The sequence below is a fragment of the Neopelma chrysocephalum genome, unplaced genomic scaffold (genome assembly GCF_003984885.1).
Source record: "Neopelma chrysocephalum unplaced genomic scaffold, ASM398488v2 Primary Assembly neopelma1_96921, whole genome shotgun sequence".
Taxonomy (NCBI): domain Eukaryota; kingdom Metazoa; phylum Chordata; class Aves; order Passeriformes; family Pipridae; genus Neopelma; species Neopelma chrysocephalum.
In genome coordinates, this window is record NW_020925564.1 from 1,584,936 (window position 1) to 1,657,024 (window position 72,089).

Sequence of the window (72,089 nt, forward strand, 5' to 3'; positions counted from 1 at the left end):
TCTACTGTTTTACCACGTGCTTTTTACCTGGTGCTTTAAAGCTTCTCTGTTACTTACACTATTCTTCTGCAACAGTAGCAATTTACACTAAAATTAAACTTAGTTAATTCAAATGAGCTTTACTTCAAATACTCCTTTATGGGTGGCTGAGATTTACTGACTCCTTTGCAAAAGTAAGAAGCCCGTATTAGGTCCTCAAAGATACCAAGACCTCATCGGTTGGTGTGGGTTTTTCTACCCTGTCAGCAGCTCAAGCTTCTTCCTGATTCCCCTGAGTGGCAGCTCCTAGCCTTATGCTCACAGGAGTGAGAGAAGAGCATTGCATATTTCTTCTAAGCATATTTATGCTAATACATAGGTTATGGTTACTTCCCCTCCCCCCAACATGTATTTGCACATGCACATTCCCCACAGGCTTCTCACTTTCCTTCAACACTTATTGAAGAAACAGACTTTCAGGGCTGTGAAGGATTGGGTGAAACATCAAAATCTGATTTTTAGAAACCTGCTTTAACCTCATGCTTGTTGGTGTGTTTTTGTGATTGAAGTAAATAGAATCACACCCTACTGATTTTTTTTTTCTTTTTAAAAGAGTTTGTGCTTTGCCCTGATTTATGGTTGGTAAAATTTAAGGGACAATTGACATAACCTGCTTAAACGTTCTGAGGCAACAGACATTCTGCTTATGGGGTAGTTAACAGCTACAAAAGCTGGAGAGGGACCAGGTAGAAGGAAACAGTTTTGCTAAGCTAACTTCTCAATAGATCAGTTCATTGCCTGGCTTTGACACAGCCCAGGCACATCTAGAGGAAGTCAGTTTGCTTCCAGAGAAGTCTCTCAGCAGTTAACATTTTGGGTTGTAATTATATTTCACAGTAAAAAGGTAATACATATATTTTTCTGCTTTCTAATTGTATGATAAGGAATACAGATTTGCAAAGATGAATGTTAAAATTAATCCTTGTAAACACTCAATCTGGACTGAGATAGGTATCAAACTGACAGGACCTAAAATATATTATTTCAGCAGTATTATTCCATCTTTTTTATTTACAATAATTTAGAAGAAATTTATGGTGCATGGTTAGTTTAGGTGAAAGTTAAAACATTTTTCATGACAAGACAGGTTTGATAAAAACAGCAGTAACCAGCAAATGATTACCCCTTGAGCTGGTTCTCCTATAACACACTATGTTTAAATGCTGATTAAACATAAACACCAGTTTTACACACAGGCATTTTAGTTTCTTATATTAACCTGCTTTCAGTCCAATCATGTTTTGTTTTCTTTAACATAGTGTACAAAGAAGACCGTATATTCTTTCTTATTGTTACAGTCATATGTTACTGAGGAAATATCTTCATAACATTTGCATGTAGAGTCATATATTTGCATATACACTAATGGATATAAAAACAGAGGTTGCTTCTGTGCTAAAAGTAGTTGTGGATGGTGTATAGAATATACCTATTCTTGGTTCCTGACGTGGAGGAAAGGCCTGACAGGAAAGTAACATATCTGAGCTAGAAATTTTTAGATGTGCTGTACTTTAGCACCAAAGCTCTCAACAGTATATCTACACTTATGCCAATGCATAAAATGCTGTGAAAACATGGTGTCAATTCCCAGTAAATGTTGTGAATGCCATTCAAGTATATTTAAGAACTTGTACTGAAATCTTATGTTAATAACATTTTGCATTAAGCATTTATAATCCAACTTCTTATGACATCAAAGGCCATTCATTAAGAGATATGTTCTTGGTTGACTTTTTTTTTTCATTATATTTGAAGCTTTCACGCCTTCAGAAAAAACACAAGGACGTATCCATTGGTTCCACTTTATTGTGACAGTGAAATCATCTAATGAGGAGAAGTTTAGTATGTGTGTCCCATATATGCCTTCTCTTATTTGTATTGCTTTTGTGGAAATGCATTTTTAGTGATACTCTCTCAATGTTTGTATATAAAAAACATTTCTTTTACTTCAATTAAGATGCTTCACTTGGTTATATTTGTCTAGCCTTAATGTACTCTCTATGACAATTTTAAGCATTTATGAAAAGGGACTTGTTACACCTAACTGCAGATGTTCACTGTATCTTGCCCACAAATTGCATCTTCAGGTTCCTTGCCAAAGTAACCCTGAGTTATAACTGGTCTAACTGACTTCCATCGCTATGCCAGACATTTTGATATTTACCGTAGGAAATGCCATCATGACTGTCAAGGAACATTACATACAGATCACTGCAACAATTTGTGTAAGAAAAGTTAATCTTCTAGAAAAATCGAGTAACATACAGGAAAATAAGAAGAAAATGGAACAATGCATTAAGATATTTTATTTATTTTCATAAATACCTTGCAGATACAGCTTTCCCTTATTCCTTTATTCCCTTACTCTCTCCATTTATCAAAGTAATATTTTTTCCATTTTATATTTGTGAATAGTATGAATACCCCAGGGAGAGAAAAGGCAAGGGCTCCAGAACCTAATAAGCTCATCTCCTAAGAAGAGTACAAAGAGGTTTTTAAATTAAATGTCAGAGCCCTGTTTACACCAACAAGCCTTACAAAGCCCTCCACACCCTGAGGGTGTGACTACCTAAACTTAAGGTCAGCTCTGATACAGTGTAGCTGTGTTAATTTGGATGACACTTCTGTCAAAACACTGAAGTTGTGAGACAGATCTGTATGGTAAGCCTTCCTCGGGTCTGGAGAAGTACTTTGAGGCACAGAGCCTTGCTTGGTGTCCCAGTGGAGCTGTGCCTCAGTGATCAGCCAGCCATTGCCTGGCTGTGCACCAGGCGCCTTAGCCAGACCTTGGGCTTCCTGGATGGTCACAGTCTAGTCTGGCCCTACTTGCTGTGTGGTGGGCAGCCTTTAGCTGGCCTGCCCCCCAGTATATTGAGGCAGGGGGACTGAGACTGTGCTCTTATTTCCAATGCTTCAGTTTTCAAGAAGAAATTGTGTCTGAAAAATCTTAGTCTGGCTGAAAAAAAACTTAGAAAAATACTGCTTAAAGAGAAGAATTTCTAATGGGTATATATTGGAAACCATGTTGAAGAAGTTACAAACAAATGTCAATGATGAAGAAAAACAATTCTTTGTTCTTTCTGGCACTGGATGATACTGTTTTCTAACATGAGACCACAACTGAACCTCCATATTTGTAACGTTAATGCTCCAGTTGTTTCCCAGGATCTGATTTGTCTTCCTATCTGTCCCGTCTTCCAATCTTCTGTCTATGTTGCTTATATATCACTTACAAACCGATGCCTGTCAAAACCAAGTGACTTCACCTAAGAATTCAAAATAGTAGATCTTCACTGATGAAGCCCATTTTGATGGAAACAGCACAAGGAGTACTCACACAAACAGCTAAACTGGCTCATCAAAGGCTGTGTTTGGTCTCTGGAATGAAATGGCTTTAACAGAGTTAACATTTTACCAAGGTGTCCAATGCAAATTTGACAGAGAGATCCAGTGAAGGAAGCAAGTACAGGAAGTGAATAGAAAGAAATAAAGAGAGGAAATAGAGAAGTTTGTATACTACAAAGTATGAGCTGGGAACATTGTGGGTATATTCAGGAACTATATTCAATAGTGCCCTTGTTTCATAGTTCTGCATCTTCTCTTGAAAATAGAAAAAACCTTGATGGATTGTGACTACTCATGGGTGCAGGAAAGAGATACTGAAATTTAATAGATCAGATTTTAAATCTATGAAGAAATACTCTTAAAAAAGGCTGAAGGTCAAAGCAGAAAATCTCAGACATAGCTGATAAAGCCTGCAGGATATTCCTGGATCCCTTCTCAAGAAATGAATTGTTTGCATACTAGTGAGAAGAAAATGTTGAAATAAAATAATGACATTAAAGCTTCTATGACTTAGAGAAAGACAGCAAAGTTATTGTAAGACAGAAAAAAACACCTTTTGAAAAGTGTTATTTTGTCTTAAAGGAACTAGAAGGCAGATTATACAAACTAACATTGTTCTAAAATATTATAAGAAAATATGGTAAAAGAATAATTTAATTTGAATTTCAAAAATAATCATTGCAATAAAATTAGTTTCAGAAATTTGATGTATTGATGAATTCTAAAATTATCTGTTGTTATAAAATGAATCTGTCTCATATTCTTCTTTCACCCTTCTACCTCAACATCTTTTTTTTCCCCTAACAAAAGACTGTGGAAACATCCACACATCAGCAAATACTTATTTGAAGTTAATAAGAAATTTTCATAGAAATTCAAATTTAAAGTTGTTTGGAATGACTACACAAAAGTGTTGCTGTCATCTTTTAAGTCGAAATGGCAGGTTAGTTATACTGCCTCTATGAAATACTGATCAAGTTTTGTTCTTTATTGGCACTATGAAGACTTGACTATGATAGGTAAATTGATACCAGAAAAGAAATAAAAGAACCAGAGTAAAAGCACTGAAACAAACTATTATAGGATGCAGTTTTATTTCTATACTTTAATTTTCTTTGCAAAGGAAATGGAACCACCCTAACACAACCCACAAATTTCTGTTGTGTTCCTTCTTAGCAAAAATCAATTAACCACAAAAGCTGAATACACTTTCAGAGGGAGAAATATAGTGGAATAATGCTTAAGGGAAAGACTCTACTAGTGAACTCTTCTTGTCATGTGAGATTTGGTAATACACATATTCAGGATACTAACACTCCTTAAAACTCTTTATATTACAAAACATTAATGAACATCTTCATTTTTCTCTCTACCAAAGACAATATCACAGAAGAAAATGCTTTCTATGAAACAAGAGAAACTGTAGTATGTATGTTTTGTGGAAGTATGTTAAGTGGAAAACTATTTTACTATGATTCACAAAACTGAAAGGACTTGATATCTCCTAAAGTTCAATATCTGCAAATTTGATACCTACATCTGAAAGCACTGCCTCTTTTAGTCAGTATAGAGTTATACAGATCTAGGTGTAGAGTAACACAGTCTGAGGAAGTAATTTATCTTTGTCAGATATCTACATCAGGATTAAATGAATTGCAGTCCTGAAGTGCCTGTTTCTTTTTATTGGTAATAAATGGACTTCTAGACCACTAACAGAGCACATGAAAAGCTCATTTCTCTCTATTGATTTTAAAGAGAGCTAAGATGACTCTTCTCTTCAAAAATTTCAACTTTAAGTTATTGAAAACAAGGGATTGTTAAGTGAAACTCAGTCAGTATTCCTTCCAATAGACTGGAGTTTAAAAATCTCTTGGGAAAAAACCCTAAGAGCAATTCCCAAAATACACCTAGTCAGTTATGCAAATCAGTGTAAAATGACAACTTCCTTCTGATTTCCTCCTTTTGCTTGCTGGAAACATGACATGACCTGTTTTACTTAATTATTGTCTTAGCAAATAGCAATTCAAGCCACGAAAAATTCTTCAAGATTGGTTAATAGAGTTTCAGGTGTGTAGTTATTCTCTTTGCTAAAAACTGAAAGGGAAAGAAGGTATGAAAGGAAACACATTTATTAGGTGTTTTAAGTAAATATGTTTAACAAAGGAAGAATCAAAGAGAAACAATGAGAGTCAGAGTGAGAGAAGGCCCAAAGAAGCTTCCCTTATGGAAACTTCCATAAGTTGTGTGGACACTTCCAAATTTTTTGTTTGCACAGATCAGGCAGAACAGGAACCTCTTCTTATTAGTGCCTTAGGGTGCTAAAAAATTGTAAGAAGAACAATGAAGCGCACACCATATCTTTTACCTCATTTTTCTCACCGATGTCATCTGTCTTTTTTCTTCTCATTTTCAATTTGAAGGAAAAAAATCTGCTATTAAATGACACCTTCTGATCTGCAACATAGAAGCCCAGAGGGATTTGTTCGCTCAAGCTTGCTAGTGATATAAACAGCATGCTGCAGCTCATACATTTTTTCCAATTCAAAAGTGCCTGAACACCTAGCTCTCAGATGACTTGCAACATTATGTATAAGAATGGATAGTTTTACACAGCTCATATGCCTTGTTTCATCACGTTTCATGTAGGAATGAAAAAAATTCCATCTCTGTCTTTTTGCAAGATGCGTCCACAATTTATTCTACAACTATTCCTCTCAATGTGTTAATAATGTGTTTCATACATATGCTCTTTGGCAAACTGTATACACAATATACTTACTGGATCTTTCCGCATTGCAAATTTAAATAATTTCAAGCACAGCTCTGCAGATGAATGGCCAGGTCTGGTAACCTCAAAAACTACACGAAAACTAAACTTGTTAACTGAAAGAAACTGAATCAGTTCAGCTGCATTTTGATGTAGCACCTGGTCTTGTTTAATTGAATTTAATCTAAAAGAAATGATCCAATAATTTTCCCACCTCCTGTTCAGTCTTTTACCTCTCCCCATAAAGCCACAGCTCACAGGAAATATGTACTATTTACACATCAACACCCACATACGCCCCCCTTTGATTGTAATTTCATTGTACCTTATAAGTTATTAAAAATACACAGCATTTATCATAATAATTTTTGTTCTTATGAGCTAAGTGGCATGGTCTGTAAGCTCAAAAAATACCCATTTTCATACAAGATATGAAGTGCAGGAAACAAATTATCAAAAATGAGACCTTGAGTCCAGAACAAACTCCATATCTATGTGCTTCTGTATGTGGGGAGTGGGTAGATTACTGCTCTCATCTTTCTGAGTTGCTTTTTAACATCTGTATTAACACTCAGTTGAAGGACAGAAATTTTTTGGTGGAATGGACCATAGCTGGTACAGCAATCCATTTCTACTTCCTGAGAATGAAGAGGAAAGAAAGCAGACTAAAAGGTGTGCCTGAGTTACTGTGTCTCCTAAGAAAGACCCTCTACCAATGCACTTTATGAGCAAGTTCTTGCTTAAGAATTTCCATAATCTTGAAGTTTAACCAGAAAGCCTTACTGAAAAATTTTAAATAAAAAACCATGGAGATTCCCAGGTACTGCTGAATTTTTCAGAACATTATATTTAACATTTTTGCTAAAAATTCAGAAAAATTATCATAGAATCATAGAATATACTGAGTTGGAATGGACCCCATCAAGATCAAGTCCAAGTCGTGGCCCTGTGAAGGACACTGCACCAGTAATACCATGTGCCTGAGAGCATTGGCCAAATGCTTCTTCAACTCTGTCAGGCTTGGTGCTGCGACCACTGGGGAGCCTGTTCCAGTGCCCAACCACCCTTTTGGGTAAAAACTCTTTTCCTAATATTCAACCTAAACCTCCCCTAACCCAGCTTCATGCCATTTCTTCTAGTCCTGTCATTGGTCATGAGAGTGAAGAGATTGATATTTGCCCCTCTGCTTCCCCTTGTGAGGATGTTGAAGGCTGCTTATCATATGTTTTTTTCATACAACTGAAAAAAATGCATATGATGCTGTACATTCAATACAAAAATATGTATATTCAATATACATATTTTGTGGAAGGTTTATAACGTGTTTTAGAAAAGTAAAATGTTCAATTCCAATTGAAAGATAACTGTTATGAAATAGAAAAAAATGAAGAAGTTAAATAAAAGGGGTGATATTTTAAGATTGTGTGATTTACTGGAGAATTTTAGCTGATCACAGTTCATTTCTTCTCAGTAAAAACAATACAGACACATAAAAATAATGGCAAACATTACAGTTTAAAGTAATATCTAAAATAATCCGTCCACAGATTGTTTCATTCCTTTAAACTTTTATCTTTCTCTCTCTAAGAGATGCATTCTCACTTCACTCTCTACAGTCAATTCTTGTCTCTTTGTTTCCATTTTGCATTACTTTCACTTGTGTGGAAGACAGATTTTAAAATCACAAAGTCATAGAATATCCTGAGTTGGAAGGGACCCACAAGGATCATCAAACCCCAACCCCTGCCCCAACACTGGACAGCCCCAAGAATCACACCATGTGCCTGCGAGCATTGTCCAAACACTTGAACTCTGGATTGCTTTGTGCCGTGACCACTTTCCTGGGGAGCCTGTTCCAGTGCCCAGTCATTCTCTGTGTGAAGAACCTCTTCCTAATATCCTATCTAAACCTCCTCTGACACAACTTCAAGCCACTGCCTGGGGTCCAGCCACTGATCACCAGAGAGAAGAGATGGGCGCCTGCCCCTCTGCCTTGCTGTGAACCATGATCAGGTCATCCTTCTGTCTCCTCTTTAGGAGGAGACAAATCAAATTATTTCAGCTGCTCCTTTTATGGCTTCCCCTCTAGACCTTTCATAATCTTCATAGCCCTTTTTTGGACACTTTGTAATATCTTTATATCTTTCTTATATTTTGGTGTGCAAAACTCAAGTTGCACAGTACTCAAGGTGAGGCCGCACAATCCCCTCCCTCGACTGGCTGGCGATGCTTTGCCTGATGACCCCTAGGACCGGGTTGGCCCTCCTGGCTGCCAGGGCACTGTTGACTCAGATTTAACTTGCCATCGACCAGGACCCCTAAGTCCCTTTCCATGGCACTGCTTTCCAGCATCTCATTCCCCATGTCTGTGCAAATATCCAGGGTTACCCCATCCCAGGTGCAGAATCTGGCACTTTCCCTTGTTAAACTTCATATGGTTGGTGATTGCCGTCTCCTCTCATTTGTTGACGTCTCTCTGCAGGGCCTTTCTTAAGATAAGGGAGAATCGGTCTAGACAGATATAAAACTAAATAAAATCAAGATGTTTTTTATTTAAAGAAATCTAGTAACTTGATAATAGTGAATGCTTGTGGTGTCTTCATAAAGCAGGAATGACACTGCTGAAAATACAGAAGGAAAAGACTTTTATTTTGATGATGATCCTTGGGTGTGGCTAGAAATGAATTAATTCAAAGCTTCACAGTATAATCTGACCTTAAAAAGCCTAGAGAGAAAACTTTAGATAAACTGTAAAGCATTTTCATCATGGTCATGCATGATGCAAAGTTAGGATGTTGGTCAATCAGTAAATATTCACTGATTTTATTCATAGAATAATGAAGGTTGGAAAAGACCTTCAAGATTATCTGTTACAACCTTTGACTGAATATCACCATGTCAAGAAAACCAGAGCACTGTGCATCATCCAGGAAAATTTTTGTAATGTTTGTAAATTAAAGTGATGAGCATTTTTCAAAGGACAGGGAGGTAGCAGAAAAAACGTTTCCTTGTGCAGGATACATGGCAAAAAAAAATCCGTGCTAAGCCAGACCAGCCATGAACATAAATTTGCATCCCAGGATACCACAAGTATTTGTGAAAATCTGATTGAAAATTCCAAATTTAAACTGATAATCTCTCAGAGAATCTGTCCAGGATTTTTTGCACTTCCAATTTATGTATTTAGTAATGGTCTTTTTGTAGCAGATGTATGAGTAGGTAGGTAGGAAAGAGTAATCCAATAGCCAGCAGTACTTTCTGAGGAAAATATTTCTTAGCTATTATTTTAAACATACTTAGTGTCATGGAATGACCTGCATGTAAACAGAGTCTTTGAAGTTCCACTGACAGTAAATCCATACAAAATTCAGTTCATATGGCCCACTGACATAATCTTTGCTTTAGAAGTAACATTGAAATGCAGAAAGGACCATGCTCTGATTACTATATATAGACCGTGAAATTTTGAAAAGAAATAGTAGTTCTATGACACAAAAGTTTGCTGTCATCTGATAATATTTTTCAGAAGAAATTTTAAAATATATAATCTGAGACAAATAAACACTTTAATATGAGAGAACTGTCAATAATATGTATCTTAAAATTACTTAATGTGTTCCATGATATATCCTGTTTCTTACTCTTTCCAATTTCTCTAAGCTTTAATCACTTGATGTGAAAATTTCTCTGCTTCTTTCCTGTGTCAGGCTGAGCTATTTGGGAAAATAAACCAGAAAAACTATCTCGTTCCAGTTCTAAGTTAGAGGCAGATAGTATTCTCAAAGGTAAAATATTCTAATTTTTTTTTTAATACCCTTTGGAGGGTGAGGGACTAGTAGGGGAAGGGGAAAGGTAAACTATGTTATACACCAGAGGGATTTGAAAACTTGACCTATTGAAAATGTACACAGGCAGCACTTGTGTCATTCAGAAATTTGACAAAGTCTTATTTTTTGTACAGAAACTTTGACTATGATAGTGAAATAGTTTTCATTCAGAAACTATTTACATAGAAAATTCCTAGTTAATCTATCCTGATTCTTTTTTTTTGAAAGAGAAATTTCTGATTTTGCCTATTGGTTATCTTAATGTACAAACATAATTTTGACATACAATGGGAAACCTATGAAAAGAAAAATAGCACATGAAGCACTGAGGACAGGATAGAAAAAATGCTACATTGATATATCTTCTGGTAATTTTCAGTGTTTAGATCTTTTTAATTTTCTGGAGTCACTATGGTACAATATACAGAGATTAATTCGCTCAACAAGCTCTTGCAAAGGAAGAAAGTACTTGTGGTCTAATGAGTTTAAACCTTATGCCAGGCCTATGCTAATTGATCCTGCTCTTTAGGAGAAATCCTTTTCTTAATGACCACTTCAAGCAGCTTAATAGACAAGAGAAAATTTATCTTGTATCTTTCAAGTATGAGTTCTTGATGGAGATTTAATGAGTGACTTTCTACTGTCTCTCTTTTGAGTTTATCACAAGCTTAACACACCTCTAAGGTTAACAAGATGTCTGACAATGTACAGCCTGCTGCTTTGTTTAGCATCATTTAATTGGTAATTTTTTGGTGATATTGATCTTAAAGCTCACAGAGAAAATCAGTAAGTCTTCTGGCACTAGCAATAAGTATTACAGTCTCAGTAATTGGTTTGTGGAAATACATTGACATTAATGTCTGTGACTAATGCAACTTCTTTTAGAGTTTCAGGTAGACAGAGCTTATGGAAAGTTAAGAAATCTTTTAGAAACCAAAAGGAGTTTCAGTTACAGTAAAAGAAAAGCCAACAAAACATCAAAATCCAGAAAATCTGCATTTTGATTGAAGATGGCAAGGTTACAGAGATATCAGATATTTAGGAAGACACTTTTTTATTTCTTTTCCCCCAGTATTGTAGAGAAAAAAGCTAATCACCAAAGGCCATGCCTAACCTTTGGATAGTGCATTCAAGAGTACTGCCAGTCCATATTCCCAGGAGCTGTTGTTTGTCAAAGGTAAAATATGTTTGTTCATCTATTCCTGCTACAGAAGGAAGAGTAGCTACTCCTGTGCTGGGAAAAATGTAGTGTAGCCTGTTTACTCTCTGAAAAATTTGCTGTGAAAAAATAGCTTTTTAAAAACCCACTTCTTGTAACTTCATTATCAGAGTTGTATATGCAGAGAAAATTTCTACCATGTTCAAATTTAAGACCCAGTTACCTGCTTATTAAATTGACATGTAGTCAGTAGAATTGTATGTAAAGGTTGAAATACTTTATTTCCTATCGTATAAGAGCTGTCAGTGTGTAATATAAATCTAAATCTGGGCTGGAATCAAAGTGTACTGTGTGAATAGACATTAATCTAGTCCCTACACACTTTAATGTGAAAGAAGATCTATATACTCTGCTATGAAAAAATAAATAAAGAAGCAAACAAAACCCACCAATAAATGAAAAACAAAGTAACTTACATGTACATATATATATGTAATCATATAAAAGCATGTTCATGACTATTGCAAATGATTTTATTTGCCCTTAGGCCTATTATCCAAAATCTGAAAAGAAAAAAATGTAGCTATATTAATGATCAGTTAAAGCTGGGTTTCTCAAAGAATAGGCTGGGTGGAAGCACAAACAAGCCTGTGTGTGAACTGGAGGTATAGATAGCTCACCATATCAGTGTGGATATATAAGGAGGTAAAATGTATAGATTAAATAGCAAATGCATAGATAAGTATTGGAAAACGGGAAAAGAGTAAAAACCCAAGACTTCAGATCATGAAGGTCTGTAGCACTAGAATATATTGGATATATTTTGTTAAGTGGGTATTCAGTATTATCCTAAGAAGAGAGATAGATCTTTCCAAGCAGCCTATACCAAAGAAAAAAATGTAAAACTTGTGTTAACCAAAATTAAAGATAGTTCACAAACGGTTCTGAAGCAAAACATGTAGTGACACTATAGTTGTAAAACAAAATGGAATTTAAAGCAAGAACATATACTAATTAAGTGTGTAGAGTAAACAATGAAATTAATAATGAAGTAATAATTCTCTTAGCCTGAAAAAGTCGAGAATTAAGGCAATGTGTGTATATACAAAACTATACATACACACATATGCAATGCAAATATGTGCATGCATATACATGTACTTCTGTGTACAACTGTACATAAATATGCATATATGCAATTTTTATTACATATGTCCAAACATATATCTATATATAAAAATAGATGTGCTTATGGGTATGCATGTGTACGTATCTATTACCTAGATTCCACGTACCAGTGGGCAAATATATACGTAGATATGTATACATATAAATGCTTTTCGCCTTTTCTTTCCCTTAATGAGAAAATGTTCAGGAAGTTTTAGAATCATAGAATCATAAAATAGTTAGGGTTGGAAGGGACCTTAACAATCACCAAGTTCCAACCCAACTTCCACTAGACCAGGTTTCTCAGAGCCCCATCCAGCCTGGTCTTGACACCTCCAAGGATGGGGAGCCAGCAACCTCTCTGAGCAACATGTTCCTGAACCTCACCACTCTCTTAGAAAAGAATTTCTTCTTAATATCTAATATAAACATACCCTCCTCCAGCTTAATACCATTTCCCCTTGTCCTATTACTAGTGCCCTTGTGAAAAGCCCCTCTCCACAGCCTTCTTCCATCCCCTATGAGCTACTAGAAGGCTGCTATAAGGTCTTCCTGAAACCTTCTCTTCTCCATGCTGAACAACCCCAGCTGTCACAACCTATCTTCATAGGAGAGCTGCTGCAGCCCTGTGATCATCTTAGCGGCTCTCCTTTGGACTCATTCCAACAGGTTCACATGTTTTTTATGCTGGGGGCTCCAGAGCTGAACACTGCTCTCATAAGAATAGAGTAGAGGGGCAGAATGGCCTTCCTCAGACTTCTGGCCACACTACTTTTCATGCAGCCCAGGATATGGTTGGCTCCCTGGGATACAAGTGCACATTGCTAGATCAGGTTGAGTTTTTTGTCCATGAACACCCCCAAGTCCTTTTTCCCAGGGCTACCCTTGATCCATTCTTACACAGTCTGCACCTGTGCTTGGCACTGACCTGACCCATTCGCTTTCATCAACTTCATAAGGTTCAGATGGGCCCACCTCTCAAGCCTGTCAAGTTCCCTCTGGATGGCATCCCTGCCCTCCAGCATGCTGACTCCACTACACAGCTTGGAGTCATCAGCAAACTTGCTGAGGGGGCACTCAATCCCGCTACCCATGTTGCCAACAAAGATGTTAAAAAATGCTGTCACAATACTGAACCCTGAGAAGCACTACTTGTCACTTCTCTTCACTTGGATATTGAACTGTTGACCATAACTCTTTGAGTGTGGTGATCCAGCCAATTTTTTATCCACTGAGTGGTCTACCCATCAAATTTATGTCTCTCCAGTTTAGAAACAAGAATATTGTGTGAGACAGTGTCAAATTTTTGCAAAATTCCTGGTGTTTCTTTTTTTAGGTTAGTCACAACGGAAACATTCACTTCCTCATTATATAGCTAAGCTATGCCTAATCTTTTTGGTGTAATTTCCCTGATTGTTATCATAAGAAATTATTTTTCTTTATCATTCAAAGAATGAAGGATCTACTTTTACAGATATTTTTCCTGATTTTCATTTTTGGCATGACCACAATATGTATTTCCCTATTCACAGCTTTAGAGTCACTCTTCCTCTCAAATATGTGATTATCTAGCTCAATAATCAAAGAGAGATAAAGTGTGAACTAGTTTGGATTTATGGAATTTTTAATTAATTATTTTCTAATCTCTTATTAAGAATGCTAAAATTAAATATGAGTATTGGACATGTTACTGATCACAACTATTTGTGAAATTACAGATATTTCATATTATTCTTCAACATATTGGTATGAGCTAAGTAACAAACAAATGTGAAATATATGTATTCTGCCTTCTGTTTGGATGTTGCCTCACTTTAGTGCCACACCAAATCACATAAATCCTGCTGCTGAAACATGCCACAATTTAGCCTCTCCTATGAAAAATCAAGTCTCCCACAAACCAGCAGAAGGATTCCAAGCAAATTGGAAGGCAACTCCCTTTGGTCTTTAGTAGTACCAGAGCTTTTAACTATGGAAGAATTTTAAAAAATATTTCCATTGGAATAATAAAATAGTTAGCAGTTTTCTGTTCTAATTCAGGGAGAGATTTTAATTTAAAATGTTTTGCTGATGAAAATTTTCTACAAAATACCTTTTGATTGCTGTCAATGTATGTTTATTTTCATTTCCTAATACAGAAGGTGGGGCCCCGGGTGATCACAGAGGATTCTATGAGGCCTTGAAAACAGCATACGGGCCTACATACCAGGTCCAAAGCCCTCTACTCAGAATAGATGGTCAAATGCTTCTCACAGATAAAATCTCCATTCTGAATCGATGGTCTGAACACTTTCAGACTCCCTACTATGGGAGAAACTCTTAAGGCCACACAGCAGGTGAAAACTGGCAAGGCAGTTGGGGTTGATGGATTTCCACCTGAAGTCTGGAAGCATGGGGGCCAAGCACTCCATGCCAAATTTCATGAGTTTGTGATACACTGTTGGGAACTAAGCGAACTACTATCAGACCTTCGTGATGCAGTCATCATCACCTTGTATAAGAAGGAAGGAATGAAATCAGACTGTTCAAATTACCGTGGTATTACTCTGCTCTCCATTGCTGGCAAAATCCTGTCAAGAATACTTTTGAAGAGACTAATACCCGCTATAGCAGAAGGAATTCTACCTGAAAGCCAATGTGGTTTCAGAGCCAACAGGAGTACCACAGACACGGTATTTGTTCTCAGACAACTGCAAGAAAAGTGTAGGGAACAGAACACTGTGTAACCTTTGTTGATCTCACCAAGGCTTTTGATACTGTGAGCAGAAAAGGTGTGTGGCAGATTTTGGAACATTTAGGATGTCCCCCCAAGTTCCTTAAAATGATCATCTCACTTCATGAGGATCAGCGCGGCCAAGCCCATGGGTCATTTACCGCCACGACCTGCGTCTCTTAGAACGCTTCCATCAACGCTATCTCTGTACAGTCCTAAACATCCACTGGTCAGATTATGTGACCAATACATCTGTTCTAGAACAAGCAGCAGTTATGAGTATTGAGGCCATGTTGCTGAGAACACAGCTGTGATGGGCAGGGCACATCTCAAGGATGAAGGACCACCGCCTCCCTAAGATCCTGCTTTATGGTGAACTTGCCACTGGCTGCCGCAAGAGAGGAGGCTCGAAGAGGAGATACAAGGACTCACTGAAACATCATCTCAGCCTTGGCCATATCAATCTTCATCACTGATCTACTCTGGCCTCCAATCAGGAGGTCTGGAGACACACTATCTATAATGCTGTTGCTTCTTTTGAGAACGCACGCAGGATCACTGTTGAGGAGAAAAGACAATGCAGAAAGAATCGTGTCTTACCGATACCATCCAAGGAGTCTTTTTGCTGTGCGTTTTGCAACCAGACTTGTCTATCTTGCATTGGCCTCTTTAGCCACCAGCACACTTGTAGGAAATGTGGGTGGAGTCCTTCCCAAATCTTCATTCGCAAAGCCTAGCCATGATGAATACAGGAGTTAGAGGGCCTCTTTAGACATCCAAAGTTCTGACAAAGAGGGTTTGATGATGGTGGTTGACGCTTGCAGCTTCAGAGAACAGATAAAACAGACACCTTTTTTTCAGCCCGAAAAATCCTTTCCTCATGTACTTTACAAGTTGACTTGTATTATAAGCTTTAAATCACAGACACATGGCCAAGATTCACAGAAGTTTTTAATTATAGGTCATCCCATGTACAAATCAAAGAATAAATTAGCTGCACACTCTTACAATATCTAGACCATGTGGAAGTCTATATTTAAACTTCATTCATGTCTCTGACAGTTGTGTCATATTTAAAAGAGGACTCTTCTAATCTACTCCAGGTTGAATCTTACCACTGTGAGCAAATGACAAACCAATTTTAATTACCTTTGTGGCGAATAAGCTATGACTAAGACAGTTATGTGAGTCTACTGAGACCATATTATTAACACTAAATTACATTAATACCTTCATATGATTAAGCAGGAATAACAATTATATTAATTATCATTCTTTTATATTTAAAGAAGGAAGAAGTCATCTTATTTTTAAAAAGTGTTAGTCCTTTTTTGTGTTATAATATGCTGCTCTAAACCCACAGCATTTACATAGACATGGTATGCAAATAACCTAAGTACAGAATGTGAACAGTTCATGATTTAGGATCCAAGTCCCATATAATTAGTATAACACTTCAAATCCCTCTAAATTCAAGTTCTGCATATGCATACATTAGCATGAGTTAATGTAAAATTATTGTCTATGCAAGATTACACATAGGTTAGTGAAAATTTAAATAGCTAAGATTATGTAAAGAGCTAAGTAACACACTGTGAATTGCAAACAGAAAGAAATTATACACAAACAAAAGGGAAATATCTAAAGAATCTGATCATCCTCTGTTAGATTAAAGAGAATTTTAATATAGATCAGTAGAAAGATATTTGAGTCAGTTCACTTTTAAAAAATCATGGTCACACTTTCTTTTTTAAAGTTGGCTTCTTTTTGTGTTTTTAACACATGCCTTGAGACATTTTCTTCATGCTTTTCTTCTGACTGTACATAAAATAAGTTAAACTAAATCCTTAACTATACATAGGGTATGTGCAATGAAAAAGTTATCCAGAAACAACAACAGCTATTTAAATACTTAAACTGACAATAATCTGAGAAATCTATTTCCATATTTCTTTTAGATAAAAGATAGAAACACTGAAACCTTCATGCTTCAAGGGAACAGCAAAATTCCTGGACTGTGCTAATGTTTTTACAGTAGCTATAGTATCATTACTAAAAAAAAAAAAATGATAATTTTTTTATTTTTTTTAATTATGTTTTGACTAACATTTTTATGTTCTTCAGTTTCATGTTGATTTTTGTGTTTTGTTTTGTTTTTTTAATATATGGAGGCCAATAGGAAAATCTTAAATGAGATTGACACTTTATCAGGCAGTAATTGCCAAAAATATATAATAAGATCCTGAACTAATTTTCAGCCAACTTAATAATGCCAATTTATCCCAAGGTAAAATCTGTTCTCCAGTGTTAATCTGCAATAACAAAGAATTAATCTGGAATAAAAGTTAAAAAAATCCAAGATATATGAACTATCAATTTACACTAAATTAAAACAAAATTGTCATAAACTTGTTTACACTGAAACTCTTCACTGAGGAACCACATCTTCGGGGTTGCTGGAGATAAAGGGAGTGGTAGCAGAGACCCCAAAATACACGTACAGGATTGAAAGCTAAAGCCTTGGAAATGCAAGCAGAAACAGAAGGTTTGTAAGCAGAAGTCACAGATGGTTAATTACTGGTTTATTGCAGGAAAGTAACCTTTGGATCTGCATGCAACCAACTTTAAATGTAAAAAGAAAATAAAGAATAAGTCTAATTCACAAGTAAAATCATGTACAGCAGAATTGTATATTATGTGGAACTGGGAACCACTTGAAAAATACTTGGTGAGAAGATTGTGTTGGCAAATATGTGAAAGTGATCCCAGAAAGAGGAAGAAGAGACACAATTAGCATCGCACTGCTCCAACAAGGAACTTACCTTTCTAAAGTGCACCAAAATTACCTACTGCATCCCCATCTTCCTCCTGAAAAAGATTAATACCACTGACATTAGAACCCAGAGAAATACTATAAAGTGTAAATGAGATGATGTAATTGGAAAACATGGAGTATAACTCTTGGTATCATTTCTGAACAAACAATTAAGACTATCGTTTGGCTCATAGTAAATTCTTGTTTCGTCAATTAAGGCTTCTTCCTTAATCCAGAAAAAATACAGAAATAAGGTGATGTCGCTGTTCTTGAGGATTAGTTGTTAAAATTTAATTGCAACAAATGGGGATAACGTGGGGAAACTAGAAAACAATTTGCAAAGTAACATGGAAGTGTAAGATTTTATCTTCTAAATGCATTACCCGGTGGTTTGATCTGAGCTATTTTTGACCCCAAACTAACTGTAATGATTATCACGTCTTCACTGCCATTCTGATTATGGAAATTTCTTTCAAAATACTATGACAACAAATAGATTAATAAATGCTTGTATTTTCAGATTTTTTTTTCATTTTTTTCAGTTAATTAAAAATATCTGAGACTTCCACGGGAAAAATATTTATTTATCTTTTTCCCTAGATATTATGTAACATTTTCCGAGTGGCTGGAGGGGCAATATATGTAAAGGCCAATTTCTGTTAATGCTTTCTGTTCTGTTACAGAAAGCTAGTTGCACTGGTCTGGAGTGATGTCCAGCTTTTTAGCTAGAGACAATTTTCCTAGGAGAACACTGATTACTTTTTTAAAAGAATAACGCATAAAATGCTTGGGAAAAAAACCATCCCTATTTTGGCTTTTGTTTGACAAACTCTATGCCTTCTACTGTAAATGGCCACAAGCACAAGGCAGAGATACTTCAATATATTATTTCAGGAGTTTCACAAGTGACACAACATTTGCTTGATGACTGGCCGTGTTCCCCAAACTTCTTCTTGCGCTGAAAGGTATGACAAAAAGTGAGCTTTCATTCCTTTAAACCTAGAAAACTCTATGCTGCCAGAATTTCTGCACAGCAATATGAAATTCTTTGCTCATGCAGAGACAATTCATTTTAGCAACTGATCATTATAGATGTGATTAGTGTCCCTTTCAGTGTGTTTAAACTGAAAACCAGAGTTCATACACAAGCTGTTACTACTCATTATCGTAAAATTTGATGTGCAATAACAAGAAACATATGAAACATACACAAAGGCTTAGTAAAATTTGTGAATCGTAAACTGTAATCTTTACTTTCTTTTTCTTCTCCTCCAAAAGTATTGTATTTCATATATTAAAGAGAGCATACATCTTTTAGGAAACATTTACACCACGTAACAGGATGCTCAATTTAATGTACAAGATATAGACTCACAAACCTCAAAACCTTTCAATTAATATGTTGGGAAATGAAATGCCCCTAAGGATCCTGATATCTTGATTCTAAATATTGTGTGGCAAACGTTCTCTTATACAAAGCACTGAAAGCTCTCATCAATACTGTATCACTGAGAGACTAATCCATATGAGGACCAGCTGTGGTCACTTGGTGTGTTCAGTCTGGAGAAGAGGAGACTGAGGGAAGACCTCACTGCAGTCTACAACTTCCTCATGAGGGGAAGAGGAGTGGCAGGTGCTGATCTCTTCTCTGTAGTGACCAGTGACAGGACCTGAGGGAATGGGCTGAAGTTGTGTCAGGGGAGGTTTAGGTTACATATTAGAAAGAGGTTCTTCTGCCAGGGGATGGTTGGGCACTGGACCAGGCTCTCCAGGGAAGTGGTCACAGCACCAAGCCTGACAGAGTTAAGAAGTGTTTGGCTGATATTCTCAGGTACATCCCCATCTGGTCCTGTGCAGGGCTAAGGGTTGGACTAGATGATCTTTTTGGGTCCTTTCCAACTCAGCATATTCTGTCATTTTGTGATAAATACAAAAAATGCAACAATTTAAATGGAGACATTCTCATCAGAAAGCAGAAGCTTAGCAAAAAAAGCAAAGGGATTCCAAGATGACAAGGCCTGGATATCCCAGCTAACATGCCATTATTGTTCTATTCTTTTTTCCCAGCAGTCTAAAAGAACTCAAAAGGCTGGAAAAGTGGGAGGGCTCTTTCAAAACATTTGGACTGTGCATTTTTATAAGTGCAAACATTTTCTCTGTTTTTAAAAGTCAAAACAGAGAAAAATGTGTATCAAATATATGTTGCTGTTGACTGAACGAGCCATAGGGGTATATTTTTAAAGATATGTATCTTTTCAAGTCTTAATTGCCAGTGTAAGTCAAGTATAGACCAGGAAAAAATAAAGGTCATAAATATTTTTCTATCATTATTTTACCTAAAGGAAGTTACTGGTTTCAGTCTAGCTTCAAGTGGATAGACATCCGTATTACAGATATTGCTTTGAAAATTTACATCTTAGCTCAGATCATCATTACAGAGAAGACAACTCTGCTTAGAAATAGGCCCTAAGATTTTTCTCCTTCCAAGGAAGTTCATCTCTTCTTCCAGTTCCATACTAATGAAACATTCCTTGGTTTCAACTAGAAAGATTGTCATAGATCTTCTTCAATAATACATAAATAACTAAAAGGAAAAGTTTATGTAAAATGTGCTATTAGTCCCTTTATACCTCAGAAACAATAATTCTTTAATACGGTTATTTAAAGTCATGCTGATTTCAGATCACAGTTTATCTAGCCTGTGTCTAATTATAATAAAAATACAAAGGCTGGCTTTTATGTGACTTTTCATCTTTCATATTGAGATTCCCAGACAGCTTTGACCAACTTCAAGTGAGATTTCTCTTCTCAATTTTAATTTTTTTGTTTTATCTTTTACTTTCTTTTATCTTTACAGCACAATCTCATGAGTTTAAATTATTATCTCTTTACATTTTTTCTTTCTCTTTGGAGACAGGTATCATTGTAGGTATTATTCTCAAGTTACAAAGAATATTTATAGCTTGTCAGGATATAGGCAGTAAATTATTTTTCCATATAAACACATTTGATATATAAACATATTGACCTACATTCATATTGTCTTTTCTTATGATATTTTAAATAATTCAACTGATAAGTATCAATGACCAAAACACATATACAAGAAGATAATACATGATGTCAGCTAGATATATGCATACTGCTACCTCTCCTAGCAAGGATGTGCCATATTTTGCAATCTTCAAAACATAAGCACAAGGTAACCTTGAATTCTGACAACTCATAGACATGTTCCTGACTTAAGACAGCCTCACTTTAGTCCATGGTCTACTCCCAAGGGGTGATCTGTGCTTCAAATGTATGAATTTATCATAGCACGAAAGTAACTGGATCTTCAAAAACTCTTGCAAAAATCTTCAGCCTGGACTGTTTTATGTGCATGGCTGCAGCACAGAGGGTCTCAAGGTCCTGTCTGCGCATTGTCAGCTGCCTTGGGAAAGCCCTGAGTGCCTCATTGCTACCCAGGGCTACCACAGCACAATGCTCAGTACTTCCTATCCCCACAAAAATGGAAGTCCCCATCACTGACTGTCTTTGGCCTGACCTTCCTTTGACTGAGCTGATTCTCAGAGACACCGCCTATCACATGTCACCTCCCTCCCAGATTTATTCTTCTTTAACTAAAGGAGTTAGAAACAGATTCGGAGATTGCCCAGCAAGTGACTGAATATTCTGGCAGTTTAGGACTGTGGTTTGTAGTTTGTAAGAAGCAACTGATGACTGGCGATTTCTCCCATCTCCTCTCACTCTCATTCAAAGAAATTCATGGTTTTATACTGCTGCCAATCCAGCTGTGATATGATTTATCACTTGGATAGAAAAGAAAAGAACACTTTACACCTTCTCAGTCATCCTAGACTAGAAAAAAAAGCAGCCATTTGCATTGATATTTATTTAAGCCTTTTCCTTATACTTGTGCTTCCTGCTCAAAAAAAATTTTAGCAAGAAAAACAAAATGTAGAAAGCACTAATTTGTATGGAAGGCACTCTAGCTAGCATGGTATACTATTTTATATTTTACTATTATGGTATTCAGAATTACTAATATTCATTTAGTACAGAAAAATGGCCATAGTTCAGTCAAAGAAATGTATATCTAGTAAATATACGTTTACCACGTAAAATACATGCATATTACATTCTATGCTTACATAAACACAAGCATACGTATAAGTATTAATATATATACTAGTATTGATAGATAAACTAATGTACATACATGTGTATACACACATATTTCTCAGGGATAATTTTTAGATTAAAGTGTTTTCTCTATTTGACATTAGCTTAAAAGTTGGACGTTTATAAATTGGAAGTTTTAAACAACAGAACACTGAAAGAGATTTTACTTCAGATCAGATGAAACATCGAATAATTTTTAAATGTATACAGATGTAAACCAGGATTAATGCTAACAAAAAACTTTTATCCACCCATTAAATTCCTGTAAGATATGTATTCCATTCTAATGTGTGATTTTAAATTCAGTAACAAAATATCCATAGATCATAGGTTAATTAAAATGCAATATGTATATTAACTATTACTTTATGATTTCCAGTGGGAGTAACTGATATCTAATTTCTAATTTCTAACTTTCTTTTTTTTTAATCCCATTCATAAAGCAGCAGTATAACTCACTAATGTCTGAACCATTTTATCTTGTGAGTTTCACAGGCTTGTTTTTTATAAGTTTGATTGAAAATCTATAGTTATGGCTTATCTATCCTCCCTGACAAATAACACATAATTAAAAAGAGCTTAGAAAGTAGTAGTAAGATTTAAGAACACCAAATTGTTTGTTTCAATCTACAGGAAACCACATCTTTGTTCAGAAATTTTCAGGCTATGAAGTGTAAAAGGACTGAAATAACATTATGACAATAATATTAAGACTTATTGTATTTGGTTAGTTAGTTTTGCTATCTAGCATTGGCATACTCATCATCTGTTTACTGAGTAAACATTTGGACAAGTTACTGCATAGTCAATCTAAACATTTCTGAATAGTTGGTTGTTACCTAAAGATGTGAACAACTACAGAATAGCTAGATACCCTAATGAGAGACTTCAGTAATCCATGACACTCCCAAATGTCCCATGCAAACCAAACAGATCTGAAGAAGCGATTTAAAAAGGAAGCTAGTAAACTCAGAGTTCCCAACTATATATATAATCACCTTTCATGTAGCCTTAATGAAAGCAAAGTCCCACTGACTTCAGCTTATTTCAAGGGCTTTTGCTGACATAGAGGGGGAAAGAGTCAGTGGTAATTGTCATGTGAAAAGGGGAAATTTCTTCAACCCCTCGTTTGGGGAGTTTTCCTTGACTCTTAGTGTTTCCCCCATTCTCAACTTACTTTTATGCTATTTCTTTATATTTAGGTGGAGCTGGAGTGACTTGAGTCATAAATACCTTTGTTACTGATTGGTGTAAAATTCTCTCGCTTAATATTTAAAGATAAAGTCAAAAAAATACAGGGCACGTGCCCAGTGTGGGGTGGTCATACCTTGAAGGCAGGTAACTTTGGGATAGAGGTGTGCGCCAATATTATAATTAAGCTTTAATGAAGTTGATCTGAGGATTCAGATTTCACCACAGTTGTTGGCTCAGCAGCAGGACAGCTTCTCCCATCTCCCTTGGGTGACAGGTGTAATGGGTCCAATAAAGCTAGACGATCCCAGATTTGGGGGTAGAAACTGGAATGGATTATTGAACACACAAAGCGCTTATTTAAGGGCCTTGGGGGCTTAACATGCTAATAAGGAGGCAGGGTTATGCCAAATAGGGGATTTCACAATCTATTAGCATTTCCAGTAGCAGGGGTGACTTAAGGGAAAAAAGGGATTTACATTTCTCGGATTCAGTATTTACATTTGGGGGAAAAAGGATTTGATATTTCCAGTAAGCAAGATTATACTATACTGTGGTCAGCTTTTCCCACAGGGAGGGGAGAAAACAAAGGGATATCTGCAGGGACTGATAGCATCATGCAGTCCCTCCACATCCTGCTGGGGGAGATCAGAACAATCTACATGAAATGAATTTCAATGGATCTTGCCTGGCCTTTTAGATGGTGGGTTTTTCCCCAGCCCCTGTGGCCCAAGACTTCCCGTTTAATCCTAGCAGTTCCTTTTTTGCTGATATCTGAATTTTGGACTGCAACAACAGGTGCTATGCAGTTTGTCATCTGCAAAGTACCATCAAGTCCCCTGCCATACAAGGATTTCTAGAGTCTGGCTGCACTGTCTCCACTGTGCTCCACCCTCCATTCCATCCCCCTTAGCAAGTGTTTACTGTTGTATGAGGAGTCACTGCCAGATGCATTCCATCCAGCTGCATTTTACCCTGTAATTTCTGTACTGTTGTGATGTCCATTAGGATGTACATGTAACTTCTTGGTTTTCTCTACCTTTATCCGTCTCTAGCTTTATCCGCTGACATCTTGCCATGGGGTTCCCAGCCATATTTCCACAGTAGTGGTCTTTCTCCTCTGAGATATACTATCATGGATTTTTTTTCTTGATTTCTTTTTTCTTGAACATTTTTCCTGTGACTTCTGTCACAGGCCTACCCCTCTGCTGATTCCATCTCAGTTTCTCATACTTGTTTTGCGTCTAGTGGCAATGTGGACTCTGAGACTTTTACTTTATCACAAAATGATTGACTCCAAACCTCAGAGAAAAACAAAGTTTAAAAACAAAAAAGCAACAATCAAACCTCAAGGGCTCGAATACTATAATGCTCCCAAACTATCAAAACTCTAAAAATTGTGTGGATTCCTATTCTGCAAAACTCAACTAATTTGTAAGACCCACAACAAGACTAGAACAGTCAGTAAAAGTTGGCTGTATTGAGTTTGCACGGCAAGATTTTGGTAGTGGCAGGGGCTTCTGTGAGAAACTTCTAGAAGCTTCCCCATGTCCAAAAGAACCAAGGCCAGCCAGCTCCAGACAGACGCACCACTGGCCAAGACCAAGCCAATCACTGATGGTAGTAACACCTTTCTGATAACATATTTAAGAAGGAAAACAGAAGTTATTGCACAGGAGAAAATATGTCCAGAGAATAGAGGAGTGAGAATACAAGAAAGAAAAAATTATGAAGATATTAACGGCAGTGAAAAAGGACGTGGAGGAAGTGCTCCAGGTGCTGCAGCAGAGATTCCTTTGCAGCCACTGGTGAAGACCATAGAGAAGTTCCATGCTAAAGCAGGTGGATGCCTGAAAGAAGGCTGTGACCCCACGAGAAGTGTATACTGCAGCATGCTTTTAGCAGGACCTGCAGCCCCATAGAGGGAGGAGCCCGTGCTAGAGTAGGATGTTGACAGGATTAGTGACCCCATGGAGGACCCATGCTGGAGCAGTTTGTTCCTGAAGGATTGTACCCCGTGAAAGGATGCAAGCCTCTGGAAAAGACTGATGGTAGAGAAGTCTGTGGAGGACTGTCTCCTGTGGGAGGAACACCACGCTGGAGCAGGGGAAGGACTCCTCTCCCTGAGGAGGAAGCAGCAGCAGAATGTAACCCCCGTCACCCTTCTCCCTGAGCCACTAAGGGGAGAAGGTAGAGGATCAGGAACAAATTAGCCCTGGAAAGGACGGAGGAGTGGGAGGAAGGTGCATTTTAGGTTGATTATGATTGGGAATAAATTAGTTTAATTTCCCCAAATCAGGTATGTTTTGCTCATGACAGTAATCAGTGAGTGATGTCTCCCTGTCCTTATCTCAACTCATGAGCCTTTCATTATATTTTGTCTCCTCTGTCCAGCTGAGAAGGGGAACGACAGAGCAGCTTTGGTGGGTACCTGGCATCCAGCCAGTGTCAACCCACAGCACTGGCTATTGAATTGCTAAATGACACAGACGCCTAGGGAACAGAAACAGCAATTATGATCCCCTTCACAGCACAGCATTAGGAGCAATCAATTTACAAACCAGTTTGTGAATCTCAATTTTCAAACCAGTTTGTGAATCTCAGTACAATTGAGATATGTATATAAACCAAGAAAAACTGTACTTTTCTAAATGCTTGTATAACATGATGAACAATGAAGCATCATCCCCTGCTCAGGCAGTGTAGAAAGATAAAATTGTCTATGGTTGTGTTAGTTTTACTATCATCTAGGGTTTTCCTCTTTCCTTGTTTAACAACTCATACAACTTTTAGTCTCAGTAATATATGAAACCAAACTAATTCTGAATGATTCTATTCACCAGCTTTTTGCTAAAGGTTGGAAAGTACTATCCCTTTTCACTGATCTGTATGAAGTTCTAATCTAAAGGAAAACAGAAGGCACATATCATTATTTTTTCTGTACATTGTTCTTTTACTCTAGTTTCATCTTGAATATAGAATCATAGAATGGTTTGGCTTGGAAGGGACTTTAGAAACCATGAAGCCCCAACCCCCGTGTCATGGGTAGGGACACCTTCTACTAGATCAGGTGACGTGTGTGAGAGTGAAGGCTTAGACAAAATCTGAGTTAAAGAAACTAAAGAAGTCCTGCTGTTGAGTCATGAGGTGCAGAAAGGACTCTCTTGCTTTCTAAACTCCTTCTCAGACAGGAGTCTAAATCTGCCTGAATCCAATCTTAGCTTTGGATTATGTCAATGGTTTAAATTTAAAGAATTATAAAGCTGTGAAAGAACAACTTTTGTCCTGCAGTTTTTAATGGAATTATAAAGTTGTGACAGAACAACTTTTGTCCTGCAGTTTTTAATGATGGCAAACAGAGAATATTTATATAAAATGAATATTTTGTTATTACAAATGAACAGACAAATGAAAGACAAAAGCTCTTAATCAGAATTGTTTACTACACAATATAAACACTAAAACTACTAGTAGTACAAAATAGGATAGTGCACTATAGCAAAGCAATTATCGAAGAAATTATATTAAAGCTAGCAAAGAGAAATAGTTGTTAACTCACCCATACCAATGCTTGTGAGATTTCTTTCACTCAATCTTTGGGAGTATCTTTGGGAGACATACCCAGACTGAGGGAGGAATCTCCTTGCATACACTCCAAGAATGATTATGTTAGAAGAATCTGACTGTATGAAAGGGGATTGGACTTTTATAGTATAAAGTGATTGACTGCTAGTCACAAATTTACAGGCCAGCTACCAGCTTATTGGTCACATCCAACTTCAAAAAGTAGGATGTATGTTTGAAATTTGGTGAATCAGGCTGGTTATAGCATAATTAAACATCAAAAACATTACTGTGGTCCTACTGGTAACTCATCACAGATAGCTTGCCTGACAGATTGCATTTGTTTGTATTCTCTGACCAGATTTTAGGTCTTATTGGGGTAGGCCCTCCTGCCACACCACGTTGCTCAAATCTGACTTTGAATACTTCCAGGGATACTAGGCCAAACTAGAGAAAGTAAAAGTTGATTTTTCTTCCTCTTTGTAGGTAAGTTATTTTTTGTATTCAGCTGTCAATCTGCTGAAGGACAAGTTCACTGTAAGTAATCTTACCTAAGAAATACATAGTAATAAACAGGATTCACCTGACAACATGAGACAAAGTCATCTTTGGCAACAGGCTGGCCAACCTACTAGGGACAGTTTTAAACTAAGAGGCAGGGGGGAGCTGATGATCAATGATCAAGTAAGGAGATGGTGGTCAGGGTTTGCAAACAAAGGATGTGGCCAGAGAAGCCTCGTAGTCAATGAAACAGGGCTGAAGCTTGGCCACCTCAATGTAAGCACACAAAAAAGGAAATATAAACAAGATTGAAGAATCAGTTAATCTCACACATATTTTGGGAAATCAAGAAAACTAGGTGTCTATCTGAAGTGCATGTACACCCCATGTACACCCCATGTACCATGGGGAGTTGTAAGAGAGCCCACAAGTGCTAAGGAAGCTGGGTGAAGTCACTGCAAAGCCACTTGTGGTTAGCTTTGAAGGGTCATCTTGATGGGGCAGTGTTCCTGAGGACTGGAAGAAAGTAAATCTCATACCTGACTCCAAGAAGGCCAGAAAGCAGACTTTGGGAAACTAGAAGCCAGTCAGACTCCCCTTGATGACTAGCAAGGTCATGGGGCCAATACTCCCTGAAATCATCCATAATGAGAAGAGAGGTGTGTCAGGGTGTGGTCAGCATAGATTCATTAAGGCAAAATAATTACTGAAAAGCAATTACTGACTTACCTGACAGCCTTCCATGATGAGGTGATTGGCATGATGCATAAGTGAGAGCAGTTAATGTTGTTTATCTTGACTTAAACAAGAATTTCAATGCTGTATCACATAATATCCCCATATACAAACTAATGAAATATAAGCTAGCTAACTTAGTCAGTTGGACTAAACAGCTACTGAACAAACAAGTTCAAACTAATGTGATCAGTGGCATTTGTCATCATTCTAGCTGGAGGCTAGTCACTATTTGTATATCTTGGGGGTTAATACTGGATCTAATTTTACGTGTTCGTTAATGATCTGGATTATAGGGCAGAGTGTACTCTCAACAAATTTTCAAATTATACAATGCAGAGAGGAGAGGCTGATGTACCAGATGGGTACAGGGGCTGACAAGAACCTCAAGCAGTTCAACAAAATACAGTGCCCCATATGTGGGGAAGAATAACCCCCCAACACCAGCACAGGCTCTGGGCCAACCGTCTGGAAAGCAGCTTTATAGAAAAGGACCTGTGGGAATTCATGAAGACCAAGTTGAACATGAACCAACAATTGTGCTTATTGTAAAGAGGTCTGATGTTTTCCTGAGCTGCATGAGAAGAAGGCAGCAGGTAGAAGGAGGGGGTCCATGCATGCCCTCTACTCAACACCAATGAAGCCACATTTGGAGTGCTGTGTCCAGTTCTTGGCTCTTCAGTACAAATAAGGACATGGACATACTGGGAAGAGTCCAGTGAAGGGCCAAGATAATTTGTGGACTGGAGCTTCACTTATGTGAAGGGAGTCTTAGAGAGCTGGGACAGTTCAGTCAGTCCTTCAGTCAGGAGAAGGGAAGGCTGAGGTATTTCTTTTCCGTGTGTATTGATACCTGATGGGGAGGAAGTAAAGGGGACAGAACCTGACACATGGTTTTGTGAAGTGACAGTACAAAATCCATGGGTGCAAACTGAGATGCAGAAAATTCTGTTTAAATAAAACAAAATATATTTTTTTCAGAGTTTTCATGCTTTAGATATATTTAAACTTGTCTGAACAAACAGGTGTGGTACTAGATGATCAGCCTCTCTCTAGTTATGTGATACTGACATGTTGTGGAGTCATGTGTCAATAAGGCCGACTGGAAAGCCTGAAGTGCTCCAGTACAGTGCATTTTTTAGTATTCAGGAATGTTTCTTTGGTGAAACATATTCTCATAAATATGTAGACTGATCTATGAAAACAGAATGATCTCACAGTTTTACAGATTATGAAAGTTCCCTGGTGGCAAGTATGAAGAACTTGACAAGAATAAACTTGACAAGAATTAACAATTGCTGTTAATTGAACCATTTCAAACAAAACAGCTTCTAAAAGACTGTACCTTTTCATTTGCTTCTGAATATTTTTTATATGAGAAACTGCATTTGCAATTGATGAAAAGGTTTCAGCCTTTTGGTAAGGAAGTTGTGTTGTTCTATAATGGCTAAGAATCTGCTCTGTTATTACGCTTACTTATTTATTTGTTTAGATTTCTATTTTAATTTAGTCTTTTGCTTTTAGTTTTATTGCAGTTGTGTATAACTTCACAAACAATATGAAAACTATGTCACCCTCAAGGTATTTATTCATTGAGAGCTCCATCTGAGAAATCATTCAATGTTTGAAGGGACTATATCACATGAAATTGAAAAGGATCAAAATGTTATCATATTACATGCAAAATATTGATAAGAGTAGGAGTTTAAGTAGTCTGGAAAAGAAAGAATGAATAGTGGGTACTCAGTTAGTACTCTCTAAAGAAAGAGCAGAGAGGATATTCAGATAGAAGTGGGACAGAAGAATCAAACAAAGTTCCTACTGCCATGGTTTTTGCTGTTACTGTAACTCTTCAAAATGGGTCCTATGGGAGCATGCACAGGAAATACGCAGAGAAAAAACCCAGAAAGGAAGTGTTTTCCGTATTATTACTCAGTATTTTAACAGTCCTTTTTTTTTCTGTCCTTTTTAACAATCCCATTTATAACAAGGTACTTTATTTCATTATTTAAAGAATTATTACTAAAGCTAAACTGTAAATAGTTTAAAAAATTTTAGAAGCAAGAGATGTTTTCAAAATGCATAATCTTTTGTTCTACATATTTAATGGCATTTTAATTTTATGTGGATAAAATCAACTTGAGCAAATATATTTACCTTTCCAAATGATAATTTATTATGGAAAAATTTCTTGCTAGTTAAGAAAAACTGTAGATCACCTTGAATATCATTCAAGAATGAGACCTGAATATCTAAGAGAATTATATATCCTTGGATGTAAAAAAGGTATTTATTTGTGCTACATGGATCTCCACAGTTCTTATTGTGTGATTTTGTGCCTATTTTTCTCATATATTACCATACTGTTTTGTTTTACAATGTCTTTTCAAAAGTACATATAAGTGCCTACTTGAGATTTCACTTCACAGTCCTAGGTAACAGCTAGGGACATAGGATTCTTCAGTTTCAAGTTTTAGTGACTTGCAGGTGCTCGAACCATGTTGGCAAAAGTCAAAGAGCCAACAAACCAGAACACCTCTCCCCTTGTACAATAGCAAAAAATTGAAAGGGGCATGATCATCATCTCAGAAAAACTGTCCTTGTAACATGTATATTCTCAGGAACCCAGTGTGAGAAAAACTTTGTGTAGCTGTTTTGTAATCTAGTTTTTCTAGTAAGACATTTTAAAAATGAAGAGTTCTAGAGAATGGATCAGAGCTATATATTGTCATTGGAAGGGACTGACTTATCCTTCTTCCTTGCAAAGAGAATCAGCTTACAAAGTCATTATTTTCCTTCAATGGAGGTATCACATAACACCTGGAGGGAAAGAATCATGTGACTAGGAAGCGAGAGTCACACTTCTGAACTGCCATTCTGTGATAGTTATTAAAAGATTCTTTCTTGTTCTAAAGACCAGCTTTTTTTGAATTGTATGGCCTGATGTTCTACATTTCCAATTTCACCCTTTAAACTTAAAAAAAAGTGAAAATAATACAGGACAAAGTTCTTCTGAAGTCTGAGATCTACAAATGAGCTTGTTTTTCTATAAAAACAGTTGTTAAGAGAAAGCTGTAAAAGAAAAGAAAAAAAGCCAACTATAGAATTCCAAGCTGTATTCAAAGGAGACAGATTCTGCTTTTCCATATTAACCGATGTTTCATACTGTAATAGATTTTTGTGATTTCAGCAGAACTATATTTGAAAAGATACTACATAGTGTGCTACTTGTCTGTTTGTTGTTGTGTTTAAATATAGTCATATTGAGAAAATAAAGATTAAGTACAGGACAAACTTCTGTTCCTTAGGAAAGAAATACATTGCCTCAGCTAAGAAACACTGCATATTGTGAGGGTATTTGTCTTTTGTATTTTCCTATGCACCTTTGATTAAAAGAAGCCCAAAAACCCCCAAGAATAGATTTTTATAATAATTAGCTGATGATGGAACACAGTGTCTGTAGAAGCATCCTTTCTATAAAATTGGTAATGAATAATGGACAATATAGTCCTCACTATGTTGGTGCCGCTTTTCCAAATCTCCAGTCTTACAACTATAATATGATAAAGTGGGTTTTTCTAATTCATACCAAGTGAACTTGTATGAATACAAACACAAACTACTGCAACATAGGTCATAGACTAGCGATATAAGGAGTACATTACTGTAAAGTACAAATATTCATCTAAATAAAGTGCTAAAGGTATCAATGGCAATCCAGTTAAAGAAGTAGAAAAGTAAATTAAAAAATGCCCTGATACACCTTACTGAAAATCAAGTACTTTTCTGCTGTTCTTGACTTCAAGATTTTCCTTAGTACGAGTATTTCACTGTAACAGATAAAGAATTTTTGCTCAGAGTCTAGCCTATAGGAAATGATATAAGGTCCTTGCCTTCTACACAAAGCTCTCATTTCTCTAAGACTCTGCTTCCCAGGTCTATATTTTGATACTGTAGTGTGGGAAACCACAAAACAAACAACTATACTTGGTTATGATTAAGAATGAAATTTTAGATAATGTTATTCTATTCACAGACAGAAGTTTTCAAATATGATGGTAGAAAAAATTCTCCTAGCTGACACCTTTGATGTAAATCCACTGTTTCACAGCACAAGAAAAATGAACATTCTAGTGTTACTTGTAGAAAAAAATTTTGGAATCTGAAGTTTCTAAAGTGTGAAAAAATTTCATGGAAATGGCTGATTTTGAAATAGTTTTAGAGAAACCTCATTCTTCCAAGAACAATTTGTGGACCGTAGAATGTTAAATTTTTCATTCAATCTCTTTTTGGATTTTGTTGTTTTGGTTTTTTGTGGGTTTTTTTTTGGGTGGAGAGGGTGTTCTTTTTGTTGTTGGGCTTTTGTGCCAAATTTGTATGTTGTGTCTTCCACAGCACAAGTATTTCTAGTTTTATCCATCATACTGATGCTTTTTTGTCACTTTTTCCATTATTAGTGGCCTTCATTTAAGCCAGTTTTACAATGTCAAAGGTTGCTTTACATGGTCCTTATTTAGTTTTCATTATAATATTATTTAATAGCATGATGCTTTTTTTTTCTGCACTGCATTGACTTAAAAATAATGACAAAGGCAATTTCAATTATTTTCTTCCTGTATTCATTGGGGTTCTGCACATTTTTAATAATAAAATCAATTAAAGGAGGAAGCTTTATAGTAACTATTTGTGAGGGATTAGTAGTGTCTGAAAGTGACTACAGAATACATAGCATTCATGACAGCTCTTTCTGCTCTGGTTCCTATGAAAAGGTCACTTTAGTTGAAGTCTACATGAAGCAAAACTTGTAGCTAGAACATCGGAGAACTTGTCCATGTTTTTTCAATTAGGATTTCTATCTGCTGGTCAGCACCTATATATGAACCCCTACAAGAGTTTTGCAAAATCTTTCAGTAAAATCAGCGAGTCACATGATTTTTTCTGAACTAGCAATTCCCTTGAACTATTTATGTACCTGAAGCAGCTTTAATAATCTGTCTTGGGAAAACTCTAATTGTTTTTGAATATATGAGAATGAAGTTAACATTTATGTTTTTATCTAATGTGGTGCATTTAATTTCATGTCCTTTTATTGTAATCTGAATCTCTAGAACAAAGTAGAAATTCCTTTCATATTTGTGTCTGCTGAAAGAAATCAGTGGAGTATAGTCAGCTTGGACTTTTGAAGCTGAGTTCTTGCCTTGCCTTGCCTTCTTTTCCAGTCTTTTTCCCTTAAGGACATATATCCGTTGTTTAATGGAAAATTTATAACTATTGTTTTTCCTATGCGCAAACCCAGTTTTCTAGCAAAGTACGATGTCTGAGGAGGCATCTGCAAATCTAATGGAAATAAAAATATTTTTCCCCAGGGTTTCAGGGAGCATCAGGACACACATTCTTTGTAAATTTAGAGATGCTAGTACTAGTATACTTTATTGTGACAAAAAGCCACTAGTGAAAGGAGGATTGCTTTAACTGTAGTAGCTTACCTAGGAAGGAAAACAAAAAGTCAAGCGACAAAAGATGCTAATTTCAGAACCTGAGATGATCACTGCAAGTGAGAAATTATAAAACTGCCAGGATGCAGAAGAAAAGAATAAACATGAATTGCAGAATGCTTGGATGTGAGGGAAGAAAACTGGGAGGAAGTGAAAGTCATAGGAAAGTTTCAAATTTTAATGTGATATTATATTGGTATTTCTGAGATTGTTGCATCAAGTGTAATTGAGGATGAATAGTCCAGAACATGCAACCACAGTTCCAGATTTTCTGCAAGTGGTAAGTCTTCTTGGACTCATAGTGTTTTATTTTAACACAGATGTATTCCCCTATGAACCTACAAGAGTAATAATGTACCCACAGTAATTTACAGGAAAATTTTCCTGTGCTATTTTCCACAAACTCTGTCTGGAATAAAACTTATATTTTACATATTATCCTCAGAGTTCAGCTAATTTCTAACTAGGAAGTACTAATGCTTGAGGTGTGGAAACAATAATACCAGGGGATCAAGGAAAACAATCCTGTGTCACTACATTGACATAATATAGTGTTTTTTGAAGTGATAAGCATTATCTCTTCTTTCAAATTTATTTGCACTGTGAAAAATATGTTTCCAATGGATATTTCCAATGATATTCAGGATACCATTTAATGAAGTGTTCAAGATAATATGTAGTGACACTTATATACCAGTTTCACATAATTTAAAATATAATAAGTTTTCTGGTTTTATTCTATTTTTCAAATGGTAAAGCTGGATTCTTGCCTCATGGAGGTTAATGGCATTCAGTTAAGGTCAAGAGAACCTTTATTCATGAAAAAAAATTACTGGCGTCTGAAGTCACTACCTCAAGTGTGTGGAAGACAATAATTTTCCTTACAGAAAGCACTTTTCATGGGAAAAAAAAAAAGGAAAAAAAGATTATATTCCCAAGACAGAAGTGTCTTATTGTAAATGAAAGAAACATTCCAAAGCTGAAATTTTTCTGGTCACATCTCCAAAATGAGAACATGAAGCTACCAAATTAATTTCTCTTTGCCATAGACTCCAGCAGCTTTTGGCATTCGATTAAGTTCCTGATTTTAGTGTATAAATATGGGTAATCTACTTCTTGAAGGAAAAAGAGAGCTACTTTTTGCGTTATTTTTCTTCATAATTCCTAGTATTATGGGAGTAGAGAAAGACTAAGTCTAATTCCAGTGAAAAAGAGTCACAGAAGGGACTGTGGAGTTCAAAGCAGAATGTGAAATGTAGAAATTATTGAAGAAAATTTATTGAAGAAAATTAAAATCAGCTGAAGATCTTCAGCAGCAGGGAAAGATGCACGTCAAAGTAGAAAGTCATAGAATCATAGAATGCCTTGAGTTGAACAGGATCATCAAAAACCATTAAATCCAACACGCTGTAGGGACACCTTCCACTGAAGCAGGTTGCTCAAAGACCTGTCCAACCTAGTCTTGAACATTTCCAGTTGTGGGGTGTCCACTTGTGTGGGCAGTCTGTTTCAGTGTCTCACCACCATTACCATAGAATATGTCTACCTTAGGTTCAATTTAATCTGCTTTCTTTCAAATTTACAGCAGTTACCCCTTGTTCTGTCACTGCAGCTCATAATAAAGAGTGTCTCTGGGTTTTTTAGAAGCCCACTTTAGGCATTAGAAGACTGCAATATTGTGTCCCTGGAGACTTGTTTTGCCCAGGCTGAACAATTTATCTCAGCCTTTCTTCTCAGGAGAGATGTTCCAGACTTTTGACTGTTTTCATGGCTCTTCTCTGGACCTATTCCAACAGGTCCATGTCCTTCTTGTTACGAGGACTACAGAGCTGGATGCAGTTCTCAAGACATGGACCAGTATTTTTAAGATATAGTGTCATAGAAGGAGTGGTGACTTTTCTCAAGAACAAAAATGCAATTTACTTTCTACAGATGAGCAATTGTTTGTCAGTGTTCTGCACATTGAGAAGTGACAACTGCAACATCTTTTCAAGGTTGCTATATATTTCAGATATATTTTCTGTTTTGTAATTCTGCCTTGTAAATTTTAAGTCTACTAATCTTATTGCCTAGGGAAAAAAAATAAAGAAAGAGGAGAAAAGAGCACTGTCAATATAACTACTATTAAATCTTCTTGTGATCACTCATGTCAATTTAAAGTCATATAAGGGAATGATGCCTGCTGAGCTGGTGCTACGAAAAAAAATCTAGGAGCCTTTAGCTGGGGTGAGATAAGAAAGGGTTTATTTATGCCAAGGCAATAGATGTTACACGGCGCGCCCCGGGCTGTGCCCGAGATGTTACATTTATAACAATATCTGGCCAATCTCAAGTGTGTCCACCCTCTGGCCTGCCTCTCAGAATTGGGTCTGGGGTGCTTTTTGGGACCCCTTCTTCTTCATCATCATCATCTTCAGGGTACAGAGAGCAGGGTGACCCAGTTCTTTGACTCTGTCCTGCGGTTTAGGCCAAGATACAAGCGTTCTCCAAACAAGACAGGCTTACCTTGACTAAAAGACTAAACATCATCTACTGGATATGGGGGTAGGGTGATAGGGGGGTATGGAATGGGGTGAGATGATTAAGGAATGTATAAACTAAAGGGTACTACGGGAGGAGGGAGAAAGGGGTTTGTTTCTAAAATCTACTTCTATTACCTATAAAACTTATAAGGTAGAAAAATAAAAAATCATTATGGGCTTAAGGCATCAGGAAAAAAATCTGTGAAATTGCCACCAGAGAAGAGAGGAGTGAGGATTTGTGACAGAAACAGCTCTGCAGACACCAGAGCCAGAGAAGGATGTGAGAGAGGTGCAGCAGGCATTGGAGCTGAGATATCCCCGAAGCCTGTGAGGAAGGCCATGGTGAGGCAGACTGTCTCCCTGCAGTGCATGGAGGACCATGGGAATGCAGAGACCAACTGAAGCCCATGGAGGTTCCCATACTGGAATAGGTGGATACCCTAAAGAGTCTGTGGCCCCATGGGAAACCTGTGCTGAAGCAGGCTCCTGGCAGGGACTATGGCCCTGATGAGAGGGGAGCCCACACTGGAGCAGGTTTGCTGGCAGGAATTGTCACCCCACGGAGTCTATGTTGGAGCAGTCTGTTCCTGAAGGGACCCGTGTTGGAGAGGTTAGTGGAGAACTACAACCTGTAGGAAGATCCCATACTGAAGAAGTTCATGGACGACTATCTCCTGTGGGAGGGACCCCACACTGAAGCAGAGGAAGAGTGTGAGGAGGAATGAGGGGCAGAGACAGTAAGTGATGAACTGACAAATCCCATTCCCTGTACTCCTGCACCATGGAGGTGGAGCATGTAGACAAAATAAGAAATGAAAATGAGTCAGGGAAAAAAGGAGGAGTGGGAGAAAATGTTTTTAAGATTTGGGTTTGTTTCTCATTATCCTACACTGATTCTGATGGACAATAATTAAATTAATTTCACTAAGCTAAGTTGGCTTTGCCCATTATGATGATTGGTGTGTGATCTACCTGCCCTTGTCTTGATCCATGAGTCTTTCTTTGTACTTTTCTGCCATGTCCAGCTGAGGAGGCAGAGTGATAGGGTGGCTTGGTGGGCACCTGCTGTCCATCCAATGTCAATCCACCACATAATCATATTCCACTACATCATTTTCACCACACAACACTACAGGAAGATATGTATGCATCCAGTTGCATGTTTCTTTGCAAAGCATCTCCTGAAGTATGTCCAGCATTTATTTGTTTGGAACAAAGATCACAACTATGTGCAGCAGTCAAATGCACAGAAATTCTAAACAAAACAAACAAAAAAATCACAGCTCCAACTCCACACATGGGAGATAGCTTTGGATTCCCTTTTTACACATAATAAAAATTGGAACTTTTTGTTTCTTACTTCTTGGTAAAGAATTCACTTATGTGTCAAGATTAGAATTATTTTTTTTTAAGCTGGTCTGAAATAAGCTACCTATATTTTCATGTGTGATAGCACACTTACTTTTCCTTAATCCAAAAAGTTTGGTCAATATTAAAGATCACTAACCCTTGAAACTGATTGCTGAAGTACTCCCTCTCAGAATTGAAAGTCTTTAAATACTACCATCTGAACAAAAGGACCGAGGTTTATCATAGTGCACTCAGAGTACTATAGTGAGCTTTTCAAGTACTACCTACCATTTAAACAGTATGAAGATTTTTAACAGTAATGCTCTAATTTTAAAACTTGTAGATAATCTTTCACCACTGTTATATATAAATATTTCTTAAGACAGAAAAGTAATATACATTTATAGTGGTAATAATTCTGAATGTGAGACTACTGGTGAATGAGGTTTAGGTTAGATGTTAAAAAAAGGTTCTTCACCCAGAAGGTGGCTGGGCACTGGAACAGGCTTCCAGGAAGTAGCCACACCACCAAGCCTGATAGAGTTCAAGAAACATTTGGATGACACTCTCAGGCATAACTCTTGGGTATGGTCCTGTGCAGGAACAGGAGTTGGACTCGATAAACCTTGTGGGTGCCTTCCAACTCAGCGTATTCTGTGATTCTATTATTATTTTCACACAGTAAGCAACTGTAAAATGAATAAGCAGAGATAGATCTTCAAATAAGGGTAAATTTAGAGTTTCATTGAGGTAACATTTGCAAAAAGAAAGTATTTCATGTCAGAAGACAAGGAAAAGTGAGAGGGGGAAGTCAGTGACGAGGGAGCAAATACTCTTCTGGTTCACTTTTGCCTTTAACAAGAGAGAGTTATCTTGTATTTGTCAAACCAAGTTCCTCTGTAACATTTTTGTAGACCCTTAGTATGTATCCCATTTTAAGTGCTAATCCAACTTTTGTCTTTTTTATTATTATAATTACTTTAGTGAACACAATTATGTGAAGTATTTCACTGTACTCTGCTTCCTGTAGTTCAAATGTCGGTGTGTGAGTTCAGTTAATATGTGACTGCTGCCACATGCCTCAGAACTGGGGCTAAAAAGAGTGTGCAAGCAAAGTTCTCTACTGACTCATGGAAGACTCAGAAAAATCTTTGGCTGTTCTGTATTTCGAATCAATGCAATATTGCTCTTCATTACTACTGTGAATCTACAGACTAGTATATATAAATGGATACTTTTCCCCTCTATTTTACTGGGAATTTTCCTTGTAAAACTTATGAGTTTAAAAAAATTACAAAGCAAATCTTAGAGTAAATGAAAAAACGTGATTAATATATTTTATCTTTCAAAAATTCCTAAATTTTGATTTTTTTTTATACTTAGATCCCTGTGGAAACGAGAAAGAAGAAAATGTACTGTATTCTAGAGTGTTAAGTGCCTATATAAAAAGTCATGTGAGATCTTTCCAAGGAAGAGGGATTATCTTACACAATTTTTATGTCTTTTCTTTTGGTCAGGAAAGAAAAGGGTGAACTTTGCAAATCCATGAAAAGTGGGACCTGGGATCTATCCTGGGCGTCTGTTTGAAAAGAGGTTTGGTGTTTACACAGAACCTTGCCCCCCTTCCCACTCTTACTTCCTTTGCCTTGCACACAGTCTAATATACCAAATTACTGTAGAGTAAGGTCTCCAGGGCACTGATAATGCATAGATAACTTCATTGTTATCTGTGATCCTACAGAAGCAGGGAACTAATTATAGTTATCTTCTTATTACATTATCCTACATTTTGCCTGGTGGATATTGACATGTCTCCTCCTCTCCTTAAACTAAAACTTTCAAAGAAAAGCTTTGTCGTAGCTTCTTATTCCCCAGGTGAAATTTTCTGAGACAATTCTTTTCATAGCAGAAGAATGTTCATGCTTTTGCTTAGTTTTATTTTTTTACCACAGTGGTTTAGAATATGGCTTCATTTTTTCAAGACAGAACACAGAAGCCTACTGGATAAACTTATTGAGCTCCTCCTAATCTCGTGATTCTGTCTTCACATTACCTGTCAATAGGGAATAACATTTAAAGATGGAACTGTTCTCCCAAACCATATTATGCTTCCTGAGTCTGATTTGGAAATATAGAATTAGATGGAGATGCAGGAAAGGAAGTTAAAATGATTATTTCTTGCTTTTAGGACTGATGCTTTAGCAAAAGAAGAACATATCAAGATAGTTCAGCTATGCAGCTAAGCAGTGACTATGAAACCAGCCTTTAACCACCTTGCACTGACATCCCCAATGGGATTTTTTACCAGAGAAAATTACAAACTGTTGGAGGTGAAGAAAACGAAAGAGACAAAAGTAACTAAGAAAGGTGCCACACAAGCAAATGTTACATTTTAGAGCTACCTGGTCCTCGGCATACAGCTGTTTCACTCCATGTGACTTGGTATCCATGGAAGGTACAGAGATATGGGCAGTTTATATTTAAGTGTACAAGTCTCACAGTGACTGATAATGTCTCTATATACTTATTTCAAAGGTTTAAATGAGACATAGAGCAGAAAAAGGGCAAATAAAACAGAACTGAACTTCAAAATGACCCCTGCTTCCATTTGCTTTTCTACGGTCTAGTTACTAGTAAATCCTTTTCTACCTTTGAAAGGAGATAAATGTTTCACAAGTGATTCCTTATCTCTTCTGTGTTGATGCATGCAACCCTAATAGGATAGCTTCCAATAGACTGACACATTTCCACTTTCATTTACAAGAGACAAATGTTCCAGCATGCACACCATTGAAAATTAATTTTATCTAAATGTTCTTAAGCTCACTATCTGAAAATGTAAATGCTCCTATTGCAAATTTTGATCCAGAGGACTTTTATTTTAAGCAGAAGCTTGAGCTGATTGTGAGAGTAGCTGTCCATGTATATGTATATGTATGCTTTGGATTATTTTTAACAAATAAGAGGGGGGAAAAAAAAAGAAAGTAGTGATGTTTCAGAGTGCCAGCAACACTGAGGGAGAAGGATCATTACTGCTCCACCAACAATACCCCTTCTGCCTCCCCATTGTTCCCCAGTTACCCCATCAATAATGCTGCTGCATTAAAATACATATTAGAAAAAGGACTTGAAGAAAAAGTACATAGACACACATACATGTACATGCATCCATATACACAGAGAGAGATTTTTAAATCTTATTGGGTAAAGTAATGCCCTAATAACCTGAGGCTCAACCTGTCTGCAGAAATGACCTGTCAGAAACACAGCAGTTCCCCTCAAACGCACCAGCTGGCAGAGGTCTGAAGAGCTCAGGAGCATGATAGTACCAGGAGCCCCAGGGCAGCCACATAAATGCCCATTTGCTGACAATGAGCTATGTCACAACCTAATGAAGCTGCACATAAATAATAAATACAGGTGGAGCTGCCTAATGTATAAAACAACAAAAAAGTATAGCTTTTTCAGGGGGTACCTAGTTACACTGGGCCCACTGCTTCAGAATTGGGTATGAAGAACTGATAGCTGTGCTGTCCTGTCTTGTAATTTATATTAATAATGTCTCTCATTTGTTACTGCATATTTTCTCATTACCCTGCACCAGAAATAATTGTAAACCTTTAATTTTCTAAAAGAAAAATTATGTTCTGTCTTTTGTTTCTACTTATATAATTCCTTCCAATTTCCCGATATTGACAGGTTTAAAATAACAGGACTGGAATCAATGGACAGCAAAGACCATTTTCTGCATGCTGACAAGCATACAGGGATAGATAGAGTTTACTAAAGACCACTGATAATCACCCCTAGTTATAGTGTCCAAACTATTTTCAGCCTAGCATTAATATTGAACACTGGTAATAGCTATGGTGTGATAAATTCCAATTCCACTTCTTGTCACAGAAGAGGCTTTCCAACACTAGGATCTTACTTTGTAGTGTGTTTAAGTTGCTGTTTTGTAAATCAGTCTCACATCAGCAGCTAGTAGCAGGAGTGAAAACTGGAATTGTAGAATAGCAGCCTTTAGTCACAGGTTTGGATAAGCAGTGCTTTCACATAACTCCCCCAGCCTTTCCTGTTGTCTCAAAACAATATATGTTTGACTAGTAACAGTACCTAAACAAAAGTCAAGTGGAAGATAAGGAGAAAACTGCACCAAAGACCAAGATAAACCTATAGTGAGTTCTCAAAAAGGATATACAATTTCCCCCCAAAACAGCTGAACATGTAAGTTTCCTCAGCAAAGGTGAAGGTGGTAAGAAATGGATCTCCCTGTTCTTCTCACTAGTATATTTACTTCTCATCTCTCCTACCTATTGATCTTAGATAACCTATCAACAGTTTGGGGTACCTACAAGAAAGACTGAGATGAATACACATTTGAGAGGTAGCAAAGATGAGACAATCGTTCTTTTACACACATGGAGTCATAAACAGGGTTACAGAGGACCCAGATGAAGCTGTTCAGGGCCAGTAAGATCTGTTAATGCTCTCAGGACCCATAGAGGTAAAGTCTGAGCTAGCTTAGGTAGTTCCCCTGGGAGAAAACGTGGCTTCTGGGATACCCAGGTGTCTGCTACTGTCTGGCTGGAGAACCCAGAGGAGATGAAGCCAGGCTTCAACTGGAACTGCATGGACAAGGGACAATGAGCAGTCTGAGAATTTCTGAGAAATTCCAATGAGGTATAAGGAAAGTGCTTTTTACAATGATCAGCTAAATACAGGCACTGAGATCTAGAGACATTGAGAGATGTACATCGCTGGAGGTATTCAAGACTTAGAGGCCCAAGGCCTGGAACAGTTGTATCCAATTAGACCTGCTTTGAACAAAGAGTTGGATTAGGTGGTCTCTGGAGGTTTCCCTAACCTATTACTCAGTGAATCCATGCTTAGAAGCAGCATTATCTTCTTATTGAAGCACAGCAAAAGAAAAAGCACTTTCAGCAATTTAATGCTCCAGAATACAGAGTGACCCTGCAACTATGCACTCAATACAGAATTTGTACTTTGAGAGAGATGCACAGATATCTGTCATGTACTTCTAGGTTTATCAGGGAGTTATGTCTCCTTTTCACATGGAACACTATTGTGTGATAAGCTGGAGTCATCTGAACCTGTTCAGTTCAGGACCACTATTCAAACGTTTACAGGAGACAACCACTCTAGAGCAAAATCGACCTTTTTATAGAAACACATATGAAAACCATTGCCACATCTGTAAAATTCAGACAAATTAGTTATTACCAATCCAATTTATTTCTCAAAGAACTTCATAGTTTTAAACCTAATGTCAAACCTCTGCATTTTACCTATTCCAAAGCAATAATCTGAGCTCCAAAAGCTGGCATTACATGGAGGACAGCTTTATCAGGAACCGAATTAGCCTGCTTTAGCATTTCCATTAGGTGGCATTTAGATGCACACAAAAGCTTATCGGTCAGCAGAAGTTATGGACTTCTATACTCTGCTAATTCTATCACTCACTTCAAATTCCTTTGAATTTGCTTTCTTTGAAGCAGTATTAATTGATGTCAATTTCAGGTGTGCTCCCTGTGCACTTTATGATGAGATGATTTGCATATGGCTAATCTGCATCGAAGCCTGACCTTGAGCCTGAGTATCAATGGGCTCTGCCCTTACCAGTGGCAAGAGCTACCTATGGCTCTGACCTAGATCAGGGAGAAATGATTGTATTCACCGGTATCAAAAAGATGCCCTATAAAATTTGACAGATAATATTTTATTAGGTTTTGATCTCCTTTCAACCCTGACTGACCATTGTTAAATATTGTCCATACTATTCAAAGAGGAGAAAAATTCATCATTTTGTTAGTGCCTTGAATGACTTTTTCTAGTTTGTTCATTTGCTTTTGTGCCTTGCTCATTGGGTCGAGGCATTTCACAGATTTCTGTCATTTCTCTGACCTGTTTTGCTTTCCTGTTTCTCTCATACCTTCTGCAAGACAAGTAAAACTAATCATTATGGTCCTTTTTTTTTCCCTGATTTTTCTGGTCTTCTCTATGATAATGGGTTTGCTGCTCATAAAACTATTAACAATAGCATCTCTCTTACCAGATTCAAATCCCTCAATCAAATGAGATCTGCCATCTGTCCTTCCATAACTAAAGGAGATGCAAAGACTGTGGTTGTAAAACTTCAAAATCTCCAGCATGTCCCCTTGCAAATGTGTTTTATTTTAATAATTTTTCATCTCCCTATATTCTCCTTGATAATTATCTACTTATAAAAAATTATTTTATCATAAAATTTAGATTATGCTACCTGAATAAGAGAAATAATTTCCAATTACAATATTTCTGAATAAAAATAGAGGGTTTTTTTGGTTTTTACCTCTTTTTTCCATTGTTAATATCAGAAATTTTAATGTGTTTAAAAATACAGGATAAGATTCTATTTGAAATATATATTCAGCACAGAAGAGACAGACAAGGGTATTGTAGACACATAGTTTGTGCTTCTTTATGTAGTGCAGTTGGTTTGCATACAAACATGTTTCTGAAACATAATCTTTTTGTTACAGACGCTTTCTGACAATTCTGACATAAGCACAGCTGGATATCTGACAAGCAGGAGGACTTAGAGAAGTATAAGCTTGGGCATTGCGATGTGTTTGATTGAAAATATGCCTCATACCAGTGGCAAATGAAGTATCTCTATGTTTGAAGGAGGAGGTGAATACTGTAGTTGTCTGTGCTTTGTCCCCAGTGAGGAAAATGACACAAAGTATTGCTAGAATGAGATACCTTAGCAAAATAAACTCTACTCAAGCAGGTAATTCCATCGAAACTGGGATGTTTCCACATGATAAATATTCCAGAATCTGAAGATCAAGGCCAATAAACGAGGATTCTGTGATCCTGTCTGGTTGACTTACATTAGAGACCGAAGGAGATAATAGCAAGGCTGTTGTCCTGAATAAATGCACAGAGGCAAATTTTCATTGGATCTTCATACGCATTATATACAATAGCTTATTGATTGCACTATGTACAAGTGAACTTCTACTGCCCTTTTTTTTTACAGCTCACTGCAATACTGGTTAACTTTTAGAAAACAATTTCATATTGTAAATGTTTCTTTCATTCACAGGAACGTTAAACAAGAGATCTATCATTCACAGAAAATAATTCAAATCTACTATTTAAAACTTTCAACAGTACTGCTGGCTATGCTGCTTTCTGACATGAACTGTCTGACATATTTCAGCTGTAAATTAGAATGTAAGGAGTTTCAGCTATTGCACCTGTTTAAAAGGGTATCTGAAATAACTTGTGGTGTAATCCAGTTTCAGGGTTCATTGGCATATATGACTATTCATGAGAGCTCAAGATATTTTCAGTGAACTCAGGGACAACATTCCCAGTGGCTTTTACAGGAGTAAGATCTGGTTCATTGCTTTTCAATGCTTCTATCTCTACAACAGCCAGAAGCATTTTCTAAGGGTGTATGATCTCTGTGAGGGTTTGAAAAACAGTTTCAGTCAAAGCATAAACTGAAAGAGGTAAAAACTACTGAAACATACTTCAGTTTCCTTCAGTTTCCAAAAACCTGCATCTGCAGCCAGTCTTCCCAAAGAGAGAGCATATTGTTAATTATGTTGTTGAATGTTAATACAATATAGTATTACTGTATTGCTTCTTTTTAAAAAAAATTGTCATTGTGATGTTTTTGGACTAAGTTTTGGAAGCTGCAGAAGATATATTTATATAGATATAGTTTTTTTCCTTTCTACATTCTATTTTTGGTGATTGACAACAACAGGGAGCACAATGATCGGAATACAGATTCAACATAATTCTGAAATATTTTTGTTTTATACGTGAACTAAAAATACTTTCTTATGCTTCCTTTTAGATTCCAGACTAATAACGAAAAGCATTGGCTTGATAACTAGCTAGTGAAAGGTGTAGTATCTCTCCAAAGTTACATGATCCTTTGTATTAAATCTTTAAAATGATTGCATACCTCTTCTTTGTCAGCAGCAACTATATATTATTGCTTGATTTTTTGTAACAATTAGAATCTTTCTGAGTGTTTCACATGGAATATAAAAAACTTGAAAAAATTCCATTCTAAAAATGTCTTTCCAGTATCTAATGCTCTGCAACATTCCATAAAACATTTGAGTGTCAGCTCAATTGTGTAAAATACTGTACCAAAGTGGCTTGATCATATGACAACATCGACATTCCATGAAAACATAAAAATATGTGTTATTAAGTAGTGGGCACATGAGGTGATGCTGAAGAGAAGACATATTTTTTGTCCTTTGTTGTAATATTTTTAAAATCTTAGTCAGACTTTAAAAGAGCCGGTAAGGATCATTAATATTATTTCAATGTAATCTAACATGAAATCTAAATTTAATGTCTTAATTACCCTTTAAATAAAAGACAGTAAAGAAGAAGGATAATTAAAACAAATTTAGAAATAAAGAAGTTGTAATACTGTTTTCCTTGCTCAGATATGTATGTAGAGACAATGTTATTGTTAATCTGCAAACGGTATGCAGTAAATAACACTAAAATTAAACACAATATGCTTCAACATAGCTCTAGTAATTACTTTAATTCATAGACACACTCACATTCTAGATAGAGATAAATGTGCCTTTGACACTGTAAGGAATTTCCATGCAGGAGATACAGGTAACCTGGCCCTTCATACACTATTGCTTCGAGCAGACTATTTTTTCCTATTTTACAGTACAAACTAAGTTGGTTTGTTATTTTTTACTCAAATTGAAATAGCAGTGATTTATAAATATATAAGCTTCCAGTAATTTTGCAGATGACACTGAGTTCAGTTGGCATGTTCATCTGCTGGAGGGTAGGAAGGGTTTCCAGAGGGATCTGGACCACCTCGATCAATGGGCTGAGGCAAATGGGACAAGGTTCAACAAGGCTAAGTTCCAGGTCTTGTCCTTGACTCACAACAACCTCATTCAGCCCTACAGCCCGGGGAAAGAGTGACTGGAAAGCTGCATAGTGGCAAAGGACTTTAGAGTGCTGGTCAACAGCTGGCTGAAAATGAGCCAGCAGTGTTCACAGATGGCAAAGAAGGGCAAGAGTATCCCAGTTTGTATCAAAAATAGCCAACAGGACTAGGGAAGAGATGATCCTCTTGAACTCTGCACTGGTGAGGCCACACATAGAACTCTGTGTTCAGTTTTGGTCCTCACGCTTCAAGAAAGACATTGACGTGCTGGAGCATGTCCAGAGAAGGACAACGAAGATGGTGAACGGTCTAGGGTGTAAGTCTTCTGAAAAGCAGCTGAGGGAGCTGAGGTTCTTTATCCTGGAGAAAAGAAGGTTGAGGGGAGATGCTACTGCTTTGTGTAACTAACTGAAAGGAGGTTGAAGTGAGCTGAGGATCCATCTCTTCTCCAGGTAACAAGTGATAAAAGAAGAGGAAATGGCCTCAAGTTGCACTAGGGGAGGTTTACGTTAGATATGAGGAAAAATTTCATCACTGAAAGGATGGTCAGGTATTGGAACAGGTTGCCCAGGGAAGTGTTGGAATCCCCATCGCTAGAAGTGTTCAAAAGTTCTGTGGATATCACACTTGGGAATGTGATATTGTGCTGAACACAGCAGTGTTAGGGTAATGGTTGAACTCAGTGATCTTACAAGTCTTTTCCAATCTTAAAAATTCTTTGGTTCTCTGACTCTGTGTATACTGGGACTGCCCTGTAATTTAAATTACAGATTCCTTGAGGCATATGCTTGGTCTTTCCTTTCTGTAACATCATGTCTGTTTAGCACAACAGTTGGAATAGTAAGTCCGAGACATCCATGTTCAAGATCATATAGTGCAGTGCAATGTAGTGCAATATAGGAAGTAATATTTGGCGTGAATTCAAAGTCTTAGGTAATTGCTAATTAATGCAAAAACAGTGAACAAATCCTTCTTTCAGAATGTTGATATTAAGCCGTCCCAGTTAGACATCTCCATATATCTTCCCCATCTTCAAAAAATGTGTTTTTCAAAGGTTCACGCAGGACTACAACAAAGAATGTCAAAGCTGAGCATCAAAGCAGGGAAAGCAGACTTGAGTCCTTGCTGCTGCCATGGAATGGAATATGAAACAGCTTGAGCCACTTTTTTTTTCCCCAGTCAAAATGTCACTGAAATCTTCACAGAGCCTAAAACCTGAGCTTGAATGGGTTCAAGTGTCCAGAAGAAGTGTGCAAAACTTGTAAGAGCTAATAACTCAAGGTCCGTGTAGCAACTCAGGCTGCAGAGTGCAAAGGATTTCATGGCTTTTCAGCATAACTAGAAGTATTGATGGACATCTAAAACATACAAAGTGTGTGGAAAATAATGTCTGATATAAAACCATAGCCATGATTTCTTTAGAGATAAATCTACAAAATAACAATAATTCACAATGCTTGAATTCCTTGTCTGCAACTGAGTAATAAAGCATAGCAAGTATGACTGTTGTGAACTGTTGTCTGTGTTCATTTAACATGGTGGAAAAATGGATACAGGACAAGAGCTGATGTTTTTTTGACCATAACTCATTTTGCTGCAGTACTGATCTTGTCAGTCTCTGTTGTTTTGTTTCTTTATGAAACGGTATCTGATATTCCAAAGGTATCGCAGTCATACAGTTTATTTTGCTGACCCTCTGTCAGAGCTTGCATGAACCAGAGCAAATGACTCTATCCAACCATCTCCTCACACTAAATGTCTGTATAAATCCATCAGCTAGCTAGAAAATCTACTCTGAAGGGCTACATAGCTTTCAATGATCTAATATATTAAAAAGAACCACATGGCAAATCAGAAATCATGATCAAATGGTTTTCCCTTTGCAGAATCTCTCCTTTCTAGTATATTTAGTAGGGCAACCAGAATATAAGTAAGGAAAGACAAAGCGTAAGGTGGAGTATGTCTACAAAAGTTCCTGGAGGATTAGGCTTGATTCTTAACATGTGTCTGGAATAAGAAAGCTTGCTAATCACAACTATGTTTTCTGTGTGTACCTATTCTCCAATGAAAACAGAAATACAGATCTGATGGTGATCCGGCATTAAATTGTGACTTAGATATCCTGAAACCTCATGCACTTATTTGTGATTTACCCATGTGGGGTGATCTTCCCTCCAATTCCCTCTTAGGTTTTCCCCTTTAATAAATGGAACATTATTTTTCTTTATTCAGAGAATTGACATATGCAGCTAAGAGGTACTATGAAGTTTGTTTCTTTATTCTTACAATTAGTTTCACATAGATGCTCTACCACTTAGAAGAAAACCTCTGTTTCTTTCCCATAATGTATCCATTAACACCATCTACTTTTTCATATATAAAACAGTATTCATTTTTTGTATCTGAGTCATATTTGGAAAGATTATCTTAGGAAAAAACAAACAAACAAAAGCAAACACCAAGCCAAAGAAAACAGCAAAACAAACTAAGAAACCCCAAACCAAACCACAACCAAAAAAAACCCCCACTAAGCTTTCACCAAACGACACTTGTTATTTTATAAGATATGTGTAAATATTCACTTTGTAGCTCTTATTACAAGCACCAAAAGACTTTTCAGTGCATGGTGCTGTTGTCCTGTCCTCAATATGCACTTTAGAACTGATTAAAGCATCACTGATCTTCATTACTTGCGTTCCAGTCCTCCTGATGCTTGATCACACATGTCAAACATATGCCAGACAATGCTGGATGTCAAGAAAGTCAACCATCATATTTTCTGTACTTCCTCAAATACTTCAGCTAATATATTCTCTCCATCTGTTGCAGAAAAGCAAAGATAATGATAATGCAGCAATGCTAAAGTTATCTGATAAATCTATTCTATTACTGTCAAAGGTTCAGACTTTTAGTTGGTAGGGATCAATTAAGCCTCCTGAAGCTTTGAAAATCTCAGCTAACATTCTGGCATTTTGCCTTTGGCCACAGGAGGAAACTGAATTTCCCATTGTGCCTTTCACCTCCTGTGCAGCTACTGTGCTGCATAACTATCCAACTGCTTCCATTCTTAGGAATTTTCCCTCTTACTCATAATCTGTTCATATTCAACAATCAGATCTTACATTGTGAACAGTCAGACACACATCATGCCATTATGCAACCTCTTTTTGCTTTCCTCATACACAAAACCTTTCTCATCAGCAGGTCCCAGCCTTACTGTGCCAGCCTTCTGTATCTCTAATGGCCTGGGTGACCTCACTTAGAAATTCTAGTCCTTAAAGGAACATGCAATAGTGTGTATGTAATGATAAGGGAATGGAAGAAATTCACTGTTAGCTGTCAAGGAGGATTTCCACCATCAGCATTAACCATATAATATAGTGGCAGTGGAGGGCAATGAATGTGTAGAGAAGTGAGAGCAATCAGCAAGCTTTCATTCAGTGAGATGGAAGAGCTTGTCAAAGACACAAACAACTAATCAGTTGCCAGCACTGATTGATGTCCCAGCCTGCATTCAAATCTATCATTGTGACCAAGTACTGCCTATCGTTTACCCAGTGGATGGATAAACTAGAAGTAATATATGGTGTCTAAGCAAATAGATCATTAATTCCGCTTAATATGTGGAGGCTAAAGTTTAAATCTTTTTCTTAACAGCAATCTTTCCCTTCGGGGAGTAAAAAAATAAAAAACTAAGAAAAAATTATCTGCTATGGTTGACTAGGCAACAAAGTTTATTTTTTTTACAAGTTACAAATTCATTGCATTGGATTTTTTTTCAGTTCATGACCCGTAATTGTCACCAAGTATTAAATCTATCAGGAAATTTATTAACATCTTAATTAAAATGGTTAAGGAAGATAAGAAATGATATGGCAGCAGAGACAGAGGGCTGTCTTATGCTTACGCTTTCTTATTCCCCAAAGTGTTCCCAAGCTCAGCCCTGCTACACTATTACCCTTGACTTCATATTCTTTTTTTCTGACGATGAGATGAAAATTTTAAATGCAGACATTTAGTTAATTGGATTTATTATTGCTTGACTTCTTCTTAATTGAAGGGCATGGCTTTGAATGATTTCTCAATGGTTTGTAAATTCCACATTTTACACCAATCAGCATCAAAGTCGATAGATTTTGGCAGATGCTTTTGCAAAATGTTAATTCAGGTAATAATTACTTAAAAAATTGAAGTCTGCATTGATATAAATTACAACTGTCTTCAGACTGGACAGGAGCAAGTAAGCAATCTGCAGTTCTCTAAGCTGAGGTTTGCTTTTCATCTTCTGTCGGTCATTAATAGGGAAAAATGAAGGTGTTAAGAATTAAGAAAGAGTGTCTCAATTTGCTGCATACACTATAATGAAATAAAACTTTAATCTCTGAAGTAGAAATACCCAGCAGTGTGATTTCTATGGTTTTTCATTTTATTAAGATACATTCTGGCTTGTTTTGAACATTATTGTTAGCCTCTCATCAGGAGGGTACTGTTAATGAATAATTGATGGTTTCATTCATGATTTGTATCTACTTAAGTTAATAAATTATTAATATCAGGCAACTACAATAGGCATAAGTATTTATATTTTGTTTAATATACTTCACTTTCAAGACTGTAAAAGAGATCCAAAATACTATTAAAGTATTAGCCTAAAGCACAAGTCTACTGAATTTGTTACTAAGTAGTATGTTTAGAAACATTAAGACTGAGAAAGAGAATATTTTTCACTTTTAACTTCCAGAATTTTTTTCTGAAAACAAAAAGCCTTTCTGTACAATTTCCAGATAATCTCCCGACCTATACCTGACTCCATAAAGGAGCATGGTAAACCTGCAAACTATTCAGCCGTGTAGATATTCTCAAAGTCATTGTATCAGTCAAATGGAAACTTGAGTTACAACAGACTCTTGGCCTGAAACACCTGCCAATCATTCTGAGATTCTAAATCTGTTAAGAATCCCTGCAAAGCTAAACTTACAATCAGTAAAAATTAAACAAATAAAATTATCTCCGGTGCTGATATTAGTCTGGATGCACTGACGGAAAGTTCTGTTCTCCCTGAATAGTTGCCTTTTTCTCAGTGATCCATTTACCTGGAAACTGTAATATCATTGTACTTTACTGTGATAGCATTTCAACTACATAGGCAGTAGGAATGCTTTATGAAAGTATTTGTAAGAGGTTGAATTTAATGTTTCTCATAGTCAATTTAAGAAAACTTGTTTAACCATAATGGTTAAAAACACCTACTTTAAAACACATTCACTAGCTCTTTGCTTTCTGAACTGAAAAATGTATTATTTGAAAAACATTCATCCACGTATTTGTTCAGAATGAGCTAATTTCTTTTAAGTGAATATTTTCTATAGTACATAAAGTATACATTCTATTAAAATTACCAGCACCAAAATGTGCTATGGTTTTTCTTGTAACTGTTAAATAAACCTTAAAAAATATTTGGTTAATAAGTAAAATATGCTACAATGAAAATACTATAAACCTACCTTTACTCTTTAATACAAAAATTTGGTTTTCAAACATTTCTTTGATAGCCTCTCTGAAACCCATAAAAACTACATAATCAACTCAAATTCCATGAAATAGGCCCAAGAGGACTGAAATATTATTCTGTACTGGGAAATTTTACTAAGCACATAATACTTGTAAGTGTTGTTTATCGCTCCAGCCCCTGTTTTCCAACTGCTGCTAATGTTGTTTTACAATCTTGTGCCTAAACACCAAACTGCAGATTCAGTTACAGGGAATACTCAGAGCTGTAACAGTTTTTCTCTCCATTTCAGAGCATGCTTACTCTGTCAGGAGCTTGATTAATCCTTAGCATTTTTGGTGCAGAACAGAGACTTATGGCAGGGATATTTTAATAAATTGTACTCATACTAACCTTCTGATTCTATAATTTCTTCTAGACATAGTCATCGTAGAGTGCTTCTGTGCATATTGCAGGTTTTTTTGATACCATCACTTTTAGAACAGACTCACACTACTTTTGAATCCTGTAGTTCTTCAGAAGTTATCATGTTTTAAAATATATGTTTAGCTTTGGTTTGTTTTGGTTTTCACTTTGAAAAATGAAAAGCAGATGTTGTTTCCTACATTTAAAAGAATAAAAAATCCTTGGTATTCAGATATCAGACGGAGTCCTGGCTAAAAATATTTAATGGCTGGGTGGGATTTGAACTATGCTTACCCATGTTTGTGTATTAGGCATTAAATATATAACCACTTCCCAAAAAATTATCATCTATTCAATAAACAGATTAGAAGTTCAGTTTAAATATCACCTATACAACCATGAGTCTCTAATCTACATATATTAAAATGGAATCTATTGTGGATCAGAAAAAAGATTCCTTTGTATAAAGGTCCCTGTTCTGCCTTCAGAAGAACTTTTGGAAGTCCTACAAATCTGAAGAGACAAAAGCACTTAAACAGTCACTTGAAGTCATAGAATCATAGAATCAGTTGGGTTGGAAGGGACCTCCAAGATCATCAAGTCCAACCCCTGACCACTGCCACTGTGGTTACTAGACTATGGCACGAAGTGCCACATCCAGTCTCATCTTAAAAACCTCCAGGGATGGAGAATCCATCACTTCCCTGGGCAGCCCATTCCAGTGCCTGATTACCTTTTCTATAAAGAATTTCTTCCTAATAGCTAACCTAATCCTTGGCTGGCACAGCTTAAGACCATGCCCTCTTGTCTTGCTGATAGTTGCCTGGGAGAAGAGCCCAACCCCCACCTGGCTACAACCTCCTTTCAGGGAGTTGTAGAGAGTGATGAGGTCTCCCCTGAGCCTCCTCTTCTCCAGGCTAAACAACCCCAGCTCCCTCAGCCTCTCCTCCTAGCTCTTGTGCTCAAGTCCCTTCACCAGCCTCGTTGCTCTTCTCTGGACCTGCTCCAGCACCTCAATATCCTTCCTGAACTGAGAGACCCAGAACTGGACACAGTACTTGAGGTGTGGCCTCACCAGCGCTGAGTACAAGGGAAAAATCATTTCCCTGGTCCTGGCTGGCCACACTGTTCCTGATCCAGGCCAGGATGCCATTGGCCTTCTTGGCCACCCGGGCACACTGCTGGCTCATGTTCAGCTTCCTGTCAATCCAAACTCCCAGGTCCCTTTCTGCCTGGCTGCTCTCCAGCACTCTGTCCCCAGCCTGTAGGGATGCATGGGATTGTTGTGGCCAAAGTGCAGGACCCGGCACTTGGCCTTGTTGAACCTCATCTCATTGGAATCAGCCCAACTCTCCAGTTTGTCCAGGTCCCTCTGAAGAGCCCTTCTGCCTTCCAGCTGATTGACACTCCACTCCAGCTTGGTGTCATCTGCAAATTTGCTGATGGTGGACTCAATCCCCTTATCTAAATCATCAATAAAGATATTAAACAGGACTGGGCCCAACACTGATCCCTGGGGAACACCACTAGTGACCGGCCGCCAACTGGATGCAGCCCCGTTCACCACCACTCTCTGAGCCCGGCCCTCCAGCCAGTTCCTAACCCAGCATAGAGTGCCCCTGTCCAAGCCGTGGGCTGCCAGCTTTTCCAGGAGAATGCTGTGGGAGACAGTGTCAAAGGGTTTGCTGAACTCCAGGTAGACACATCCACAGCCTTCCCCTCATCCACCAGGCAAGTCACCTGATCATAAAAGGAGATCAGATTTGTCAGGCAGGACCTGCCCCTCCTAAACTCCTGTTGGCTGGATCTGACCCCTTGTCCATCCTGTAGGTGCTGTGTGATTGCACTTGGGATGATCTACTCCATAACCTTGCCAGGCACTGAGGTCAGGCTGACAGGCCTGTAGTTTCCTGGGTCCTCCTTGCAACCTTTTTTGTGGATTGGTGTGGCATTCACCAACTTCCAATCATCTGGGACCTCCCCAGTGAGCCAGGACTGTTGGTAGACGATGGAGAGTGGCTTGGTGAGCTCTTCTGCCAACTCCCTCATCACCCTTGGGTGGATCCCATCTGGCCCCATAGGCTTGTGGGGATCCAAGTAGCTCAGTAGGTCACTAACTGTTTCCTTCTGGATTACAGGGGGCTATTCAGATTCTTATCTCTTTCTACAATCTCAAGAAGCCAGCTGTCCTCAGGACAACCTGTCTTACTGCTGAAAACTGAGGTAAAGAAGGTGTTAAATACCTCAGCCTTTTCCTCATCTTCGATAACTATATTCCCGCCCATGTCCAACAAAATATGGAGGTTTTCCTCACCCCTCCTTTTGCTATTAATGTGTCTGTAGAAGGACTTTTTGTTATCCTTTACAGAAGTGGTGAGATTAAGTTCAGTGAAGGCATTAATAGCGGGTCTATTAGCTCCCAGGATGAAGATATCTACTGGGAAAAGTTTTGGGTGTATCCTTGATAATAAGGAAGTCAGTACGCAGCCCTAATGGAGAAAACCAAGGCAGGCTGTAAAGTTGGTAGGCCTAAGATGTGGGAACTGCAATAAGGCCTTGAGCTTTGCCAAATGTATTGCCCATAGAACCTAGCCAATGAAAATGCTGTTGCTTGCTTACCTAAAATAAGGATACTACTTGCTGCTAGCAAGGGGTATAAAAAAGCAGATGAGAAAATAAAGAAGAAGACATCTTTCCTGCACATAACTGACTCCTTGTATCTTTATCGGCCGTCACGACTCTACACTGACAGTTCAGGTTATGCCTTTGTCTCTCTAAATTTCTTTCTGCATGACCTAACTATATTCCTAAACTCTTCCAGAGTAGCCAGCCCTTTTTTCTGTAATTGGTAGGTTCTCTTCTTTACCCTAATTTCCTTCAAAATCTTCCTGTTCAGCCAGACCAGTCGTCTTCCCTGTCAGCTTGCCTTTCAGCAGACTGGGACAACCTGCTCCTGTGTTTTCAAGACTTCCTTCTTGAAGCGTGTCCGTCCCTCCTGGACCCCTTTGTTTTCAAGGGTTGTTTCCCAGGGTACACTCTGAACTAGTCTTCTGAATAGGTCGAAATCTGCCCTCCAGAAGTCCAGTGTAGAGGTTTTATTGATGGTCCTCCTTGCATCCTGAGTATTGAAAACTCTGTCATTTCATGGTCACTGTGCCCCAGACAGCCACCGACCACCACATCTCCCACCAGCCCCTCCCTAACTTAGAAACAATGATGAATTCATTATTAAGAAAGATGCTCACAGTTCAGATGATTTTCCAATGAACTAGACATTTGAATGAGCACAAGGTTCAGCTCCCATCATGTTGGTCACTGTGTCAAAGAAATGTGGTCAAAAACGCAAGGTATGTAGCTCCAAGGTGTAAGTCACTGTCTGCATAGCTGACTATATTTTGTTATGTCATCAGCTCCATTGAGCTCAATGTAATATGTAATTTGTAGCAGAATAAAACACAGTACACAGAAAATGAATTAACATATTGTCATCAGCATATTTGAATTACTACTCTCTTTTCTTTTCCCCCCAAGAAATCTCACTGCAGCCATTTACTGAATTCCAAACCCCTGAACTCTATCTTGAATGTCACAAATTTATATTCCCATTAAATTTTGCTTATGTTTTACCAAAGTTTTCAAGCAGGTACCTGTTGGACTGAAAGGACAAATTTTCAAGTATATGGAAGTTTAAAATTCTCTCTTTTTTATGCTGCTTTTTAAATGTTTTTTTTACATGTCCAGGAGTGTCACCTAAATGCATATAAAGAATAGAACTTGATAAAGCATCAGAAACATGTAGCTGGTAAATTACAGCAGTTATACCACAAATGCTATTATTTGATAGATTAAATTTCCCCAATGTTGGTGTTATTAACTTTTAAAATTATGGTGTATGTTTTTATGATATTTAGTAGGGTAATTACATCCTTGTTGTAGAGAGCATGTCAATCAAGATTTTGCAAGGAGCACTTAAAATTTTTTTTTAATCTGGTTTGTATTTTTTTTTTGTTTTCTAAGCCTTCATGGGACTAACCCTCACTTCAAATTATAGGGTTATGGAACAGCCATTCTGTCAAACCTTTGCCAGTGAGTCATGGGACAAGTAAGAAACATCAGGATGAGTCTTTTCGTTACACTGGGAGAGCTAACACTATAATTTTAGATAAATTTTAGCAAAGAAAAAGGTTGCTTCTGAAGTGATATAGTTGCAGGGCCCTTACATTATTATTCTGAGAGGAAATCACCAAATTTGAGTTACTTGATATCTGAATTAAGTAATTTAACTCTGTATCTGAGCTTCAGCTACTCACTTGCCTCCTTTTGCTTTTAATTCCCTCTTTCAGACAGAAAATGTCAATCCCAAAGTAGTAGAATTTCCACTAAGTATGTTTACTGCTAAAAGAATTATTATAGCTGATGCTAAATGGTTTTGTTCCTCTTTAGGTTTTCCCATGGGAAAAGGTAAACTAAATTGATATTTTATTCAGTCCATTCGCAGTTTCTTTTGATGATTCGCACTGTCCTGCCTATGAACTTTAAATAAGAATATTTACCTTTCTGTGCAAACCAGGAGGGAGAAGGTTATACTGCAGCCCATCCATACAGATATAGCTGACACAGCAAATATGTCACAACTCTACTCTAAACCCACAGACTCCTTTTATTTGAAGTGTAGTAAAAAAAAATATAATCATAATTTCTAAATACTCAGATATTAAGAGAGTGAGATATCATAAAAATACCTTTTTTGTTCTAACTTGAGAAAGACTATTCTTCACATGTAAGAACACTTGCTAAATCAAGGGACTACATTTATTTAATCAACACAAAGATTTCCAAAATGTTACTTGGACATATGACACCTTTCCCTCCAAAATGTATTACTGTGAGACCGCTCCTTGCTCAGTTTAACATTACTCACTATGATTGCATCAAGCCAGATCTCAGTGTCTTATTCCTCCCTAATTTTTTTTCTTCACAGTAGGTGAGGTAGTCTAGAAGCATTTTGCATGAAACGCTTTGCATTACAATATCTTCAATGATTACACATATTAAGCATATATAGGAATGAGAAAAGAAGAAGAAAAGAAGTGCAAGCTGCCTCACAGTTTAGACACACACAATGAACTTGCAAAAAAAAGGTATGCTAGAAACTCCAAGAAGATTTAGAATACAAAGGATTTAAACCCCTTTGAAAATGGAACTTATGCGTACAGAGAAAAAAAACAGTGCAAAGAGCTCTTCAGGTGTCTCAAAGTCAGAGCAGAGTGCTCTTCTAACATAATCTGTTTTCAGTGTCTCAGCTAACTTATTCAGAGACATTTCAAATGTCCTTGCATAGTGATGTATTATGCTGGAAGACACACCTTTGGAACACCTTCATGATGCACTGTCACATGTGAAATCATACTTAGAGAAAACACTTTTGCCCCAGAACAAAGAACAGTCTGGCCAATCATTCTAGTTAGTTTGGTTGGTTTGTGTTTTCGTTTGTTGTTGTTTTTTTCTAGTTAATATTTATTTCATTTTTTTCTAGTTAATATTTATTTCATTTTCCTATAAGCATTTTATCCAAGCTAATGGAATCTGAAACAAAGCCCTGCATTCATTGTATTCTGCAGCTTTTAACTTGCTTCTTTGGTACAGTACATACACTTCCTAATCATAAGTACAAATTTCCTCTTATGGAAATTAGGGGAAGTGTTCTGACTGGCCTAAATGGCAACACAAAAAGGTCATATATTTCACAGATATTTCTTGGGAGCACTGGATTGATTCTCCTTTTTATTATTCATGGCTAAGATTAAGGGAAAAATGCTGCAGGCACTTCACAGAACCTAAGAATGAAATTGAGAAGGAAGCAGTCAATGTGCAATTGTGTGAGAAGTTTAGGAAAACAGAAGCTTTTTTTTGTTTGTTTTTTAGTTAAAAAACAACCAAACCAAACCAACCAACAAACCAAACAAAAAATGCAGCTATAGTTACAAGGACTGGTTCTTCTTTCATCTCTGATGATGTATGTGTGTTAGGAAAAATGAGAAAATTTTCTTCAATAGTAAGGTCTTGCTTTATAAACAAGACAGCAGTGATTTTGGTTTTCCCTACAGAATTCTTTGAACACCTAGATTTTAATGTTTTATTGGGACAATGGTAAAGTACATGAGATTTCTTTACATCACACTAGTAGTAAAGTGATTGAAAACCACTTTCCCTTCCAATATTGCCATCCTATGACTGCAGTGACTCAATGACATTCATCCTACAGAAAATAGCTAGGATTTCAGCCTACCTAAATTTTATTCCTTCCCTGGAAGTCTTTTCTGTAGCAAAATAAAGACCACTAAAATCTCAAGCATCTTCATGGGCACAGCTCAGGTTTTTTTTAAAGCGCTAGTAACAGATGCTGATACTGAAATCGAAGATCCCAAACAATAACTTGGATTAAAGGGTGTCTTTCTTAGTCAGGAAGTTAGTTCATTTATGACTTCCCCTTCACTCTCCCTTCTCTTTCATCAGTTTACTGGCACCACATCATACAGTAGACCATTTTGGAGCTCCACCTTTCACACTTGTTGTTTCTTTCACCTCATGTTGATCACTTGGTGAGGCAGACAGGATCTTATCTGAGGATTGTGTGATACCAACACAACATCTCCAAATATTTATACAAATATGCAACTTTTTCTCATAGCATCTTTTATAGCATATAATTTGCCTTGGGAATAGCATGCATTAATGAAATATATTTTACTCCACAACCCACCAAGAACAGCCTTATATTTTCAAGACAGTAGGGACAAGGCAGTAATATGCCCTACCTGGGAATTTCCTCATTCATTATTCTTCAATTGTAGACACTGAACAAAAAATAAATAATCCTGGAGAAAAGTAAAATTCGCATAGATTGACTCTTAAGTCTTTGCTGGCATGTTTCATTACCTCCTGCCCTGACCACTAAGGTGGGGGTCTTTGCCTCTAGAGAGACTTGCCGGGGTGTTAAACTTTCTTCCTGCCCGTTAAACAGTCATCTGAAGCTTACCAGCTTTTAGGATCCCATTGGGAGCAACTTTGAAGAAATAGTATGAGGTTTTTTTACTATTTTTTTATGGTTCACTGATCCTCATGTGTATGATGGCATCATACATCTGTTTTTTTTCCAGGACTGAAGGGACCAGAATGCATGGACAGAGGGGAAACCAACTACTATTTTTTCCTAATACTTAAAAAATCCAAACCTCTTAGTCTATAGTCCAATCAAAGTCCAAATTATCCTTGCAGATTAGATTTATTGAATTGCTTTATACTTTAAGGCTGGTGACATTTTGTCAAAGAATACACAATGCCTACTTTCCTTCAAAGTTGTTGCAGTATTTTGCTGATAGCTGCCAAAAAGAGCAACAAGTGCATGAACAGTCATTAATCCACAGCATGTTGTCAAATATTTATACATTGACAATATCCAATTTCAACTAAGCTTTTCATGTTCTGTATTTTCACACTTCATGTCAAAAGGGGCAGAACTCAGCTCTGCAAAGCTTTGGCAGAGAAGGTTAATTGTCCATAGTTTCATCATGCCTGAATGCCTCTTAGCATCATTTTAGATGCCATTAGGTGGCAGAATATTATTTGGAAAAGAGTTTATTTTTAAATGTTTTTAGAGCAGTCAGAAACACTAGCTTAACACTTCAGTGGATTATACAACAACAGGTACAACTCAGAAGCAACAATGAGAATCTCCACTGCATCACCACCATACCTTCCGGATAACCTAGTGTCAGTAATTTTTTTTCTGAGAAGAATTCCAAAGTTCAGACAAATCCTGGACTAAGTCTGACAAAAAAACAAACAAACAAAAAAAAGAAGCCAAATACAGATAACAATGATGCTTTTGTTTTCTGGACATCTGCCTACATAGAACTCTCCAACAAGAAATTTAGCATAGATCACTAAGGAATTATCAGCTTGTAATGACATTATGTTGGTACCAGCTTACACTGGATATGAACTGGTTGCAGAAAGATATGCAATCTTCTTGCCCACCACAAGAAGTGGTATGTTTGCAGGCAAGGTTCAGAAGACTGAAGTGAAATACTCTCTTTGTTGCATATAGAATTTGTGAGTGCAGACACAGGTCTGTAAAATGAGGAGAGTACTACTATTCTTGTGGGGTTTTTTTCTTTTTTTTCTTTTCTTTTCTTTCGTTCTTTGTCGTTTGTGTCTGCTCAGTTCCTGAGGTCCTAACCAGAGTGGCTCATGATTATTAAGCATTTCCAACATAGCCTGTGTGTTTTAATAATACAAACAATTAATAGGGCTTATAAAAACAGTATTAATCCAATAGTCATGTGTGATTGCATTGTCTTGCTACATGTATGCTTACTAGAGGTTTGTGGCTGCTTCATCTCCCGGGTAATTGGATTGACTTAAACTGGACCATCTCTGGGATAATTATTTCACTACCCGAGGAAGAACAGAAAAATCTAGTCTTCATCTAGCTCTGGTAATTACAGATCATCACCAAAACAACCCAAAAAGGAAGATTAATGCTATATAGGTACTTTATATTATACTATAATACAGGCATATATATATATATATCTACATATATCTATCTTTTACCTCTGCATACATACATATATGTACGTAGATGTAAATAAATATAAATAATATGGATGTCAGGAAATACAGCAGTCATAAAATATAGTTGAATCATGGGGGAATTGTTCACAGTATTTGGCACTCATACACAGTAAAGCAGTCTGTCCCAGAAACTTGCATATATACATAGATTTAACCAAATGCTTTCATCTACTTTCGGAAACGGTGTTCTTCATGGGACTTTTTGCGTCTGCATTACAGTTGCTTAATGGCAGGAGTGTCACTGCTGCATGCTGTGCCTGGTTATTGTGACTGATGCTACTAATTATATTAATACTATAAAAAACATAAATAGAAGTATTTGTTCCATCAGCTGTCATTTTTGATACCCACAGTCATAAATGAAAGCCAAGGAAAGAAAAAGGGAAATACTTCATTGATTCCAGAAGTGTGCCTGGCTATTCAGAAATAATTATACTACTTGATGAACCATGGTACTGTCTCCTCTTGTCTTCCTGTTTGATTACAGATCAGATACCAGCACTTAATGGGTAAGTGATCTGCCACAAAGCTTCCCTTCATGTTATGTTTCAGGAAGCATTATAACAATTCATGGGATGAAATGCAGCTTTCTACCATATGCTGACATATCACAATGCAAGATGGTGAAGTGTCATAACCAACGCTTTGCAATGTGATCTGCCACCCATGAAATTGAATGCTTCAGAAAAACAACATGCCAGTTCTTGAATAAACTCTGACTCCAGTACATACTGCAGCCAGTAGACTGTGTAAAATGCCTTAAAGTTATCCATAGATTGCTCAGCTCTTCTGCCAATATAAAACTAAGAGTCTAATTTTAGCTCACACTGGAAAGAACACAGTTAACCTTACAACACTGCAACACTACACTAGCAAGATTTTATTTTAGCCACTACAGTAAATGCTGACTTTTAACTTTTATAAGGTTATTTATTAAGACATGCAGTTACCTCTCAGTACACACAATTTCTCTGTGACTGTGAATGGATAGGAAAGGTCCCAGTATTTATTAAGCTCTGCTACAAATCAATTCTACTGAAATAGTCGTAGTATATTCTATTAGTAAGCATAAAAGATATATATGCAATATTATGTCAGCCTCTCAGCATAACAGCAGTGAGATTTGCACTGTAGTTCACTGCGGTGATCCTGAGTCAGCACTTTCAGTACAGGAAGTGGAAACTAAGGGTAACCCAGCTGATAAACTGCAAGGAACAATCCTGTTCTTTTTACTCACAATAAAAGCCTAACTGGAGAAATCCAGTCTGGCTGTACTTGATTAGCCTGGGCATCTTCTTGCTGGGATGACAAAGACACCAGCATGTTGCTCGAGGTTATTATCACAAGTAGTTAATGTAGTGTTATGTTCTTTGGGGATGTGGGGGCAGAAAGGAGGATTTCACTTTTGTTAAAATTTTGTTGACTTCTCACCCATCTTAGCTGGCATGTAATATGTTTAGTTTAGTTTAATTTAATTTAATGTAGTTTATTTTAGTGGAGACCGTTTCATCTGTTTCCTTGAAAAGACAATCTGAAGTCATGATAAGACAATCTGAAAATACCACAACATTGCTGGAAACAGCAGGAACTATTTGTCTTCTAAGCAAACTGTCAGGAGGGCTCATGCAGTAAATTAACTGGCCACTGGGTAGTATGGGGCTAATTCTTGTATTTACTTGAAATAAAATTTGGTTCAATATTGATTACACCAGGATGTTGACACATTGCTTTATCCTTGAAAAAGAGTCATGCCAACTGTAGTGGTTTGAACCAGGTTTTCCCCCTGAAGCTAAGAAAGTGGTAACCCCCAGGGGGTGGTGACCCTTGGGGTTTGACCCAATCAGCGCTCCTACAAAATATAAACATATCACTAGACCGGAAAAGAAAAGGTGGTTGTACTTGCTGTTGGAGAAGAGGTGGCCATGTTCTAAGCCACGAGGAAGAGACCCGGAGCCCCACTGGGGCCTGGGTCCACCCCAGCCCTCGGCTGGGGGGCTATGGGGACTTGGAACAGTGTTAAACTGGGCTAAGCACCTGTAGCTGGAAAGCTGAAGGAGTTTTCTCCACCGTGAGTGGGCAGACGGAGCAGTAGCAGAGACAGCAGCATCCGAAGAGCAGTGGCAAAGAGCCAACAGATAAGAACCGAAGAAGCAGCAGAAGCCGGCATGCAGCCGAGGCAGACACAGAGTTGTCTGAAGAAAAGGAAAGTAACAGCAGAAAGAGAACCAAGCCACTGCAGAGAGAGTTTCAGGGGTAAGAACCGAACAACCAAAACTCCCCAAACTCCCTGGAGACTCCTCCGAGAGAGAGAGGAGGAAGATGGACTCTTACTTGAAAGAGTCTTGGAGTGCAGTATGCACTGCAGAGAGGAGCTTAAGAAGCTCAGACTGTCCTGAAAGCTCAGCCAGGATGACCAAAGGAATGTGTGTGTGTGGGGTGACCTTCGCGCCCCCACTGCTGCTAAGCTTCAGAGAAGCTAGCAGCCATCTTGAGGCAGAGCACAGAAGCTCTGCAAAGGGGCTTGGATCCCCTGAAGATACCAGACGGTCATGAAGGCTTCTGCACTTTGTCGATATGACCGTGGTGGAGCAACCTTTGTCTGGGGTAACGCAGCCCACAGAAAGACCCTTCGTTTGCGTTGGGGGGCCGAGAGAGGCTTGGAGGCCTCCCTCGTGTGTATTGGCAAAAATCCAACAACTGTTGCTTCATGAAAGACACAGAGAGCCTACTGCCCTAGTGAACTGCTGCTCAGAGACTGGAAGGGGTCTTTTCTTCTTCTTCCCTCCTGGACTTTTATTTGGAAGGGAGAAGAGATTTGGCCCATTGTAAATATTATATGTCATGGTAGAGATAGAGTTAAGATTGTATGTAATGTATTATACTATTTATTTATGTGTACAGGCACTGTAATATATTCCTTTTCCCCATTTTGAGTCTTGTGTGGTGTCTGGAAAACCCATCTCACACTGGGTTGAGATGTGGCAGGGGGGCTAGAACAAGGGAGTTGGATTTTGGGCTCTAAAACCATGACATGAGCACAGTTCTGATTCACCTCTCTAAGAAAAGGTACCCCTTCAACGAGAGAATCCTGCTCTAAATAATTTGCAATCTAATTCACTCTTGACAAAAATAGTGTGAATTACTATTAAACATACAGAGTCACTGACTTTCTCATGAACTATTTCTGAATGGCCTGAGGCATTTCAGGCATTTTGTCCCTGTCAACTCTGGTAGAAACAGAATTGTGAGAAAGAGATGAGATGACACCGAAATCAGAGGGGGTAGGGGGCTTAGTGAGCATCTGCATTGTGCTTAGTTGCAGCTGCAGTTAAACTATGGCAGGTAATTGTTCAGTAGGTGTTTCTGGCTCTGGAGCACAATATCAGAGACTTTATCACAGCTATTAAATAATAATTTTAAAAAAATGGTCTATCCCAACTGTATGTCTAGTCCAGCTACATAGTAACATGAGAGACTGCCAAATGCTCCTGATATCCCAGACATGCTCCTGATATCACAGCAGACAGCTAATCTGAGCCATCTAGTTTTACTAAGAAGCTAATGGTGTGATTTTACAAGAAAGAAGGCAAGAACTTAGTGGTTTGCTAGCTAAACAGAGATTACCAAGGCAACTCCAAAGTTCAGAAAAAAAGGTATCAAGTCAGCTGAAGAAGTAAGAATAACCAGGGTGGTGTATTTATTTAGGAAGTGATGAGGGTAGTAAAGTTGAAGAATTGGGGAAAAAAAAAGAGTATATAAGGGGTGTCACTAGGGGGTCAGCCCTGCTCTTGATCACTGTAGTTTGCCATAGGACTATAACTCTTTGCTTTTTTTGAACGTACTGATGTCAGACTTCTACAGTCAGGAAAGCTGGGCATGTTTTTCCCCAGTGTTGTTAGGGCATACTGTCGGTGCTCTTCCAAACCTCAACAAGGGAACACCCAGAGGGTGCCTTGTAATAACACCATCTCTTCCTGACAGTAAAGGTCATGTTGGATTTGAAATTCTGGAGCATGAAAAAAACCACAGTGAAAGGAAAAAATAAAATGCCATGAGGACTTTGGTCAGACAAACTGACCAGCAACATGCTGAAGAAAATGTGCAACAGACAAATGACTAACAAAGTAGTTTGAAATCTCATAGAAAACATACAAAAGGAAAACTTCAAAATACAAAGGATCAAAGCTGTCTACAAAATTTCAAGCCACAGAAGATGTATCGAAAAATATTCCTCTTAAAAACAGAGATAACAGTAGCAGCTTGTTTGTGGTGCTTCTTTAGCCAAGTTTATACTTGCAATAAATCTGCACTGTAATGCTTGGTCCCATCTTAGTCTATGCAACAATAGTATATAATAGGATGTAATTAGTTTTATTGTTTTGGAGCATCACAGTCTATTCTTTAAAGGAAATTTGCAAGTATGTTTACTGAAATAGTAGCAATAAAAAGAGTAAAAAAAGAACCCCAATGTTAAAATGGCCATATCTTTTTAAAGGTTGACTAGTGCACAATTTAAACCATTTAAGAAAACAAATCTCAGCCTCTTTCTGGTTCCAGTTTTAAAAAGTAATTACTTACCTATTTTTTTCAAACAATTATTGGAGTTACAGAAGATTTTCCTTTCCCTTTCCTTTTCCCTTTCTCTTTCACTTTCTCCTTCCCTTTCCTTTTTCCTTTCTCTTTCTCCCTTTTTCCATTTCCCCCTCTCCCCTTTTTTTCCTCAGTTTTTCCTTTTCTCTTTTGTTTATTTTTAGTTTGTTGGTTTTGTTTGTTTTTTACCTTCTGCTTCCCTTTCCTCCTTACCCTCTTTTCCTTCTCTTGAGATGATAGATGTCTCTACTTACTGATTGCTACAAGAAGTGTATCAGACAGCATAGCAGTTGCAGTTTGTCTGGGACAGTTACTTTTCTCCATTTTTCTGATGTTCGCATAGTGTTTTGTTTTGTTTTTGTGACCAAAACTGTTGATAACACTTCCATGTTTTCAGCTGTTACTGAACAGTACTTTCACAACGTTTCTCATTCTGTTTGGTTATCAAGTAGTCTGGGAGGGGATGCAGTAGGGACAACTAACCTGAGTTAACAAAAGGAATATTCTGTACCATATGAGATTGGGTTCAGAAATAAAACTGATAAAATTGGGAGGGGGATTGCAGGCCAAGTTAGGTGCTCATCACTCACTTCACTTATTGAATTGTCTTTTTGTTAGCCCATAAGTTTTTTCACTTTTGCCCTTCTGATTCTCTCCCTCATCCAGATATAGGGAAGTGAGTGTGAGGAAGCTTACCTGCCAGCTGTGGCAAAGCCACCACAGAGACTTGTATCCCTTCAACATAAGAAAGTTAACCTAAAACCCACAGAATTATTATTGCACCAACTACCATATCCTGGAATATATCTCTGCAGATTTAAGTCTTAGGATGCATTATCTCCATGCTCTGATGTAATATGTGTGACTATTTGCTTGGATAATGCTCCTATTGCTGACTTCTAGAAATCTTTCAATCTTCTATGTGGGTTTTATGTGTTTATAATGTTATGTAAGTAATGAAAGTGATGCTTTGATTTGTTTCAAAAGGGAAGACTGAACAGTGACTGTACTCCCTCAATAAAAGAGAACACCCTTCATTTTGAAGTTTAAATTTTTCACATTAGCCTGTAACATAACAGTTTTATTAGGCCAATAGAAAATAATTTCTTAAAAGCAAACCCCGTTTTCAGAAGAAAATTTCGGAATACAAATGTGACTATGTCTTCAAAATGTTGTTAATTTTCAAACACATTTTATATCTAAATACTCTGTTAAAATTTGGCACCTACTTAAGTAATTTCTGAAAATCACATCAAGTAATCATTTTGTAAAGTATATTTATAATTGTTTATTTTATTTTATTTATATGAATAATATAAGGTGGTTATATCTAGGTTGGGAGGGACCTCTGGAGATCATCTGGTCCAAGCCCCCCAGTCAAGCGCAGCCACCTAGAGTCAATTGTCCAGGACCATGTTCAGACAGCTTTTGAACCTCTCCAAGGATGGAGACACCACCACTTCAAGGCAGACTGTACTACAGCTCAGTCATGTTTACAATGAATAAGAGTTTTCTGAACTTCAGAGAGAACCTCTAGAAAGTCCTATTCTGCAAAGCTGCATTTCAACCTGGAGGACCCCAGATATTTAATGGGGATGTTAAACACGGCTGGACACATTTCTGACCCTTGGGGTACACTGCTGCTTAATGGTCTCAGAAAGTGAGTAATCTCTCAGTTATTGGCTGAATATTTGATGTCTAATTTTCAACCTCAATGTAAAATAGTAAAACTTTATCTCTGTATACTTTTTCAATACAGTTCTTTATTCTTCCTTTACTTTTAGTAATTTTATTGCCTTTTATTCTTTTATTTTAGTGTGGGGTTTTTGATGGTTTTTTCATTTGTTTTTCTTCTGGTTTTACCTAATCAGTTTTACCTAGAAATATTGCTAGGAAAGCAGACTTGCAGACATAATCCTTTACCCTAGATTTCTCTGCGTAATAGAACCATTTATTTTTTAAGGAGAAGTACATAAAGTTTTCAGGACTGTTATTTTAGGAATTTACACCATAGTATTTCATACATATTCACTATCAGTTTTCTTGTAAACTTGCTTTTCCATATGAAAGTTATAATTTCATACGTCAGCAAGATTTTCTGTGAAATAGTTTTATCTTCAAGGAACAATACTAAAAACCCATTAGATTTACCTTGGTTGTTGAGATCATTCTTAAGTTTACAGTTCTCATAGAAATTTACAGGTTGCCCAGAAAGGTTCTGGAGTTTTCTTCTTTGGAGATACTCAAATGCCAACTGAACATAACCCTGAGTAATATGCTCTAAGGAATCTTGCTTGAGCAGGAATGTTGGACCAGATGACCTCCAATGATTCCTTCCAACCTTATCCGTTCTGTGGTTATTTGAAAAGCATATTAGTTTTCCTTATTTCTTTATAAATGCATCATAATTACATAACTTTTTGTGTATTTCTGCCCTGTAGAGTAGATATGGATATCATACTCTTAGGTCACCAATAGACTTAATATTTTATAAGCACAATCTAAAATAGCTTTAGAGCAAATTTGAAACTTCATAATTCTCTTTGCTTTTTATTTTTAAAAGTATTTTTATCCAAAAAATTCTTAATTTAATTGTTTTTGTCTATATGTGTGTGTTGATGAGAATTCATATAGAACTTCTATCTTGATATCATTTGAAAATCCTTTCTTTGTCTCTCATTTATTATTTGTATTTATATTTTTTTAATTTTGTTTTAATTTCTCCAATGAAGATGAAGGAAAACAAATGTGAAAGCGGGAAAAAAAGAACTAAATTTAGAATTTTAGCAACTACTGTTTCAGTTAATTTTGGTGGTGAACATGGACTTCATAGTATTTAAAACTACAACATGCTAAAGTAAGCTTCTGGTAAAAATCCCCTCAAGTGACTCTTTCTCTTTCTTTTCAATATTGACATGATCAAGAATCAACCTTTTTCATAGTCCTCTTTATACTTTATAAAAAAATGAACCATATTCTAAGAGAAAAGGCCATTGGCTGGAAGCTAGGGCATTTTAGCTCTTACTCAATGTTTACTTTTCAGGACAGAACTCCTTGAATGAAGCCTGACAATTCTTTTTCAATTCTATGTCACAAAGATATTGATATCAGGAATATGCTTTTGAAACATTTTTAAATCCAAATGAGTAGAGTCAAATGGCAAAATAAAAAGTATGTGTTATTCTGTTTGTTTGTTTATTTCTGGTGACACATAGATGCCAATTGTTTAGCAGAAATACCTGTCAGGACATGAGCTGGGAGTAGAACATGCTTCATGGACTGAACCATTGTGAGATCTTAGAGTAATTTAACTGATAGGTCTGTTTGAAGTGCCTTAGGGGATGAAATTCTTGCTTTTTTCCAGACAATATGCTTTGTTTTGGCTAAATAATTTCAGCCTGGCAGGCTTTAACTCAAAAGCTCACAAAGAGAATCCTCTTCCACTGTGGAAGCATGCAGCAAAAGCTTACTGAGGCAATGCTATAGGATCACAAAAGTGTTGCATACCAGTATTAAACGATACAGAGGCAAGATTAAGTTAATAATTTTCAAGACTATATTTTCATAGTGTGGGTCACAGACTGAGGAAGATTGGAGTTAATGATTATTGGCAATCACATTGATTTTGATCTGACATGTTGAATGTTATCTGCTTTTAGACAGATGAGTCTGATTGTTACGGGTTCTTTGCACAACCTTATTACCTTCATTATTTCAGCTAATTCCTCATTCTGTATCATACGACCAACTTTTATCGCAAGGAAAAAGCTACTATCAGTGCAGACAAATATATAAATAAGAGGGACTGAATCTGAAATTAATTAGGGCACATCATCTAAGGAATTTCAATCTGAAATAGAAATTTAAATCCTAGATTAAATCCCTTTCTGAGAACACTGTGCAGTACTTAGACCTCTTGCGGCCACCATTTACTGTGTTAATTCATTGCTTGTTTACTGTTGGTTTGTGATTCCCTCTTTTTTTGCCACATCCACCCATTTTCCTTCATTTCTAATTTAGAATGAAGTTTCATTTTGGCAAGAGAACTTTATTTCAGTAATGGTGCTCTGTAAGCTTGCAGGGATCTTGCATCCTTTCCTCCGGTCAAATTCCACCACTTTGGCTTCTTGAGATTCCCCTGCGTTATTTCAGATGAGCCAGGCTGTCAGCATATATCCTCTCCAGTTGCAGCTATGCCAAATGAAGAAGTTATTGCCCACAGTTGCTCACTACTAGTGCCTCAGAACTGACAGCTACAAAGCTTCATTTACAGAAATTGTATTTATTTCAATCAAAAATCATACCATTACATCTATGGGATGTGAAAAGCAAATCTTAGCCACATTGCTTCTTTTAAACTGAAAATAGTTAGAAAACACCTGCAAGAGAGTTCAGTTTGGACAAAGAAGCAACACCCTGTCACCTGGAAGGAAGAAGCTCTGCATTCATCTGTCACAGCTACCATAGGTGCTGCAGGTTAAATTAGAACTGCTTTAATTCACAACATGAGGAATGGCAGTTGGTTACATTTTACCTTTTAAGATGAATTGTAAGGTTGCAATCCTGTGTCCTGGGTGACTCTAGGGTGTGCAAAGGGGTGGTGGACCACAGCATTGCTTTTGCCACTGAAAACAAAGCGTTGCATCAAAAGGTAAAAGGCAATTGTAGGATATTTGTGTTTAGTGAAGCATGCTATTTCTGCCATAGAGTTCTTTGTACTTAGTGGTCGGCAAATTGGGCCTTTAATAGTTTTATAGTTTAAAACATGTCTAAGACTTTATCTCAAAGATCCACAACAGAAATAAATATAATTTCATATTGGTCTATAACTATGTTGTATGCAACTAAGTGAAATGAGGCCTAGTAGTAGTAATACTTGAACCTAAAACATTTGTCCCTTAAAGAGTGAAAGAAAAGCATTCATCTGTGGAAAAATACTCAGATAATTTCTTTGTATGTGATATTCAGGATTTTTTTTCTTTGTTTGTTTGGGTTTTTTTACTGTATGCAGATTTTTGATAATGCTACAATACAACAGTATAGTTAGAAAAAATTATTTGCATTTGGGACTTGAGAAAATTTGGAAGTTGCATAAAAATTAGGACTCTCAAGAGAATAAACAGTTTTCAGAACTTAAACTATTTTGTCCCCCAAGAAATCTTTTTCCTTTTCATGACTTTTTTTTTTACAAAGAAAAGTATTTAAAAAAAAAAAAAAAGAAGATACATGAGGGAAACACATACTCACATCAAAATTTTGTGTGTTTATCTCACTTTTTTGATGCTTAAAGTTATCTTCTTCAGTTAAGGTTATTTGAATTACCTTGCCTTCCTCCTGCTACCCCAGTTCCTACGTAATGTGACCTTACAGTATTTCTGGTTAGAAATGTATTATGAAAGCTTTTATTCACTTCCTATGCTCTGGTCAAGTAATGAGGTGCTCTTCTAAACAGCAATCAGGAAAAGGGAGCATTATAATAAATCAAAACCTTACAGTGACTTCATGTTTTCACTGGTCGGATAAGCAACTGACTCTGAATACAAAACAGAACTGCCTCTTTGTGAAGTAATATTTGGCGCTGGCCGATGTATTACTGTTTGAGCAACTGAGAACTCGAAACAGACGTACACACACAAACACACACACAAATACACTTTTGTCCTCCAGGGTGCTCCTTGTCTACTAGATTAAACATTTGTAATGTAGTGTCTGCAGATCTGAATACTATACAAACCTTTAGAGATTCACCCTACCTAATACTAGTTTTTTTGTATTCCGATCAAAATATTTGACTTCCACACAGGTGTTTATTTCATAAACTGTGAGGAAAAAGAAGATTATTCCTAGACAAGTGACAGGAGTATCATAAAGCTATGGAATGACTATTTGAATGGAGCTAGTGTGGGAAAAAGGAGAACATAAAGTTACAGGGGTTCTTTTCTGCTTTAAGCATAGAATTAATTTTTCTTTCCATTTATAAAAGCAATAATTTCCAGGGCCTCCTTTCAAGTCATGAATATTTTACCCAGAGCTCTCCCTGAGAGGGAGAGAAACAGCTTTTCAACCAGCTGGTGCAGGGTTATATTTGGCATATGGAGCCTGGATTCAGTTATTGACTTAGAAGCCCATAAGTACCCCCTTAACAACAGTGCTGTGTGTAATACACATTGTTGGGGAACTCCTTAACACAGATTTCTAAGGTATCCAGCCTACTTGTCTGCTAACAACACAACATACAACAAAACAGAAGACTTGAATGTAGATCAGGCTGATAAAATCCTAAGTCTTCAGAAACCAAATAAACTTTGGAAATATGTTTAATGAAGATGAAAATGAAAACCTGGTCACTAGCTCTTAGAACCACTTTCAACTCATTTTGCATGGTGAATTAGTGAGAGATGCTGTATTAATAATGTTGAGAAATGACGTACACTTTATGCAAGTCACATGTAAAAGTAGTAAAAATACAAGTTTTTGAAGTCTGTTTTCTTTACAGCTTCAAATTTCATTTTTTTCCTTGATGAGGCAATTAAAATGATTCTTTAACATTATCCATTTTTCTTGTTAAAATTACTTTAAAAATTACTTTTGAAAAACATTTTGCAAATTAT